We start from the raw sequence: 72089 nt of genomic DNA on the forward strand, positions 1-72089 counted from the left end.
ACCTCTTTAAAAGAAACTGAATTCATTACCAAAGAAAACTAAACTCATAGTTTTACCATTGAATTCTATCAACATTTAGAAAGGGAAAATATTGGAGTTCCTGTTGTGGTTCAGTGGTTAACGAACCTGACTAGTATCACAAGGAGGCAAGTTTGATCCCCGGCCTCATTCAGCGGGTTAAGGAATTGGCATTGCTGTGAGCTGTGGTGTAGGTCGCAGGCACGGTTCAGATCTTGCATTGCAGTGGCTGTGGTGTAGGCTGGTGGCTTCAGCTCTGATTCGACCGCTAGCCTGGAAACTTCCATATGCTGCAGGTGCAGCCCTAAAAAGACAAAAAGAAAACAAACAAACAAACAAACAAAAAAAGGAATAATACCAGTCTTACATAAAAAATTTTTATATGGTAAATTTTTTATTTTTTGGACAGTATAGGAGAGGGGAACACTTCTTGATTAATTTTAGGAGGGCAGCATAAACCTAATGCAAAAACATGAAATAAAACTACAAACAGACCATGAGAATGAAAAATTTAAAATACACTTCAAAATAAGCACGGGGTGATAACAAAAGCACATTAAAAACCAATAAGATTTAACCAAACTGTTACTTATAACTGAGAAGAGTTATCTCAGAAATCCGAGGATGGTACAACATTTGACAATGTGTCATTACAATTCACCACATGAATATGAGAACTGAGTGAAATTATGTGATCACCTCAGTACATAGCAAAGAAAAGTATTTGAAATTCACCATTCATTTAAAACTTAAAAAAAATAAAACTTAAGGCAAAAATTCCTGACAAATCAAAAACAGAACTTTTTAAACTCCATAAACTATAGTAAATATTAAAACTTGAAGGTGAAATCTTAGAAACAGAGAATGAAGTAAATGTATATAAACTAATAAAAGTAATGTATACAAACTAATAAAATATATCAAAAATATTTTAATAAATAAAATAAGCTGCATATACCTTTAGGGTTTTTTTAAAATACTCACACAGAAAATTCTGATTTTTCTATAGGAACATACACATACATAGATATAAAACTAGCAGAAAACATATCAGCCCAAAAACCTCTTGAGGAGAAGGGGTAAGGACCAGGATTGCTGAAAGCACAGGTCATAGGGTATGGTTAAAGACGTTTTAGCCTTATCTACCATGTTTCTATTTGTTATAAGGAAAATATTGTTTTCATGAATTAGATAATTGAAACGTAATTTTAAAACCATAAATTTACATTTGACATATTATTGTAAGTCCTAGTCAGAGCAATTAGGCAGCAAGAAAAAGAAAAGAACATCCAAATTAGAAAGAAAGAAGTAGAAACGTCACTATTTGCAGATGACAAGATATTAGAGAAAATCCTAGAGACTCTACCAAAAAGCTGCTAAACTAATAAACATATTTAGTAAATTTCTGAGGTACAATTTCAACACACAAAAATCTATTGCATTTCCATACACTAACAAAGAACTATCAGAAAGAGAAGTCCAATTGTGGCTTAGTAGGTTAAGCCTTAGCAGCTTAAGACTCAACCTTGTCTCTGTGAGGATGAGGATTCAATGCCTGGCCTGCTCAGTGGGTTATTGCTGCAAGCTGTGGCATAGGTTGCAAATGAGGCTCATACCCAGTATTGCTGTGGCTGTGGCAGAGGCCACGGCTGCAGCTCCAATTCAACGCAGCCTGTGAACTTCCATGTGCCACAGGTGCAGCCATAAAAAGATAAAGACCTGAAAATGAAATTAAGAAAACAATCACATTTACAACTGCATCAAAAATAATAAAATTGACAGAGTAAATTTAACCAAGGAGGAGAAAGACTTAAAACTCTAAGTATGCTGAAAACTATAAGATATATTAATGAAATAAATTAGACACAAATAAACTGAAAGCTATTTCATGCTCATGGATTCAAAGAATTCATATTGTTAAATTGTCCATATCACCTAAAGCAATCTACAGATTCAGTGCAATCCCTATCAGAATCCCAAGGGCATTTTTCACAGAAATAGAACAAGCAATCATAAAATGTGTATGGAACCTCAAAAGATCCCAAATAGCCAAAGCAATATTGAGAAAGAATAGCAAAGCAGGAGACAAATTATCCCTGATATCAAACTATATTACAAAGCTACAGTAATCAAAACAAAATGGCATTGGCTTAAAAACAGACACACAGATCAATGGAACAGAACAGAGAGCCCAGAAATAAACCCATGCACATATGGCCAATAAATTTACAACAAAGGAGAGAAGAATACACAATGGGGAAGGCACAGTCTCTTCAATAAGTGACGTAGGGAAGATTGTACTGCCACATGCAAAAGAATGAAATTGGACCACTATCTTTCAGCATACACAAAAATTATCTCAAAATGGATTAAAGACTTTAATGTATGACCTGAAACCATAAAACTCCTAGAAGAAAACACAGGCAGTTAAGCTCCTTAACATCATTCTTGCCTTTGAATTTTCAGACCTGACACCAAAAGAAAAGCCAACAAAAGCAAAAATAAATTAGCTGACATCAAACTAAAGAGCTTCTGCACTGCAAAGGAAACCATCAACAAAATGAAAAGGCAATTACTGAATGGGAGAAAAGATAAGCAAATTATAAATCTGATAAGGGATTAATGTCCAAAATACATAAAGAACCTACACAAATCAATAGCAAAAAAAAAAAAAAAATTGCATTGTGGCAAAGCAGAAACAAATCTGACTAGTATCTATGAGGATGCGGGTTTGATCCCTGGGCTCATTCAGTGGGTTAAGGATCCAGTGTTCCTGTGACCTGTGGTGCAGGTCGCAGATGTGGCTGGGATCCCACGTGACTGTGGCTGTGGCATGGGTAGCAGCTATAGCTCCCATTGGACCCCTAGCCTGAGAACCTCCATATGCTATGGATGTGGCCCTAAAAAGCAAAAAAAAAAAAAAAAAAAAAAAAATTCAATTTTTAAAAAGAACAGATCTGAATAGACATTTTCCAGTGAAGACATCCAAACAGCCAACAGGTGCATGCAAAGATGTTCAATATTACTAATCATCATGGAAATACAAATTAAAACCGCAATGAGATATCATCTCACACCTGTCATAAAGCCTATTATCAAAAAGTCAATAAATAACAAGTGATAGGGACGATGTGGAGAAAAGGGAACCTTTGTGCACTGTTGGTGGGAATGTAAATTGGTGAAATCATTATGGAAAATAGTATGGAGATTCCTCAAAAATTAAAAATAGAACTACAATGTGGCCCAGCAATTCCAATTCTGGGTATGTATCCAAAGGAAACCAAATCAATCTCAAAAAGACATCTGCACCCTCATGTTCCTTACAGCATTACTTACAATAGTCAAGACATGGAAACAACTCAAGTGACCACCAACAGGTGAATATATAAAGATGTGGTACCCGTGTACACACACACAGCCATTAAAAATGAAATCTTGTTGTTTGCAACAAGGATGGACCCTGAAGGCATTATTAAGTGAAATAAATCAGAGGCAAACAAATAGCGCATTATCTCACTTAGATGTGGAATCAAAGGAAAAAAAACAGAAGTAGAACAAAAAAAGAAAGAAAACTCACAGAAACAAAGAAGAGATTAATGGTTGGGGGAGGATGAAAGGGGTGAAAGTCAAAAGGTACAAATTTCTTTTATAAAATAGTCATGGGAATGTAATGTACAGCATGGTGACTTCAGTTAATAATACTCTATTGCACGTTTGAAAGTCATTGAGAGTACATCTTAAAACTTCTCATGACAAGAAAAAAATACTCTAGGTACGGTGACAGACACTAACTAGACTTGTGATTATTTTGCAATATATACAAATATGACATTATGTTACACACTTGAAGCTAATATGTTATATGTCAATTATACCTCAAAAGGTAAATAAATAAGCAAATAAGTAAGATCTGGGCAGACTGGTCCTTTATATTGGATATACATTATAGATGATTAAACCATATGATAAAAATTAAAGATTAAAAAAAAAAGCACTGGAAATACACACAAAACTGCTTTTTTATTTTTGAAGATAAGCATAATACTACAGGTAAGGAGTCAAATGCTTATTTTTGATTCCTTATAAGTTTGGAGATCTTAATGTTACTCTATGAATGCCATTCGTTCACACCCAGGAGGTGAATTGCTCCCATTTAGCAAATCAGGTAAATCTGGAGGATGCCAATCTAGCAAACACGGCACCTGACTGCAGAGCCTCTAGAGTTTGCAAACTTGCCTCTATCTAGAGTGAAACTCGGAGATATATTTTCTCTTTTTATTACTTTTTGAAATAGATTAGTCCTAAGGCTACTTGAACTTGCCTAAATAGTCACTAGATCTGACTTGTTCAATTTAGACTTTAGGCTAGGATCTACGCTCACTCTTAAAAAACAGGAAAGCAGATTTCCAGCCTGAGGAAAACGCATCAACACATTTATGTCCCAATAAACACCTGCTGATGTGAAGATGGTTGAGTTATTCTGGCAGTTTATCTCCACTGGAAATAAGCGTTGTCTAAACTTCTAAAAGTGCGCGTGACTGTAAATACACACGAACGAATGGAGAAATTAAAAGGGAACAAGGGGCTCTCCCACGGCTCTACGCACCTGTTTCAGCAAGCTGGGTCAGTAACGCGGAGGCACCGAGACACAGGCGACAGGAGCCAGAGGTACCCGGGCCACCGAGCCTGGGACTGAGGGCGGAGACCGGGAAGGGGCGGGACGGGGCGGCCTCCGCTCCTCCTCGGAGCGGGGAGGGCCCGAGACCGCGACTCACTCCCCTGCAGTCCCCATCACGCCGCCACGGGACAACCATGCCGGGCCGCCTGTTGCGGGACCTCCAGCAGCGATGGCGCCGTTATAAGTATCGATTCGTACCCTGGATCGCGCTAAACTTAAGCCACAACCCGAGGTGAGAAGGCTGGGCGGCCGGACCAGAAGCCTTTTTCTTCTGCCCAGGGACGCCATTGTGGCCGCTGAAACTTAAAAGAGAGGGCCCGAGGTGGGCGGAGCCTCAAGCAGGCGGAGCCTAAGACGGTCCAGAGGCCCTGAGGCGGGAGGGACCTGAGTGGGCGGGGTCCGAGGAAGGCAGGGCCAGAGGTGGATGAGGCAGAGGGGCCTGGGGTCCTGAAAAGGGCTTGGGGCTTTGGGTGGGCGGGGCCTGAGGCCTATTTCCCGTCGTCCTCTGCGCTGTGCTGTCAGCTAGGTCTTGTTGCCCGCGGGTGGTGGCTTTTTTCGCTGTCCTCAAGGGCTGGGGTACCAGTGTTTGGGCAAAAAATAGAAACTTTAAAAAAGAAAAGTTGTAGGGCGTGAGGGTGTGTGGCCTTTTCTCTGCCAAGGTATAGTTGGGGGCTTGAAATTACAGGCAAACTGTAATTTTATTTTCACAACTCCGTAGTTTATATGGTGAAAGTAGCCCAGCTGTGTGAGCTAAAAGAATCGCTAAAAGCACGCCGTAGTTTTGGGTTTAGAATACGGATTCAGCGCCTGAAGAAGAGGATCTAGCTGAGTGGGTGGCCGTAGAATCACTATTATTGCCAGCTTTAGCAAGTGGCCTGCTAGTGATCTGAAGAAGTCGACAATGCTCACTAAACTCGCTCTGTTGAAGGCAAATTAATAACCAGAGAGCTTTCCCATGTTTCATCCTACGGAAACGTAAATTCAAATGAATCATTACTATCAAACTGTGAAGCTGAAATTGGTTCCTTTTTTGTTCAGAACTAGAATACTTGAAAATTATTTACGGAAATAAAAAGTGATGTCGTCATTGAAGAAGTAATTACTCCAGGGACTAATGTGACAAAGTATATGTTAAATTTGTCTTTGAAACTACACGCCTGTAAAAAAAGAGTTATTTGCAATATGAGGAGTCTTGTTATGGGATAGCATTCACATAAGGCTGAGGGTGTTGTGAGGAACTAGCCCTCATTCTGTTTCTAGTTCTCCCACTTAGCAGTTTTAGTTAGGACTTTGGGCAGGTTCTCTAGTATCTCTAAGCTTCAGTTTTCTTGTCTGCAAAAATGAGATAATGAATGTAAGTACCCAAGAGAATTTGGCATGGAATAATCCTTTCATATATATTGGCTGTTATTGTCTTGTGTAGCTATTGTTGGGAGTCAGGTAACTAGAACTATACCCAAACAACCCTTCAGAACTTCTTAGTTTTATGCCCTTCATACACATGGGAATAATCTTCATAAAGATCAGTAACACGGAAGACAGCGTGGCTTTTATCAACGGAAGGGTAGTGAATAGAAACTTTTCCCATTTTCAGGACCCTCCGATATGTTCCAGATGAATCCAGAGACAAAATTATCTCAGATGAAGATGTCCTGGGAATGTTACTGAAAGTTTTCCAGGCACTCTTTATAAATGATCTCGATAAACAATCAGATATCTTGACTGTGCTTCCAGAACCTGTCAAATCAAAATATCAAGATCTACTGTCAGTTCAGCATCTAAGGGTGAAACACCTTGAATACAGACATCAACAGCGAACTACCCTTAAACCAGAAGAAATTCTTTATAAGACATTGGGTTTCAGTGTTGCCCGAGCACCTAGCTCATTAATTTCTGCTGGAAAAGGTGTATTCGTTACAAAAGGATTGGTACCAAAAGATGCGGTTGTATCTATGTATCCTGGTAATGACACAATTAGTACTTTACTAAGGGTTTCTTATATACAGATAAATAAAATTCAACAAAATACCTAGCACTGTGATCCTTAGAGTAAGAGGTTGAATTGGAAACTCTCATTTCCATAGATTTTAAAATCCTGATTTGGAAATTAACTGTAAATTATCTTAATGTGTTAGAAAGTGTACTGGAGTATTTGTTGGGATGAATGTATTTTTAAGGAAAATTTTCTAATTAATGTTTAAATTTAGGAGATTATAGTATGGCCTACCTTGATAGATTGATTACTTAGAAAGCACTAGAGAATAAGTCAATTTGGCTTAGGTAGTTAATAATTAAAGCTAAAATATGATATGAATTAAAGCCTGAAAGATAAAATTTAAACCTATAAATCACTGAATGAAGACCTTCCTGCCATTTCTAAACTTGAAAAGTAAAGCCACTTCTTTGCAAAAGATCATTGGCTAGAATGCCCAGTGGACTATGTTATTTGCTAAACATATTATTTGGTATAGTGGAAGGGAGGTGTGAATGTTTGCGTCAGATAAACCTATGTTTTTAAAAAGTCATTCTACTATTTTCTCATCTTATGTCCCTAAGAGGGTCTCAGTTTCCTCCTACACAACTATCCCAACTCTGTAAAGACTAAATAGGACAAGCCAGCAAAAATACTAAAATAATTTAATAAATAGATTCACATTCCTGGAACATAGGAAGCACTCTGTAAGTATTTATTCTTTTTCTCCATTGCTAATGAAAAGAAAAACAACCTGAATGTTAGACTCATCTATTCCCATATATTCGATTATTAATAAAATACATTTCTTAAAAGCCAAATCACACTCTACTTTAAAAAATAAAAACAAAAACACGACTTTGTAAAACTGAGCCTAGGAAGTTCCTATTGTGGCTCAGTGGTAATGAGCCCAACTAGTATCCAAGAGGATGCAGGTTGCATCCCTGGCCTTGCTCAGTGGGTTGAGGTGAGCTGTGGTGTAGGTCACAGACGTGGCTCGGATCCCAAATTGCTGTGGCTGTGGCGTAGGCCGGCAGCTACAGCTCTAGTTTGACCCCTAGCCAGGGAACTTCCACATGCTGTAGGTGTGGGCCTAAAAAACAAACAAACAAAAACTGAGCCTAAAATGTGATATTCACATTTTTGTTAACCAAAATAGTCATATTTTATTTGCCTGTGTGGACAAGTTATTTCTATGCTCCATCTGCTATTGGGCACTCATTAATGAAAGAAAGTAGCCAAAGAGAATGTGATGGTCTAGAAGTGAAATATTAGAAAAAGGTAGATAAATGAAAGCAAATTCTTCCATGTTATGTGTATGTCCCAGAAAAAGGTCCTTATCATGATGTTTATGATTTTTATATGTTGCTATGTCTTATCTTATATGCTAGGTACAGTATATCAGAAATATGAGCCAGTCTTTTTCCAGTCCATTGGAAATCCATTTATTTTTAGATGCCTGGATGGGGTACTCATTGATGGAAATGACAAAGGAATATCAAAAGTTGTGTATAGGTAAGTTAGTGCCATGTTCAAATTTAGTTATAGGAAACAGAATCACCCTACAGTGGCTATGACCACTAGTATTTGTTCTTTTTAAATAAAACTCTATTTAGGCAGCTGCCTTAGTGATTAAACAAAAGTTCTTTCAGAAAAATTGCACTGTTCAATGCTAGAGTTAACTTTGTATTTTAAGATAACAGAGGGAACGATCTTTCAGCCAAAGCTTTTACCTGTTTCAGATCTTGCAATGGGAGGGATCGACTTGGCCCTTTAAAAATGAGTGATAGTACATGGCTAACATCAGAAATTCATAATCCACTGGCTGTAGGACAGTATGTCAACAATTGTTCAAATGGTAAGTTGGCACCTTGGGGCTGTGAGATATAAATACATCAGTGGTAATGCTTCTCCTTTGCCATATGACTGAGTGCCAGAGGCAGTTAAGCTTAACATCTCAGTTATTCCAAGCCCTTGAGTAAACTCCTAACTTTTTAAGGGTAGATATCAGAGAGAAAACTTGGGGAGCTAATAATATACTTTAATTGGAATTATTTAATTTACTTTTTTATTCTGATTTTGCAGTAAATGTAGGCAATTGATATTTCCCTTTTGATGATTATTTTAATATTTTTAATAGTTAATTTAGAGAGTATTTTGTTAGCGCCTTAACATAACCTTATGGATTAATCATTAGACTGCTATCTATCCCCTTTCTGTTGCTAAGTTTGTGAATCACCTCCCTCTCTTGGGCTTATCTTTCCTATAAGTTTGATCCTCTGGCTACATTTAACATAGACTGTGGTGTTAGAGAGACATGAACATGAAGCCTGACTCTTCTACTTCACTTTTACCCTTTCTGAGCCTCTGTTTCCTGCTCTTCAAAAAGTAAATAATAAAACATACAAACATGTGTGTATATATATACTCAGCAGTACCTGGAACATAATAATGATTATTAATTTGAGCATTTTCTGATAATTTAGAAAACCATACATCAGGTGCCATAATTCAGGACTGTTTTCCTTGACTTTGTAAAATGGCTCTATTTCTAAAAATTTTGTGCTTTTTTTCTAGACAAGGCAGCTAATGTCTGTTATCAGGAATTTGATGTGCCTGCAGTTTTCCCTATAGAACTGAAGCAGTATCTTCCAAATATTGCCTACAGCTATGACAAACAAAGGTTAGTCTTCTAAAAGAGCTTTTCCTATCTTCTACCTTATGCTGTACCTAACAAAATACATTTTCTAGGAAAAAAGCTGTATGTTGTTTGGGGTAAGTTTTTTTCTTTGTGAAAAATCATAACATTTTTCTGTTCATCACACCTTAATGTAGGCTTAAAATTTTAATTTTCCATTAACTTAGCTCATTCTGCCTATTATTGCCCACTTTTATTCTATGTAGTACTTTATAAATATCAATCTTAAAGTTTATTTCAGGTGATTCTGTGGTTTTTCCTACTTAACGCAATCTTCAAATGAATTTTTACTTTAATCATTTTAAGGCTCCCATTCTCCACCTTACATGAGAGTACTGGGTTGAAAGGGGCCAAATTATTTCTTTTGCCTATCTCGCTATTAGGTTCAGAAATTTAATAATGAAAAAAATGAAATATTCAGAAGTTATATATTTTGTTTTTACCATAATTTTTTAAAATTTTAATATAATTTTTAAAAGTTGCTTTCCATTTACCATTACTTCAAAATATTGGCTCTATTCCCTGTGTGTACAGTTCATCCTTGAGCCCATCTTGCACGCAGTAGTTTATACCTCCTGCTCGCCCACCCCACATTGGCCCTTCCTCCCCGCCTCCCCCCGCCCCCACCTGCGGTAACTACTAGTTTGTTCTCTATATCTGTGAGTCTGCTTCTTTTTTGTTATATTCACTAGTTTGTTGTATTTTTCAGATTCCACATAAAAGAAAATACCTATTTTTAACATAACATTTATCATCTGATGATTAAATGGAAAGCCCACTGAGAATACAAGAAACAATGTTTAAATATTCTGTATTTTTAAAATAATTAAATTAATATTAAATATTAATTATTCATATTAATGGCACATATTATTACACTGCATAAATTAATATTAAAATTTTAATAATTTAAAGAATTTTTAAATAATTCTGTAGAGCTAAGCATTCTTTACTAACAATACTTTAGAAAGGTATTATCTATATCATTTCATTGAGCTGCCAGTTGCTAGCAGACTTTATTTTGTATGGGTCCTATTGTCCTTTGAAGATGAATGATATTTAAAACTATTTCCTGTCATTAAAACTTGATAACTTTATAACTTTTTTGTCTCACTAATGTGTTTGTGCATTTAACAATGAGGATTTGGGGGCACTATATTATCACTATTCAACAAGTTCATGAAAAGTTGAGTGGGTAGGAACAGTGAATGTTTGGATATGTCTTCTTGTGTCCATAAAAAGTATTTTTTAAAATTCCAGGGAGTTCCCTTTGTGGCTCAGAGCGGGTTAAGAACCCAACTAGTATCCATGAGGACATGGGTTCAATCCCCGGCCCCGCTCAATGGGTTAAGGATCCAGTGTTGTCATGAGCAGTGTTGTAAGTCACAGACACGGCTCAGGTCTAGCATGGCTGTGGTTGTGGATAGGCTGACAGCTGCAACTTTGATTCATCCCCTGGCCTGGGAACTTACATATGCCGCAGGTGCAGCCCTAAAAAGACAAAATAATAATAATAAAAAAAATTCCAATACATTTTAAGTATTTCCAGCTTTGCAGAATAAAAAATACAAAATAATTTCTTAAAAGTGTTAAACCATAATGAATGTCATTTTAAAATGCTTTTTGTGATACCAGTTTTGAGAGCCTGGACATAGAAACATTTTCTGAAGAAGCAGTCATTTGTATAAACTTATTGATCTGTGTCTTTTTGAATGATGTAAACATACTGTGCTCAAAAATACCTCCATCAGGCATAAGAACTGTTTTGTCTTGGAAATCAAATACATAAACTAAGATGATAGTAAGGAAACTGAATAAAATTATAAAATCCATATTGGTTATATTAAAAATATGTATCTGGTAACACTCCTAACTTTTGTCCATGTTTCTTTTTGTTTTCAGTCCACTCCGATGTGTTGTTCTTGTTGCACTCAGGGACATCAAACAAGGAGAAGAACTTTTTTCAAATTATTATACAATTGTCAGCTGACTCTATAAACTAGAAATTAGGTTTTCTACTAAGCTAGTTAATTCCAAATATTTTTTGTTGTTTCTCTGAGTTCTACCAGATAGTTATGTCTCAATTCTATCTATAAAAGCTGTTTTCTTCATTACAATTTCACGTTTGTAATGCAATTCTAGTGTTAGTTTTCACCTAAGTACACAGGAGCTTACTAAATTAAAACCCACTGTCTGAATTTATAATTTAAATTTTTCTTTTGTTTATTTTATCTCTGTGGTGGCTTACCATATTTTAGCCAAGTCATCAGCAAATCCTGTACTGCTGATGTGTATAAAGTTAATTAAAACTTTATTTTTACAAAATAAAGCCAAAAACATTTGTTGTGTTGTCATGAGCTTATTGAGGTGTATGTATGTGATCTGAAGTTTTAGCTGGGTAAGGGGAAATGAGTAGTCATTATCCTATTTCCTCTGTTTGAACATTTACATACACACACTACGTTTAAGAGAGTGTGAGAGAGATTGTTTCAATGTGGAAATATAGTTAAAAGATAGTGGTAGGAGGAACAGCTATTCCCCATTTCCAGTGTTGGAAGGCTTCCATTAGTAATGCTTCTGCCTCTCTCTCTCTCTCTCTTTACCCATTGGAAAAATGGTTTTCTGAGATTATCTTGGAGAAGAACTAAGCACCCACGAACCAAACCCCTCTAGCTCCTTCTCTGTGGACTCTCCCAACAGTGTGTTCTGGGCTGCTTTCAGCCCTGTGCAGGGAATAGCTGATAGCCCAGCCAGTGAGGAGTGAGTCTAGTTCAGAGGTGGCAGTCTAGTTCGTGGCCTCAGCTCTGAAGACATATTCTCCAGTTTTATGAGTAAGAATTACCTTTTTTTTTCTTATAATAAAGTAAGAATTACTTGATTTCTGACTCCTGCATCCAACTCTCACTTCCAAACTTGGATAGGGAGGAGGGTGTTATTTACTGGGACCCTCAAATCCCAAAACGGCAGCACCTGCATAACCAGATTCTGACCACCTTACTGCTCTACCAAAAGCTTCTCTCCTTAGTTTTATTGCAATTGCAGTAGCCTCCTAATTGCCTTCCCTGTTTCTCTTCCTGCCTGCTTTACAGAACAGACCACTAAGAGTGATTCTATTAAATATGGATCAGACCTCAACCAGCCTCTGCTCAGAACTCTTCTACTACTACCTTGGAGTAAATGCTAAAGTCCTTCACACCTATGATCTCTTGTCCCACACACTCTACTCAGCCACAGCTCCCTCCTTGCCACTCCTTCAACATGCCAGGCACACTACTACCACAGGGCTTTTGCACTAGTTCTGCCACCAAAAACCTCCCCACAGTCATGTATCTCATTCCCTGTCACCTTGCCTAACCAACCTATTGAAATTTACAATCTCCAAATACCACCCCTGAAACTCCCTATGCCACTTCTCTATAGCATTTATCATGCATGTGCACATAAATTCACGGGAGCAACTCTTTTTCTCAGCCTCATTTGTCCTTTATTTGTGCCACCAAGATTCTGAGAGACCAGAGGGTACTCATCTTGTAAAAAAAACCCAAGCTACTTGATCAAGAAGATGCTGTTACCCAAAACTTTATGTAAAATATGGAAACTTAACTCCACGTTAACATGTGGAGAAGTTACATGGACCTAAATACTTAGGAGGGAAGTATTGCAGTGCCAAAAACGTTTAAAAATAACTTAGAAAAATGTGTATTATATAGAAAGAGATCAAATACGATAAAATAATAACTGTTCAATCTGAGTTGTTCTTTATGCCATTATTTTAAATTTTTCTTAAAAAAAAACCACCCTTTCATTAAAGTTGGGGTAAGGAGTTCCCGTTGTGGCTCAGTGGTTAACGAACCCGACTAGGAACCATGAGGTTGTGGGTTTGATCCCTGGCCTTGCCCAGTGGGTTAAGGATCCGGCATTGCCGTGAGCTGTGGCATTAGGTTGAAGACGCAGCTCTGATCCCATGTTGCTGTGGCTGTGGTATAGGCCAGTGGCTACAGCTCTGGTTAGACCCTAAGCTGGGAACCTCCATATGCTGCGGGTGCAGCCCTAAAAAAAAAAAAAAGAAAGAAAGTTGGGAGAAAAGTCACCATGAGCTTAAGAGTAATATATGTCATCAAACATTTAGTGACTACCTACCGTGTGATAGGTCCTAGGAAATTCAAAGAATAAAACATAGTTCCTGCTGATAAAATGCTTACAGTGGGAGTATAAAGCTTGAGCAGTTATTAGGCCTTTGTCTGGACTAGAGGGACGAATTTATTTTTTAAAAAATAAAACTGATATTTTTTAAAGCTTGCCTAGTATCAGGACTTTCTCTGGACTGGAGGGGTGAAGACACTTTTTTTAATAAAACTGGTATTTTAAAAAATGGAACCATTTTTCTTATTAGAATCATTTTTTAAGATTTACAAGTGATTCCTTTTGACATGCTTACGAAATCCTTTCATTGTTTCTACACCAAGAAACAACTTTCTGGCAGTTAATTGGCTTTACTTCCATAAAAACAACCTCATGAAAGTCAAGGTACATGACAGAGCATGGGTCTCTCTAAAGTGAATGTCAGCTACAGTATATTAAACCTTGAAAAATTGGAGCATTTCTGGTCTAGGACCATAAACTCAGTGCCCCTGTGCAGTTTTGTCAGAGAAGCCACACAAACATGGAAGAGGATAGGATTAGAGATCACTTAGCTGGGTGGGAAATGGTAAAACAGTGCAATGTCCCAGAAACTAATTTAAATTAAAAATGAAAGTGTGTATAGATACCCAATTTACAGATGCCTTTGAGAAGTCAGAGAAGCAATAGGCTCAAAAAGTACCACTGATAGAAAGTATAGTGAAAATGGGCAAGGTCTAGAAGTGATTACAGAATATTTCGCTCCCACAAGGCTCTCCTCCCTCCCCTAAAAGCCTAAAGTCCTATGCTCTTACATGTACATGGCTGAACTCTTGGCTGCGTTCAAAACACTGGTGTCCACTTTTGAAGGCACTTCTGTGTGTGTCCACCAGAGAACCCTGCATATTAAGGCTCTTTGGTGTCTGAATGAAAAAATGTGGTTTCAGAGAAGCAAGGAAGACGTCAAGGTTTTTATCCTGCTGTCCTTGTACAAATTCTGGACATTATGTGCAATCTGATCACTGCATATTAAGAATGGAAATAGAGAAAGCTCTTGTCAGAGCAAGTGAAACGTGGACAAACTTGTGAAATTAGACTATGATGAGATATTTAGCTTGAAAAGATGAAGACTTAGATATTTCTAGAGTCTACTAAACTATGAATATTATAATAAGGAAGACTAGTTTACTATAAATATACTGTCAAATAATAACGTGATCAAATTTCAGATTTCAAGTCTTCTTAAATGGTAACAGTTACTGAGAATGGTATATGAAACACGAGACATTCAATAAATATTTCCCGAATTAAACTAAAATTACATAAAGTCCTCACTTTGGGATGGCTGGAATTTTATTATAAATGGAAATTTATCTTAGAGGATTTAAAGAAAACTTATTTTTTCTATTTTATTACTTGTCTATCTAGTATTTTACTACATCTAAAACCAACTTAACAGTGGCTAAATATCTACCCATGTGTTAAACCTTAAGAGTCATTAAATAAAAATCTATTTATGGCAAATACTCACACGAACCAAGAAAAAAAAAAAGATTTCCAGATTTTTATTTCTGGAACTGTACACCAGGTATTAAAGTACAACAAATACAAAATAATGCTCAAAAAAATCAGTGTTTATGTACAAATATTAAAATCAATGCAACAATAGCAACTTCCTCTTGAACATCTGATACTAAAACTTGTTCTGATTGTCACTAATTAATCTCATATTCACAGGGTACTTATTTCAAACTGGGACAATTGGAATCACTGGTGATCTAAGAGGAATTTAATATCTACCATATTTAACAATAAAACTAATAGTTTCCTCCTTTTAGTGAAAAAATTAAGAACTTTTTAAAAAACATAGTAATGTCAATATTTTTATAAATTATTTCAATTTCCATTTGTAGACAATGTGCTTTGAAACTCTGGGCAAACAATCTCCTTGGTGGTCAGGTTTATTCATTAGTTTACATTCAAAGTTGAAATACTCACTAGAGACTTTGGTTAAATTAAATAGTATCACTATGCTCTGTTAGATCTGACATTTCCAAATATTATGACCCTCAATTGTAAAAATTAAAAAGGAAATAATTGCACAATTCTTTGACCTAATTGTACACACTTTAGTATTGTTTAAACAGTATTCTATATCCTTCAAGTAAATTCAGCAGTTGACCATGACAAGAGGAAAACTAAACATTGAAAAAGCTAGCATGAAAAAGTGGAGTACAACTAACAAAAGTAAAGTATTGCTATAATCACAGCACCAGTTTCACTTCTAAATGAATCCGCTGTCCTCTTCAAAACTCCCTGTACATAAAAGACACATCCAGCCAACACTGCAATTGCTCACCATGGATTTTTGGTTTGTTCATACAAAAATAATGTGGCAAAGGAAAAACAAACAAACAAAAAAAAAAAACAAAAGAATTTATCACAGTTTGTTATAAGAATTGTGCTTAACACTTGATAGTAAAGGCATTATTGTTTCTTCATATGATTGCAAATCAGTTATTTTCATGCTTTCAAACGCAATTCTTCTAATAAACAGTAACAAATTCTCTGTTAAGATGCTTAAACGGAGAAAAAAAACCCCAGTAAATCCAGATTTAAAAGGAAATTCAATAAATAGCTATTTTACATGAATAAAGTCATAGTGGTACAATTTATGAATGTCACATCAAGCATGCACAAAAATGGTATTATACATGGAGGAAGCAGTCAGAAAATATTGAATTAGATCTAAAAAGATATGAAGAATTTACATATATATACAAAAATCTTGCAAATTATTGCCTCATTTTAACAAGGAATTAAAAGTAAACGTTACCAGCTAGTTAGCGCTCTCTAAGAGGCTAAAATCAGATTAGTTTTTAAAAATCTATTACACTAGCTGGAATTTATTTTTCTCTCATATCATTTCTGGATTTTGGTCAAAAATCTTTATTTAAATAACTAAAGTGTCCATTCAACTTGCTGATAATCAAAACTTTAGATAAGAAACACTGTTTCCATCTTATATCAAGATCCCAGCAATGCATAGATAAACTGAATATATTACTGCATCAGCTACTGAGAATGGGCATGTTCATTTAAGTGCAACTGGTATTAGCATTCAGTCATCTTTGTGTAAATTATTTTATACAAACCAGCCACTGTAAACCCAGAGTAAAAATTAAAGTTATAACAATGGAAGATTATGGCCAGTATCTTACTAAATTATAGATGTACTCATTTTTTAACAAAAGAACTAAGGTTCAAAGTTTAGCACAACACCACAGCAATAAGAAGCTGACAACTTGGATAAAAATATCTGAAAGCAACACAGAGCCCAGGCTACCCATTATTTACTGTGTACATACAGGAATGCTAGACTTAAATGTATAAATTAGAGACTGACTTTAAGTTATTAATTTAACTACTTTTGTCCAATGTGCTAAACTAACTTTTATAGTAAATGTGCTAATGCGTAAACACTTCAAAGCAATCTTCATTAAAATGCTGCAAAAAAAAAAAAAAAAAGAATACACATCATCCAAAACTAAGGATGTCATTGCAGTTCACAGTTTGTATAATAAATACCCTCCCTTTCCAACACTAAGGTCACTACATTCTATCTACTCATCAGCACAACCTTGAAGCGATTTTATACTAACAAATATCAGCAATAAAGCCAAACATTTAAGTTTTTTTGCAAAGCAAGACAACTAGTGGAAATTGAAAATTTTAATTAAGATGGTGCAAAAAAAAGGTAAAATTCTGTTTTAACTGAACTATAAAAGCAAAGCTTATCACATCCTAATACTGAATTACATATTGCGTGAATTCACCTTATAACTTAAAGATGCACATCTACAGAGCAAAAATGGCCAAAGTTCATGACAATGGCTTCTCATTCACAATATTTGGAATAAAAATAAAACTGAGTTTGAGATGCATCTGAATGTCAATCATTTTCTAAAGTGGTAACGTACCATTCTATTTCGGATAGGAACTCACATTTTTTCTTGCCAACTGTTCAAGCTAAACAGAGAAGTTTAAATATACTTCAAGGTTCTACTGCATTATGTGTAAAATCTAGAAATCCCCCCTAAATATTAACACCTTGAACTGCAGTGCTACAAAACAACTTAAGAGGTGTCCCAAAATGTAAACCAATAAGTGGCAACATCCTAGGCTTTGTAGACTGTACCCTGCAAGTCAACTGCCTCAGGATAAACTAAATTATCAATGACTGGTATGATTTTTATGATTACAATCTCGATAATGGTGGACAAAACCCCATCTGAATACCACATCTTCAAATGCCAAATTTTTAGCCAATGAATAGGAAGTTACACAGAAATCTTCTGGCAATAAAACGACCAACTCTGTGTAAGGTAGCCCTGGTCTAGAATTTTGAAACAGGATCCAAGCAAGCGTCTTCATAATCTGCACGCAGCTCCTCGTGCTGGCTCCCATAAAGATGGACTTGCTGTTTTGTAAACTGAAGTGCTCTAGTTGAATAACATGAGAGAAGTTTCCATTTTTAAAAAAATCCTTGCATGTTTGTGCAGTTTAAAGAAACCTACCCCTGCTTTTATTTAATTAAGAAAATAAAACCAAAAAAATGCTACATTGAGCAGGGATCAGGATCGGTACCTGTAAACATTGTTATTCCACTGCATCCATTACGGCAAAAGGAATTTACACAAAAAGAAGCCACTCCATTCAGTTCAGAACATCTGTGCTGGTTTTGAGCTGGTGGCCTCCGTCTACAGGTTTTAAAAGTGGGAGTGAGGGCAGTGGGGAACAGAAAGAATAGAAAAAGAAGGGAATAGGGAAGAGGTACTGGGGATGAGGAAGAGATAAGCAGAGCTTAAAGCTGCACCACAGAGTTCAATCTTAGTTCCCAACTCTGCTAATCATAGTTCATTTCCACATTTATGGATTGAAAATGAAAATACTCTTGATAAATCAAGATATAGTTCTATACATACTGACATCACTGATGTCATAGTTGAAAAGGTTCAAACTTCCAGTGAAAGACTAAGCAAACCTGATACTTCCCTCAAGTTTACTGGTACTGCACACCCACTGTTTCTAGGCCCTCACTCTTGTCACTCAGAATGAAGGGCGGCATGCTGATGCAGAGCGTGGGCACTGATGAAACCATTGGTCTCGTTGGCAGACAGGCTGCCAAAGTCAGCCACAGACACGGCCATTTTGGCACTGGTGATATGATGTGTGTGATTTTCAAAGTCCACGCCCAAATTATTTACAGAAACCTCATTCATAAAGGATTCAGGAACAGCAATGCCCATTTTCAATCTCTTTGCTGGTCTTTCTGACTCTTCACTGCACATGTTCATGGGGTTTAGCTCTGAGTGATAAAATCCAGTCTCAAATAAATTAAAACAATCACTTTCCCCATTGCTGGGCAGCGTGAGTAACTCCTCTGTTACAACAGGCACATGATTGACTTGTCCACGGGGTGTGTTGCCCAGTGGAGGAAAGCTATCATCCAAACAATTCACATCCGTTGAACTGCAGACGGTCGCTACACTGTTGGTCAAAGCTAAAAAGAAATGGAGAATGTGTTAAATAAGTGGTCCTATGTCATGAAACAAACAGGATATAATTTTGCCCCAAGCTATACTAAAAAATGCAAAAGGATGCTCATTTTACCTGACAAGTCACCGGCAGTGAAAGAGTTGAGTATGTTCAGCTGTTGATCAGGAATAGGCTCAGGTCGGTTAGAAGTTAAGGCTGAAGAATTTACTGTCCCACCTAGAGCTTCTGTTTCATCTACCAAACGATCCATATAGTCCCTAAAAAAACACACCCCGATAATTTTATGACTGCATATCACAGTTAAAAACAAAAGTCCCGGAAGTCAAGCCTATAGTACTTACGTAACTCCAGGGTGATGGTTATACCGTTTCTTTCCAAATTTTGTCTGTTGAGCAAAGTAATCATAACGTTCAGATTTCTTCCACATGTAGTAGAATGCTACACACTCAGCAACTGTTCTAGTTCTCACCTGACAAAAAAAATTTGATTTTTAAAAACCGACAAACTCTACACATTTAAAAAAATAACTTTTCTTGGGAGTTGCCTTCGTGGCTCAGCAGTTAATGAACCCGACTAGGATCCATGAGGATGCAGTTTGATCCCTGGCCTCACTCAGTGGGTTAAGGGTCCAGCATTGCTGTGAGCTGTGGTGTAGGTCGCAGACGAGGCTCAGATCCCGAGTTGCTGTGGCTGTGGCGTAGGCCGGCAGCCGTAGCTCCAATTCAACCCCTAGCATGGGAACTTCTACATGCCGTGGGTGCAGCCCTAAAAAGACCAAAAAAAAAAAAGTCTACAAACTTTTCTTTTTACAACAGTATAATTTCAACCCAGGGATCTTATTTTCTATCCTCCCAATTACGAAATTCTGAACATTTTATTAGTGAACTGTCTTTACATTTATACTATTTAATAATAAGGCTACCTCCAAAATCCCAAGAATGTAAATGAGAATAAAAAATAACAATAAATGTATATCCAGAAATTACGTTACACCCTTACTGAAAATCCTAAAACACTGGCATCCTTCTCTTCATTGAACATTCACTGTGATTCTGACTATAGCAGGCCTTCTTCTTAACTCTGAGCAATCCATGAATGGGCTTCATTGGGATCTATTAATTCCCAAAATTTCATACAGGTACACTTTATCACATTATAAAAGGGTTCTATAACCCCAAAGAGAATAAGAACCCTTGGCAAAGGGACCAGTACTTGACTGCATCTGGAATTTAAGATGATTGCTAGCAAAAGGAAGGATTTTTTTCCTCCAACAACATTCATTTGGCTCTCAGCTCCAACAGAGCTTGGTAAGAACAACAACACTAGTAATAAAATTTGAGCCTTATTTAACTTAGCCTCACATCCAGACTAGGGCTTCTCTAACTATACACAGCTATAGGTATGAGTTCAGAAGGACAAGATTCTGTATCTTTACTCAATAAACACTTTCTCCCTTGCTTAATCAGTACTCAAAAAGAAAGTTCCAGCATCTCTATCTTGATTAGTGAGCACGTTGTGATATAAGATCATAATACAGGAATAAGCTTTTTTTTTTTTTTTTTTTTTAGGGCCACACCCACGGCACATGGAGGTTCCTAGGCTAGGGGTTGAATCGGAGCTGTAGCTGCCAGCCTACACCACAGCCACAGCAACACCAGATCCGAGCCATGTCTGCAACCTACACCACAGCTCATGCCAACGTCAGATCCTTAACCCACTGAGCAAGGCCAGGGATCAAACCTGTGTCCTCATGGATGCTAGCTGGGTTGTTAACTGCTGAGACACAACAGGACCTCCAGGAACAAGATTTTTAAACCAAGAAATAAAGTATACTTGTGAATAAACTCATTAAATATGAGTCTTCAAAAAGAATACAGGCTTTTTGGGAACACAGACCTTTCCTGTCTTATTCACTGAAGTACCTCTGTGCTTAAAATAATGTCTGGTAAATGGTAGAGCTTATCTGTGAAATAAATACATGCATTTCTTAAGTCACTGCAAAACTCAGGTTTTATTCTGACTTAAAAGGGCAACCCAGACTTCTTAAGAAACGTTTTTATCTATTCACTAAATTAAACCCTTAATCTCATCTTTAAGAAAACAGTAGGTTTTCATACATACAAAAAAAGCATGAAAGTATTCAACATCATATTGGAAGACCTAGCTAATGCAGTAAGAGAAAAATAAAAGATACATAAGATTGAAAAGAAGGAAATAAAACTGTCTCTGCTCACAGATGACAATTATAAAAAAAAAATCCTAAAGAATCCGAAGGAAAAAACCCTCCTGGAACTAATAAATAATTATAGCAAGGTTGCAGGATATACGGTTAACATGCAAAAGTCAACTTCTTTCCTATATACCCACAATGAACAATTGCTATTTGAAATTAAAAACACAATACCATCTACATTAGCACCCAAAAAATGAAAATACCTAGGTATGAGTCTAATAAAAGAAAAATTTGAGAAATTCTAGTTAAAGAAGCCAAAGGAGATTTAAATAGATGGAGAGCTATTCCATGTTCATAGTTAGGAAGACTGATTATTGTCAAGGTGTCAGTTATTCCCAACTTGATTTTATAGATTCAGTGCAATTCCAATTAATATTCCAGCAACTTACTTTATAAATACTGACAGACTAATTTTAAGTTTATATGGAAAGGCAAAAGACCCAGAATAGCCAACACAATATTGAAGGAGAAGAACAACGTCAGAGAACAGATACTACCCACCTTCAAGTCTTACTATAAAGCTATAGCAATCAAGATGTTGTGCTACTGGTGAAAAATAAACAAGGGCATTAATGGACCAACACAACTGAAAGCCCAGAAACAGACTTAAACAAACATAGTCAACTGATCTTTGACAAAGGAGCAGAGGCAATTCAGTGAAGGAAAGACCATCTTTTCAACAAATGGTGCTAGAACAACTGGACATTTACATCCACCTTTCCCAAAAAAAATCTCAAAAAATGGATTACAGACCTAAACGTAAATGGCAAAACTATAAAAGCTCCTAGAAAATAACAGGAGAAAACCTAGATTGGGGATGGTGATAACTTTTTAGAAACAACAATAAAGGCACAAACTATGAAAGAAAAATGGGTAAGTTGTACTTCATTAAAATTAAAAATGTAAACTCTCCAAAAGACACTATTAAGAGAATGAAAAGAAAAGCCAAAGACTGGTAGAAAATACCTGCAACACATATCTGATATGACTTTTACCCAAAATATATAAAGAACACTGGCAATTCAACAGTAAGAAAACAAACCGCCCAATTAAAAAGTGCAGTAAAGACCCTAACAGGCACCTCACCAAAGAAGATGCAGATGGTGAATGAGTAGATGAAATAATGACCCACATACATCATCAGGGAAATGCAAATTAAAGCAAGATAACACTACACACTTGTAGCATCGCCAGAATCCAAACAGAGGCTGGTGAGGATGTGGAACAACAAGAACTCTCATTCACTGCTAGTTGGAAACTGCTGGTAGGAATGCAAAATGGCACAGTTACTTTGGAAAACAGTTTGGTGGTTTCTTACAAAACTACCCATACTCTTACGATACTATCCAACAATTACACTCACTGGTATTTATCCAAAGGAGTTGAAAACTTACGTCAAAAAACAAAACAAAACAAACAAAACAAAAAAACAAAAACCTGCCCACTGATGTTTACAGTTGCTTTATTCATAACTGCCAAAACTTGAAAGCAACCAAGAAGTCCTCCAAATGGTGATTGTATAAACAAACTGGTACATCCGTACAATGAGGTATTACTCAGTGATTAAAAAAAAAAAAATGAGCCACAAAAAAACCATAGAGAAATCTTAAATGCATATTGCTGAATTATGAAGCCAATCTGCAAAAGCTACATACTATATATAAGACATTACAATGGTAGATAGGTATCATTATACATTTTTCAAAACCCACAGAATACATAACACAAAGAGTGAACCCAAATGTAAACTATGAACTTTGAGGGATAAAACCATGGCAATGTAGACTCATGACTGTAACAAGTGTGCCACTCTGGTATGGGATGTTGATGGGGGAGGGAGCTGTGTGTGTAGGAGAAGGAGGTACAGGAACTCTCTATACTTTTTTTTTCAGTTCTGCTGTGAACCTAAAACTGCTCTAAAAAAATAGTCTATTTTTCAAAAAGTGTGTGTCAATGTGTGTACATTTTAATAGTATGGGATAAATAAATCTCATTAAAATTCTTTATTCTCTTTGTTCTAAGGAACATAGGATTTTATTTACTTTTTTTAGGCCCCCACCTGAGCATATAGAAGTTCCCAGGCTAGGGGTCAAATAGGAGCTGTAGCTGCCAACCTAAGCCACAGCCACAGCAATGTGGGATCCAAGCTGCCACTGTGACCTACACCACAGCTTATGGAAACACCAGGTCCTTAACCCACTGAGCGAGGCCAGGGATGGAACCTGTGTCCTCATGGTTACTAGTCAGATTTCTTTCCACTGCTGAGCCACGACAGTCAGATTTAACTCCAGAATTAAAATATTTAAATGGGTAGGTCACTATTTTATGCCTATTGCCTTTGTTTTTTTGTTTGTTTGTTTGTTTTTTTGGTTGAGCCTGTAGCACATGGAAATTCCTGGGCCAGGGATCAAACCCAAGCCACAGTAGTGAAAATACCAGATCCTCAACTGCCACGAGGGAACTCCTACTGCTTTTCTTTTTAAGGCTGCACCTGAAACACATGGGAATTCCTGGGCCACGGGTCAAATTGGAACTGTAGCTGTGCCCAAACCACAGCCACAGAAATACCAAATCCAAGCCGCATTTGCAACCTACCCTGCAGCTTGCAGCAATGCCAGATCCTTAACCCACTGAGTGAGGTCAGGGGTCAACAGAGACACCACCAGGTCCTTAACCTGCTGAGCCACAATGGGAACTCCAGGAACTCCTATTGCTTTTTAAACTAGATTTTATATTTTAGAGCAGTTTTGGGCTCACAGAAAAATGAATCAGAAAGTAACAGAAATGTTAATGGAGGAGGAGAATTAACAAGTTACAGTTGTTTTCCTACCGAAGTGACTTAGAAATTAGTTGCTTATACTCATTGCAACGTTAAGCAATTTCTCTGTACTAATTTGCCTAACTTACCTTATTCTTCTGTATAAGATGAAAATCTTTTCCAAAAAGCATGAGTGCATGTTCAAAGCTCCGGCATTCTTCTTCTGTCCATGCAGTCATTCCCTCTAAAGAAATTTTAAAACAAAATACACTGGCCTCAAAACTCTTTTATATGAATCACTGATTCACTCAGTATGCTTTCCCTATAAAAAGCTATAAACACACACACACACACACACACCACACACACACACACACACATGTTCTGTATTTAGAGATTTTAGTTAGGATTACCACAAAATATACTTTTAGTAATTTTAACTTAAAAAAAAATCTATAATAACAAAATTTAAACACTATTTTTTTCCTCTGCATGGCAGGACAAGAATCTATTTTTTTTTTAATTATGCTCACTGTTTTTCTGACTTTTTTAAACACTGAGCTTTTTTTTTTTTTTAATTAGAAAAAAAGGTTATTTCCTTGAGGCAAAAAAAAAAAAAAAAAAAAAAGCCTAACTTTGGTCTTATATAAAAACTGTAAGTTCTTTAATTAGTGACCACAAATAATCAACACTTATTTATTTAAAGTTGGTCTGTAGAGTGCTATATGTAGAAATACAAAGGGAATAAGAAACAGCTTATGCTCTCAGAAGACTAAATCCCACTGAGCTTCCCAGCAGATGTTAATGTCGATGAATCAAATCTATCCAGGGCAGAGGGGACTTGAAGTGCCTCACTCACATTGAGGACCAAGTCTCCAAAGCCATTAATAGTAGTCTGCCACAAAGGAGGAAAATAATTTGACTAAGGAAGAAATTTTAGAAAACTTGAACTAAGGAAACACTAAATATATTTAGTTTTTGAGAGTTCTGAGAGCTTAAACTAATTTTTTCAAAGAAGCAGCTTTTACAAGGAAACATTCCAATAGACTATCTCAAGCTACAAATTTAAATGTATTACTTTCAGCTTTTCTATTTTTCCAAGCCATTTATACAATATTACTAAGTACTATTTCACTCTACATATACTTAATGAAAGCTATGGTGCATGCAATGCATTTACGTAATAACTAAAATACTGAAATTAAAGTTAACTTTCTTCCTTGACACACACAAACCAAAACCTAAGCATTGCAAAAATGTTATTACATGATTACTAAAAATACACTCCTTGTAATACATTGACTGGAACATATTATACATGTTTCTTGTTTTAATCTTTAATCTCCTTTCCATTTCCTGTCTGGTTAAAAAAAAAAGAAAAAACCATTTTTGTTTCCAATGAAATCATAAAATCATTCTTATTAATTACTTTGGATATATTGTCATCTCTGGGGTCTGCTTTGTTCTGTAACTATTTCTTCAAGAAAGTGGAGGTGACAGGGGGGTAACTAATTTGTATTTGAACAATCTCTGGTACGTCTAAAAACAGAGGGCAAGAAAAGGAAAAAATTATTTGCTCTGAAGATGAACATGGATCTTATACAAAAGTATTACAGGATTGCTCTGTCCTTATCGATACTTTGCTTTATTCTGATCCCCAAATGACCATCCCTATTATTTCCCTCTCTTGAACCCAAGTGTTTCTTACCTTGAGATGCCTTTCCATTGCAGCAGTACCTTTCGATTGCTTCCTTTATGTTATGGTTACACTTGAGAAGTTCATATAATGCCTAGGGCAGAGGGGAAAAAACTATTCATTAAAAATTACCAAAAGTTCATATTGAACAGCACTTGAAAACAAAACAAAACAGGTATATTGTAAGAGTCCTGACAAATATTAGGTGAAATGTTCTCTAATTTCAGGACATTTGGGGGTAATTTTGCCCAGACAGTCAATCTACATACTATCCTGTAGACTGACTCTGGATGAGTTTGTTCCTCTCATTCTACTTCTCAGAAGTCATCTACCAGTATCATTCTTAATTTTTTTTTTTTTTTTTATTGCTAGGCCTTCTGAGTTGGGGGAATCCCCCTATTTAACTAATTCTCGTTGGGAAAAATGAGAATTACGGTCTTGGCTCTTAATATCATCCACCCCTTGCTTTTTAGAGTTTTAATAAAAGAGAACAGCAGCAGGCCTGTAACAGAAGGATTAATACTTAAGTGGCTGGAGTTTATAATGGTCTTAGTTACTTCCATCTACTATGGAAGATACCTTTAAATTAGAATTTCTTCTCATTAAATCTGTCTGAAATCATGAATATACTAAATAGCAGCAGACAGAAGTCAAATGAAAGTTAAATAAAAATCCACTTTTCCGGAGTTCCCGTCGTGGTGCAGTGGTTGACGAATCCGACTAGGAACCATGAGGTGGCGGGTTCGGTCCCTGCCCTTGCTCAGTGGGTTAAAGATCTGGCGTTGCCGTGAGCTGTGGTGTAGGTTGCAGACGCGGCTCGGATCCTGCGTTGCTGTGGCTCTGGCATAGGCCGGTGGCTACCGCTCTGATTTGACCCCTAGCCTGGGAACCTCCATGTGCCGCAGGAGCGGCCCAAGAAATAGCAAAAAGACAAAAAAAAAAAAAAAAAAAAATCCACTTTTCCAAGTAAGTTTCAGGAAAGGCGGAGATGGCTCAATATTAGTAAACGTATTCAATAGATTAATAATTAATACATTTATAATCAATCATTAAAAAACAATCTCAACAGCTGCTAAAAAAGCTTCAGATAAATCAGTATCCACTTCTATTTTTAAAAAGACAAAAACTTAGTCCAAACACTCTCCAACATAAACCACAGCAACATCTTCTCAGATCCACCTCTTAGAGTAATGACGGTAAAAACAAAAATAAACAAACGGGACTTAATTAAACTTAAAAGTTTCTGCACAGCAAAGGAAACCCTGAACAAAACAAAAAGACAACCCACAGAATGGGGAAAATCTTTTCAAGTGAATCAACTGACGAGATTAATCTCCAAAATTTATAAACGCCTTCTGCCACTCAATACCAAAAAAACAAACAACCCCATCAAAAAATGGGCAGAAGATCTAAACAGACAATTCTCCAAAGAAGACATACAGATGACCAAAAAACACATGAAAAGATGTTCAACATCGTTCATTATTAGAGAAATGCAAATCAAAACCACTATGAGGTACCACCTTACAGCAGCCAGAATGGCCATCATCCAAAAGTCTACAAACAATAAGTGCTGGAGAGGTGTGGAGAAAAGGGAACCCTGTTACACTGTTGGGGATTGTAAATTGGTGCAACCACTGTGCAAAACAGTATGGAGATTCCTCAGAAAACTAAACATAGAGCTACCATTTGATCCAGCAATCCCACTCCTGGGCATCTATCCAGAGAGAACCACGACTCGAAAAGACACATGTACTGCAATGTTCATTGTAGCACTATATGCAATAGCCAAGACATGGAAACAACCTAAATGTCCATCGACAGAGGAGTGGATCCAGAAGATGTGGTACATATATACACAATGGAATATTACTCAGCCATTAAAAGGAAATAAATAATGGCATTTTTAGCAACATGGATGGACCTAGAAATTATCATGCGAAGTGAAGTCAGTCAGACAATGAGACACCAACATCAAATGCTATTACTGACATGTGGAATCTATAAAAAGGACGCAATGATCTTTGCAGAACAGATACTAACTCACAGATTTGACAAACTTACATTTCCAAATGAGACAGGTTGGAGGGTGGGGGAATGCGCTGGGGGACGGAAATGCTATAAAATTGGGTTGTGATGATTGTTGTACAACTATAAATGTAATAAAATTCATTGCGTAATTTTAGAAAAAAAGACAAAAACCGTAACAGTTAGCAGCAGATGGATACTACCTTAGTATAATAAAGACAGTCTATATCAAACCAAGGCTAGTATTATTCTTAATGTAAAGACCTTAGATGTATTATCGTCCAGCAAAAGCAGGCCTCAAATCACTATTACTACCAAAAGTCTCTGAGTTCCTATTGTGGCGCAGTGGAAACGAATCCAACTAGGACCATGGGGTTGCAGGTTCGATCCCTGGCCTCACTCAGTGAGTTAAGGATCCAGCACTGTTACTGCAGTGGCATGGGACACTGCTGGGGCATGGGTTTGATCCCCGTCCTAGGAACTTTCACATGCTGCTGGTGTGGCCAAAAAATAAATAAATAAATAAAACAAATTTTTTAGAAGACTAAAGTATTAAACATCAATGGCAAAAAAATAAGATTAAGTGATTAAAAGGATATAAAATGGTATCTAAAGTAAAATATATGTGTATATATATAGAAAAAAAAAAAGGCCAGAATAAGACATGAAACAATATAGAATGGTTATCACTAGATCTTGGGGTTTTGTTTTTTTTTTTTTTAAAACCAGTATTTTTCAAGTTTTAAAAATCAGAAAGAGATGGCTGGTTCATATGGAAGAAATATGTGAACCAAACATAAGAAAATTCTGACATATTAGTTAGCTGCTGTTTCAACTCAAGTTACTGTTTACCTGTTCATTGTCCCTTGTGTGTGTTCCTGCAGAAATCCTATCCACTATTTTCTCATTTCCAGTTCTTAATGAGGTCTCAACAAGGTATTCCTTAACTTTACTCTCCAGAACCACACCAGGACGCCAGAGTAACTGATCTTCATTTTCATACACTGATAAAGAAAAATCCCATTAACACATCAAAAATAGTGAACACCATCAAAGTTGTATGCAAACTGTTTTTCCTCTTCCAATGCAAGTGACTAACTTTCAGGACACCAGTAATCTGATTATTTGATAAACCAAGCCTTCCACTAGTAAAGGTTTAAAACAATTTTTTTTTTTTTTTTTTAACTTTACTAAGGGCCAAGTATTCCAGAGACAGGAGCAAGTAGCTTTTTTGGTGGCAGGATTTACTAACAAGTGAGAAGGCTTTTTATGCCTAGAAGTCTAATGTAAAACCCAATAGTGGTATCTTACATTCTTCTAATAAGGAGGTAAAATAACCTGTGTAAATTCTTTAATGACCTCATTGGAATTTTCTCTTAACTCCCTAAATGGCTCTGTGAAATGGCTAGAGGTTAAAAACTACAAACAAATAAAACAAACAAAAATAAATAAAAATCAAAATATCTTCCAAAAATGAAATACCTAAGAAAGGTACATTTTCTTTTTACTGATTGCTTTCCAAAAGGTAATTTTTATTTAAAAAAAGGAAGCAGATTAATCAAAAATGAAAAGATGATAAACAGCAAGAGAAGTAAACTGTCCACCTCTTAAAGAGGCTCACATATTTATAAGTGAAATGTCACTGAAACAAACTTTCTATTTCATTAATGCGAACACTGCCGCCTTACTCAAAGCTTCAACTTCACACAATAAAGTCATACAGATGGCCCAAGGATTTATCCCATTGCTTCAACCGCAATCCATTCTTCAAGTGTATAATAACTACTAAAAATAGCTAATAAAGGTAATTTACTGAAAACTCACTACGTAGCAGCCGTGCTAAGGGCTTTATATTCACAAGTGTAAAAGGCAGGCATTACTATTCCCAGTGAACAGGAAAGTTAAAAATAAAGTGTGTTTGTGAAGCAGTAAGACTGACTTTTGAGGTTAGTTTCTGGAGCCAGTTTCTTTACTCTTTGGTCAAAACTGAAATAGGTAAAATAGTTTGGGTTTATTCCCTCAAAAGATAAAGAAGGTACACCTTCCTTCCTAAAGATGTAGAGCTGAGAGAATATTACCTCCCTTGTGTTTAATCTAAGGTCCGGCAACTGCTGAGCAGGTAAATTGGCTCCAAGGGTTGTGTGTGGCATTTAGGTGGGAAGGTGGAGAGGCTGGACCTACCCGGGACAACTGTTTTTTATCACTTTGAAAGCAGTTTAAGAAAACGGTGTGGCTAGGGGCTGCCAAGGCTAAAAATCCCAAGGTAACCAGTCCTGTCTTTCAATGGCAGATGACCTGACACGGAGGAAAGGAAGAAAGAACTTAGGAAATATTTGTTGCCATGCTGCTTTTGCCCTCATGACATCAACTCATTAGGGAAAAGTCAAATGTCTACGGCCAAATCTATTTGATTCCCAAGTTCAGCTAGGAAGGCATAGCTAGATTTTTACTTCCCACCACCTCATCCATCTGTATTTTCAGCTATAGTTGGAATCTATCAAAAATATGAGGTTAACTGATGACACTTAGGTAGGGATATATAATAAAAGCAGCAGAATCTTTATAATCCTCAAACTTCTTTTAGAGCTGGGGCAGGAGAATTTCTTCTAGCTTCTTTTTTCCTCAAGACTTTCTTTCTAAGAGGATTATAACCCTAACATTCCCATTATCTCAGGGTGATAAGATTCTACCAAGTTCACTGAAGCAGGATATAAGAGCAGCTCCCTTATTTTAACAAGTGCTGAGCATACTGGCTAAGAAGCACCGTATGGGGAGGGAGAGGTTCTCTGAAACTCATGGTTAATTTTGATACATTACTCCTAAATCAGGCCTAGCTCTTCCCTGACTCCAAATTATCTTGATACTGACAAGAAGAATGCACAACCAGATATTCAAACAAACATATTGAAGAGTAACTTGGCTTCCCAAATATTATCAAAATTAAAAGCCTTCCTTACCTTTCTCATTACCAGCATACTCTCCAAGATAAGGTGGGATCTCTGCCTGATATTGTAAACCAATCATTATTTCCTACAGGAAAATTTAGAAGTAAAAACGACTTACTATAAAAATAAATACTGAAAAAAAGTTCCAATTCATCAGTTCCTACAAGTCAAAGTTATCGTGCAAAAACAAAATTACCTTAAATTATTTCAGAAATGTTTTTAGGAGTTCCCGTCGTGGCGCAGTGGTTAACGAATCCGACTAGGAACCATGAGGTTGCAGGTTCGGTCCCTGCCCTTGCTCAGTGGGTTAACGAACCAGCGTTGCTGTGAACTATGGTGTAGGTTGCAGACGCGGCTCGGATCCCGCGGTGCTGTGGCTCTGGCGTAGGCCGGCAGCTACAGCTCCGATTAGACCCCTAGCCTGGGAACCTCCATATGCCGCAGAAGCGGCCCAAAGACATAGCAAAAAGCCAAAAAAAACCCAAAAAACAAAAAAAAAAGAAATGTTTTTAAAAGCTACTTTAATCCAAATGGTCTACTAAGTTATGATGGTTAACATACCTTTCTCAAATCTTCAGGTGAGTTACCGCTGTCTGTTTCAACATCTTCAACTTCTGATTCTTTATCTCCATCACATGTAGTATTTGCTTAAAAGAAAAATTACATTTAAAAAATGGTTTTTGTTGCCTATTTTTGCAGTATGTGGAAGAGCACCTAATATATTTTACTTAGGATAATTTACAAAAATTTGTTGAATAAATGAGATTAGCACAAATATATTAAAAGCTCTTACACTATTCTCACATTTTGACACTAGTCAAAACAAGACACCTGAAAACATTAAGAAAGTACATAGTATCCTTAAAATTATTTTATATTCAGTCAAATACTTCAGAAAGGCAAGAGGAAAACCATTACGGTCACCTTAAAAAAGAAGGTAAAGCAATGGATTACACTGATTACACTAATCCCAAGTGAGACACACACTGCATTTTGAGTGCATCAAAATTATCTTTTTTTGCACACATACATGTATGTGATTTGAAACTTAACAGTTCTTCAAACATAAAAATACCTGAGAAATAAGCAAGATGGCATTTAAAAATTATTTCAATTTAAAGACCTTTTAAATATTGCTGATATACATTAAGGGATAACATCAAGAATTAAAAGGAAAGGATCAAGTAAATCACTAAAAATAAAAAATACTTTTTGAGCAAATGAGCGTTTCAGCAACTGAGAGTTTCAAGCAACTGAGAGTTTTCAAAACCAATAGAGTTAAGAGCCTTTTATCAGAAGTACAAAAAAAGTCTATAAAATTTCATGGCTGAACTAAGATTGGTTGCCATAGCAACAGATGAGTCTTGGGAAAGAAACCATCCCTGCAAAACTAAGCAAATGTTTTCATTTTAAAACAGCTTATTAGTTTACATCTCTTCCCATTGCAAAATGTTATAATCTTGTTCAGATTATAATAGTACTTTATTTCAATTAATTAAAACACTTAGAACACTTAGTCTGACATAAACTACTGAATGCAATAAAATGTACTCGGGCTAGAGCATCAATGCTATTATTAATCAGTAATAATAGAGTTTCTTACATCGTAAAGGTCTAGGGAAGAAATCAGAAGTTTCATGGGAAGTCACAGATGGTGTCAGATCATCTGCAGAAGACTGAGTTTCCTCATCATCACCTGACAATAGATCTTTTGCTATTTCCTCCTGTAAGAAGAAGAATGTAATTCTAGAATTAGAAATGATTACATCTCATCAATTTTGATTTAAAAAAAAAAGCTTTGTAACACTATTCCTAAACATTATGATAAAATATAATTAAGAACTAGTTAAAGCCTCAGTTTTGAGAAAAGTAAACTTGAAATTCTCCTATGATTGGAGTTCCTGTCATGGCACAGTGGAAACAAATCCGACTAGGAATCATGAGGTTGTGGATTCAATCCCTGGCCTTGCTCAGTGGGTTAAGTATCCAGCGTTGCCATGAGCTGTGGTATAGGTTGCAGACAAGATTCGGATCTGGCGTTGCCGTGGCTCTGGTGTGGGCTGGCGGCTACAGCTCTGATCAGACCCCTTGCCTGGAAACCTCCATATGCCACCTATGCGGCCCTAAAAGTACAAAAGACCCAAAAAAAAAAAAAAAAAAAAAAAAAGAAATTCTCTTATAATGTATTCATGTACAGAATTATTTAATAACTTCACTATTTAATTATAAATAGTGTTGAATAACAATACTTTTATACATTTATGATATAAAAAACATTTTGCCTAATTTGTGGGTATGAAGAAGCTTATCTGAAGCTGCAGGCTAATTTGTAGTTACTTTACAATAAAAATCATCTTACTTCTCAGTGGTTAAAAACTAAACTCACTTTCTGCCAATTTAAATAACTAAAAGAAAACAAAAAAGCCTCCAAACTCCACTCTTCTCATAATTTTTTAAAATCCAACTAATGACCAGACTGGCTAGTGACATAATTTTAAAAGAATCAGTTCTGAATTAATTTTTATTTAAGTGTAGAGTTATACTTGTGCCTGACATATAGCAGGTAATCAATACCTGCTGAATGACTATGGTCATCAAGGTCTGTACATTAATATCCCATCTGACTGAAAAGTGCGAACAACATAACTCAACGTGACAAGTTCCAAAATGTGGATTCTGAGACCTGAAGAGCAAGGAAAGCTTCCCAGGGATCTGTTAGCAGAGACCATGACTGTGAGTTTTCCTCAGCAGGGACTAGGCCTCCCCTACAACAAGCCTATGTTAAATACTTATCACTGAGGCCTCGGCTGCTATGACCGCTATCTCTCCTAGAGGCCAAGGAAACAGAACTTCATTTCCAACCACTCCACACCTAGGCCAGCTTGGTTTAAAACTTCTGCGAGATTTATTTATCAATGCATTCAAGTGTCCACAGGATCAAAAGAAGTTAGGGCAAAATCGAAATTCAGATACAATCCATCAACAGGAAGAATGAAAAGTTATGGAAGAAAACTTAAATCTCAAAATAATGAAGCTATTACTACTTTTAAAGTACTGTGATCAAACCCAAATAACATTCAAATCAGTCACTGAAATGATAACAGCAATGGATCCAGAAAAAGTTTATAATTCAGAATTATGAAATGTTTTAAAGAAACTAATAAAAACATTTAATGGTAACAGGGAATTTTTCTTTGAAATGATTGTACTTACTTTGTCTAGTGTCATATCTGGTAGTTCATCTGCAAGTTCACTTGGGGAGCTATTTGCACTGGAATTTGCAACTGCTGGAATTGTGGATTCATAGCCATAGAATGCCAGTAAATCTTCTAGAGGCATGTTTCCTTCCTATTCAAGCCAAAGCACAAACATGAACTCAGTGGCCACCACCATGCTGAACCACAGATAAACTGTGATGCCATTAATGTTCATAAATCACATTATCAAAACAGCAGCACCAAATCAAAACCAAGTTTTAGTTCTACCTTTTGTACCATAGCCAGAAAACAGGATCGAACATCTAGAGCTGTAACTAATATATGAACAAAAATCTAATAATTCATATCTTAGTTTTCATTTTCCAGCACCATTTCACTTTTTAAAAACTTCCTCAAATATCTGCTTTAGTGCAGACTTTTTTTTTTTGCCTTGAAACATTTCCAATTAAGCAATCAATAACTTGACGTAATTTTTAGCTTGTTTCTTTGCAATTAACAGTTGAACATTTGGTTTACTCTTTACTAGAAGATACCTAATAGGAAATCTTTCCTGAACATTTGCTAACATTAGTAATGTTTACAAAGAAATGTTCAAAATACGTTTATCCTTTGATACTCCTACTACTGTATCTATATCCTATACCAGTTGTTTTTTTCCCCACAACTGTCTGATGAAGTTTGCATTACCAGTACCTTATAGATGAGAAAACTGAGGCTCAGTTCTGGGTTTGAATGCCAGGACTCCCGGTTTTCTTACTGGCTGTGCTACTTTGATAAAATTATATACTCTGGCTGCAGTGATGCCTATGTTGTGAATACCTAGGCCATGTCACACACTGGCACCCAATCACTGCTTTTTCCCTTTGCTAATCTGAAAATAAGTACTGTACTTCCTTTTTAAAAGTATTTTAATTCAACCACTAAAGTGTACAGAACTATTTACTATCACTTAACTTCAAAACCATATATCCACAAACTTGTTAATTTCTTATATTTTAAAGATATTTATGGTCCATTTATTAAGAGATTAAAACTTGCTTATGATTTAGCTTTCCCTTAAAGAAAAAATATCTAAGTCATGAAGCAAACAGCATGAAAACACAAAGAATATGCAACACATGCCTACAGGGGATCACAAAGTGAGCTGAGGAGAACTGGTGATAACTCCCAGGGTCAACAGGGGACACAGAATCTGGGGGTCCCCAAGAATTGGCCTCCACCTTTGTGGTATAGAACTTATATTTTTCACTATGCCTGAATGAAACAGATCGATGTTATGAGCTCAGAATAAGGCATATGACAGAATGCTAATCTGTAAATTTGCAGTAGAAGACATGCCCCTTTTCAGTGACCATACCAGTCAGGCCACTCAAGAAACCTCTTCAGGTTGGGATTGAAATCAGTAAGAGCTGCTCTGGGACCATGGATAAATGCAGCATAAATTAAGCCGAATGGTCAGGATAGACAGAAGTTCATCTGTGCCATGGGAAAACCTCATGAATTATTCTTCTCACAAATCGAAGAATTCCTCAAAAGTGCTAGAACCACAGTGAGTTTCTCCAATCCTGCTCCTTGCAGAGTTCACGCAGCCCATTCCCTTTGGCTCAAACTAGTTATAAGAGGAGACTGGCAAAGGTTGCAGCCTTTGCCAACCACCTGTTAGCAATACTTCTCCAAAACTTTACAGTTTCAGATTCCCTCCATGAACTGGGGAGATGGCAATTTTCCCTCCTCATACACTGAGAGTCCACATTCCCATCAATACAGCATTTATTGGGCTCCAGGTACTGCTTGGAGGACTACTGGCTGTGGCTATAGAAAGAAACACCTCCCCCCATCCCCCCAAAAAATCCCTGCTCTCAAGGAATTCAGTCTTAGTGGAAGGAACTGATAAGTTAACAATTATAATACACTGTGATAGCTGTAATAATTCTGGAATTGGTGCTATGAAGTGGTGGGTACAGAGAAGGGAAGACCTAGACTCCAGGAATTATAGTATGTGGTAGGGAAGTATCACACAGAAGGCAAAGACTAAAAGACAATGAGATTTTTAACAAATGAGAGTTGAGTACTAAGGACTTATGGTTTGTCATCAGAAATACTGACTGAGCAATGACTGTGTCAGGAAGCCACTGTGCCAGGCGCTAGTAAGAAACACAGGTCTTGCACTTCTATAACTTATATACTTGGGGGATACTGACAGTACACAAATATAGAACTGCCAATTATGAAGAGTCCAAAAGAAATAAACAGGATCATGAGATACAGAATAATGTGGAGGGCCTACTGTCATAGGTCACAGTAGAAGACAATGAGTGACCTTAACTTGAGTCCAAAGTCTAAGAAGTGACCAATCATTCCAGTGAAAAGCATTCAAGGTAAAGGAAACAACACACTTGAGGCCTAAAGGTGGTTTTCCACTAAGCCAATGACCAAAGCACAGAAAGGAGACTTAGGAATTGTTCAAAAGCAGAGGAGACAAACTTCTAGGCTTTTGCACAGCAAAAGAAACCATAAACAAAACAAAAAGACAAACTATGGACTGGGAAAAAAATAACTGCAAATGTTATGACTGACAAGGGCTTATTTTCCAAAATATATAAACAGCTCACACAATTCAAAAACAAGAATAACAAAAACAAAAAATTGAAAAATGGGCAGATCTAAACATTTCTCCAAAAAAAGACAAAGAGCTGGCCAATAAGCATGTGCAAAGATGCTCATCATTGCTAATTATTAGAGAAATGCAAATCAAAACTACAATGAAGTACCACCTCACACTGGTTACAATGGCCATCATTAAGAAGTCTAAAAATAATGAATGCCAGAAAGGGAGTGGAGAAAAGAGAACCTTCTTGCCCTGTTGGTAGAAATGTACATTGCTGCAGCCACTACGGGAAACAATATGGAGGTTATTCAAAAAACTAAAAACAGAGTGCCATAGAATCCAGCAATCCCACTATTTCAACAGGCATATACCCAGACATAACTATAATTTGGAAAGATACATGCACCCCTATGTTCACAGCAGCACTATTTACAATAGTCAAAACAGAGAAGGTACTTAAGTACCTATCAAGAGATGAATAGATAAAGGTGTGGTATGTATACCCAATGGAATACTACTCAGCCATTATGAATGAAATAGTGCCATTTGCAGAAACATAGAGAGACCTAGAAATTATCATACTAAGTGAAGTTAGAAAAGACAAATACCATATGATATCAGTTATATGTGGAATCTAAAATACAACACAAACTTATCTATGAAAACAAAACAGACTCACAGACATAGAGAATAAATTTGTGTTTGCTAAAGGGGAAGTGGTGTGGGAGAGGGAAGGATTATGAGTTTGGGATTAGCAGAGGCAAACTATTATACATAGGATGGATAAACAACAAGGTCCTACTGTATAGCACACTGTATTCAATACCCTGTGATAAACCATTATGGAAAAGGATATGAAAAAGAATATATACATATGTATAACTGAGTCACTTTGCTGTGCAGCAGAAATTAACAGAACATTGTAAATCAACTATACTTCAATAAAATTTTTTTAAAAGGAGGAGATTAGCAAGACAAGCAGAGACATATGACAAAAGGCCTCATGGTAAAGAAACCTGGACTTCATTCCCAGGGCAATGGGAAGCCAATGAAAATTGTAAAAATGGAATGATATGACTTTATTTCTTCTTTAGTGCTGGGCAGCTGCATGAAGAAAATTTGGGGAGCTAGAGAGATAAAAGTTGAGACACCTCTTGGGAGTCTCAGGCTGGGTTTGGGTAGTGATACAGACATGGAGAGAAGTGAACACATGAGATACACTCTGAGGTGGGATCAAATGGGCTACTGGATGTGGGAGTAAAAGGAAGAAAGGACAACTCCCCAGATTTCTAGTTGAGCAACTGCCAAGGTAGTGGTAACGTTTACTGAGATAGAAAAGACTAAAGGAAGGTAAGGTTTATGAGGGGAAAAAAAATTAAAAGTTCTGTGGAAGACACAAGTTAAGTTTGAGAGGACTATGAAACATCCAAGAGGAAAAGTCAATTTGGCTGAAAGCCTGGAGTTCAGAGGATCAGACTGGGCTAAACATATAAATCTGGCATTCATTAGTATCTAGATGATATTTAAAGCCACAGTAGTTGATGAGCTCACCCAGGGAGAGAGTGAAGAGAAGGGGATCTATATTTTATTAGAAGAATTTTAAGATATATTACCCTATAGGCTATGCGATATGTATGGAAAATTTTAGACATGATTTACATTTTGGAAATGACTTTTTAGAGGGAATAGAAGAATGAGAGCCTGAAGTGAAGAAGGGAATTATATAAGCAAAATTAAGAAAAAGGAATCTGTTTCTTGACTGACGTAATAGAGGGAATGCAAGCGACAAAGGAGTCTTAGTGGATTGCCCATTTCTGGCCTGAGAAGGTTATGTAACTACAGCACCATTAAGAGACTAACAAAACAAATAAACTTAAGGGTGGAGGGTGGGACGGCAGAATGATGACTTAAGGTGAAAGCTGAAGCAATGGGCTTGAATGTATCATCCAGAAAAGGCATACAGAAGGAGCATACAAAGCAAGAACCTTGGTGAATACAATCAATTAAAACTGGGGGGGTAAAGAAAGAAAACCCATAAATATGACAGAGGGAGACATCAGAGAGTAGAAGCAGAACTAGGAGAAAATGCAGGTTGTATAACTTAAGGAAGAAGCAAGGGTGGAGAAACCACGGATGGTCACTTGGGTCAAATATCAAAGAGAGATCAAGCAAGATAAAGATAGACATGCATTCTTTGTACCTGTGAATCAGGAATTATTGGTGATCTGACAACCTGCTGGGAGAAGCAAAGATGAGGACTGAATTTGGAGGAGAGAAAGTACGTACACTGTAAAAGGAGAATGACTAAGGGCAACAGAAGGTCAAAAGAGAATCTGCAAAGATGGGAAATGTATACTGAAATTCAAAAACAAGTTGGAGTTCCCGTCGTGGCTCAGTGGTTAACAAATCTGACTAGGAACCATGAGGGTGTGGGTTCGATCCCTGGCCTTGCTCAGTGGGTTAAGGATCCAGCGTTGCCCTGAGCTATGGTGTAGGTCACAGATGTGGCTCGGATCCCAAATTGGTGTGGCTGTGGCGAAGGCCGGTGGCTACAGCTCCGATTAGACCCCTAGCCTGGGAACCTCCATATGCCACAGGTGCGGCCCTAGAAAAGACCAAAAAATAAAAATAAAAATAAATAAAATAAAAACAAGTAAAAGAATAAACTGAGGGCTGAAGCAATTAGTCTGGGATGTGGCAGATACTTTAGGGACTGGAGGGAAGTTAAAGAAGAATGAGCATAAGAGTTGAGTTTGCATGTGTGGGGTGAATAGGAGGTTCCGGGTACTCATTCATGAAAATCCTACTTTCACTATGAAGACACAGGCATGATCACCTGGTGAGGGACAAAGTGACCACCTTGGTGGAAACTTCATTAATACAGTCAAGGGATGACACTATAGAGTCCCCAAGAAGGTGCTGGTGCTAAAACACAGAAATTACCTGCACTAAAACTTTAAAGCAAACCTGGAAAAGGTTAATCCAGTCTCTAAAGCACTTTACAGATGAGCTTTCTTTTAGAGCTATTAATAAACCACTTAGTCCTCGAAGCACAGAAATATTTTCAAAATTGAATTAGCAAATCTCAAAGTTTTGAAGGATCTGTGGTGGCTAGATGAGCTTAGTTTGATGCAGCACCTTATTCCAGTGACGAGGATTTTTCTCTTCTGCTTCTCAGCTATTATGTTGAACCTATTTAAATTTCAAGGACACATGTGAACCTAGTCACACTTACAAATGAACTACTTTATAAGTCAAAGGATTTAAAATAGTAAGAGCACAATATTTAGATGCAGAAGACTCACTAACTGCTAACTACTACTGTGGGCAAATGACCTAGCCTCTCGCACCTCTATTTCCTCATTTGAAAATAGAAAAATACATTACTTCCTTAATCCTATGATCCACAGCTTCCCATATCAGAAATCAGGATGCATCCCATTACCATGTACAGATTTCTCATGGTAATAGCCCTGCCTGCTCCCATCTATGCTATTTCTAAGTATACAGTTCATCTTATAGTCAACAAGGCCTCTCAGCCAAGGAAATGATGCTAATACTTGTCTGACACACTTGATGGTGTTGCTGGATGGGTCAACTGACACTGTCTAAGTGAGGTACAGATAATTTTAATATATCACCAATCTGATATCTTAAAATACAGGCTGCAGAACAGTATACATATAACTTTTTCAAATGCTCTTTAAAAATTAAAAAGGGGAGTTCCCGTCGTGGCGCAGTGGTTAACGAATCCGACCAGGAACCATGAGGTTGCGGGTTCGGTCCCTGCCCTTGCTCAGTGGGTTAACGATCCGGCGTTGCCGTGAGCTGTGGTATAGGCTGCAGACGCGGCTTGGATCCCGCGTTGCTGTGGCTCTGGCGTAGGCCAGTGGCTACAGCTCCGATTAGACCCCTAGCCTGGGAACCTCCACATGCCGCGGGAGCGGCCCAAGAAATAGCAAAAAGACAAAACAAAACAAAACAAAAAAATTAAAAAGGACTTATACCAACGTCTAAACTGTAGAAAAGGTAATTTCTACTTTTCTCATTTCATAATAAATATCAGAAGAGAAATCTATATATTAACAAAAGCAAAAATATAAAAATTACTTTTTAAAAAGCTATAGCTCTAAATCTAGGATTTTTAAATTATTGTTAAAAATCTCTCAGTGGAGTTCCCATTATGGCTCAGCAGTAACAAATCTGACTAGTATCCATGAGGATGCAAGTTCAATTCTTGGCCTCATTTAGTGGGTTAAAGATCCTGCGTGGCTGTGGCTGTGGTGTAGGCCAGCAGTTGTAGCTCTGATTTAACCCCTAGCCTGGGAATTTCCATATGCCGCAGGTATGGCTCTAAAAATAAAACAAACAAAATCTCTCAGGAAACAATAAGTGAATAAATTACAATACAGGATAATATAACGTAAATATTATTTTAGTAGGTTTAATAACTAAAATCTTGTCACTAATTTATTCCCTATACTTACCAAAGTGCTACTCTAAGAAACTTACTTTCCATAACATATAATGTATTAAAAATTTGTAAGCACCAAAATAAAAACCGTGTGTATAGATTACAAACTATCAAATATGAGTATAAAAACTTATAATTTTTAAAAATAAACATTAACATCAAGCCCCCAAGACTGTTACCATGTACCAATACCTAAATCACTGCTATAACAATGTAAGATTAATACATTACTTTAAACTGTATAGAAATAATTTTAAATTTCTTCTAAAAAATTAAATGATTCTTACTCTTTATATCTGTCTGTTTCTTTTATTCATTTTCATCTTTCAATAAACATCAATAAAGAACACGTCTACACAATTATCTTTACTACAGATAAGAATCACAGTTCCGAGGAGGTGAACAGTCAGTTACTCTTAGAAACAGCTCTGCTTGTCCCTTGCTCAATGAGAGAAGGATCAGCCTTCTGAACAGGGACATAGCTCTTAGGGCTTCAAAAGACTTTGTTTAAAATCACCTGTATTTTTCTGTTCCAATTTTCAAGAATGTGACATAATGCCAAAAAGCAAAACTGCCTAAGTACACAGAAAATGAAATATTTAAAGACCTATAATTTTTCTGAATCTACAAATTCAGTGATAGGTATCATTACAAAACAAGGATTGAGTTATTTTGACTAAAGCAAGTGAAAATTATAGAAACAGAAACTAGGAATTTCTGTGACTAGCTAAGTAAGTAACTCATTGTGTTGATTATTTCTCTGTATTTTCCCGAATTATCTTCTAAAACTCACCAACCACAGATCAAAGAAGCTATTCCTACAGCTGGAATAATATAGGACTAGCTGGAAGAATAAAACCTACAAATCTGAAAAACGAAAGTTTTTCAGCTCATAAAAATTTCCACCAGATTAGCCACATTCAAGAAGTAACCACCATAACACATTAAAAAACATTTTAAGTTCTTACTAGTTTATTGACAAAATATCTAATTTGAGTGGCTGAAGTGCAGTCTAACACATTGATACCATTTTCTTATGTTGTGCTGTAACTAGACCACTGTCTCCCTGTCTTTAACAGCAAACACATCATCAAGGAAGGTGCATTATGAGACCACCTGGGTCTTTCACCCATGCCCACAGCACTGTCCTAATGTAAATAACTACAGGACAGAAGTATCTATTCTAAGAAGCCTTCTATGAACTTCCCTGCGATGAGGCCAAACATCTTTTACCATAAACCCTTTCCCCCATAGCTCTCACTGCTTAGTGCTTTCATAGTTCTTTGCTGAGTACATCAAAAAACTTTTGCTCTCATTTGTCACCCTACACTAGACCGAAAGCTCTTGGAGCTCAGAGACATAGTCAAATTTCTCATTTTTGCAATCCCAGGACCTACCACTGTCCTTGACTTGTGATAATGCTAACTGGATTATAATTTTCAGTTATTCTACGCTACCTACGCATAAGAAGTAGAAAGAAATTGTCTGAATAAGTCAAGGCAGAGCTTGGGACTGGAGCATCTTTTTTTTTTTTTTGTGGGTGAAGGCAAAGTTTTGCTGTTCTATTGAAGCAATACAAATCTTTTCTCTTCAAAAAAAAAAAAAAAACTTTTCTTTTCAACAGGCAATGTCTAATGAGCACCCCTGAAAGAAGTAACAGGCAAGACTTTTCTTCTTGAGTATTTCCTAACCGTTTGATTTCTATATTCCCTAATCTGTTTGGCTTTTATAGGAGATACATCTATTTTTAATGACTAAATCTAACTGCAACCATGTTGGATTAATTTGCCAAAGGAATGAACATGTTTAGAAAATTTCAGGGCATTACCATGTGGCTCAGCAAAATGAACCTGACTAGTACCCATGAGCATGCTAGTTTGATGCATGGTCCCAATCAGTGGGTTAAGGATCTGGCATTGCTGTGAGCTGTGGTGTAGGTCAAAGATGCAGCTCAGATCTGGCACTGCTGTGCCTGTGGCTGTGGCTGGCATCTGCAGCTCTGATTCAACCCCTAGCCTGGGAACTTCCATATGCCGAACGTGTGGCCCTAAAAATCGGGGAAAAAAAAAAAAAGAAAGAAAGAAAATTTCAGGTCTACAGAAGCAAGCCTGGGGTCTAGGCCCTGAGGACTCTCCTTCTGTTTCCCTGTGTATTAACATGAAGGAAAAAATGCAATAATAGCCCAGCTCTGCCTTACAAAGATAGCAAGAGAGATTACATAAGAATGTGCATTGTCTTCTTCAAGAAAAAGAGGTACGAAAATTCAGTACTATTCCTGAAAACTTTTGATATTCTGGGCTGATTAGAAATTTGCAAATAAAGTTAGCTTATAGATAAGTAAAATCTTTTCAAGGGACCCCCTAAAAGTGCTTCTCTCTGAAACACTGGTATAAATATCTATTTAAAATCCAGTTCATTTCAATTTATATTCATTTGGGGTTTTAAAAGTTATAAACTACATTCACCCTGTCAACTTTCAAAAATATGACTGGGGAGTTCCTATTGTGGCACAACAGAAACGAATCTGACTAGGAACCTTAAGGTTATGGGTTCAATCCCTGGCCTCATCAGTGGGTTAAAGACCCAGTGTTGCCATGAGCTGTGGTATAGGCCAGCAGCTGTAGCTCCGATTGGACCCCTAACCTGGGAACCTCCATATGCTGCAGGTGTGGCCCTGAAAAGCAAAAAAAAAGACTGGGAGGTAGAAAGGAAATAGAATATTACTAACTCACAATTAAAAGTAGAGTACTGGTTTCCACCATGGCTCAGTGGTAACAAACCCAACTGGTATCTATGAGGATGCGGGTTTGATCCCTGGCCTCAATCAGTGGGTAAGGATCCAGTGTTGCCGTGAGCTGAAGTGTAGGTCGCAGACACGGCTCAGAACTGGCGTTGCTGTGGCTGTGGTGTAGGCCAACAGCTGTAGCTCCAAATGGATTCCTAGCCTGGGAACTTCCAAATGCCATGGGTGCGGCCATAAAAAAAAAAATAATAATAATAAATAAAGTAAAGTAAAACATTTTCTCTTTCAATTTCTTACAGCAGTCTACCAGATTTTAAGTTTCTTGAAGGAAAAGACTTCTCCCTGTATCTGCTGCAGTATTTACTTAAACTCAAGTTTATCCCTTAGTAGAATAGTGTGGTATAATGCAAAGACGCTGGGCTAGGTTTCAGAACTAAGTTTAGGGCCTATAGTTCTCTGTATCTCAATGTTCTCATCTACAAATGCACTTACTTCATTGTGCTGGTATAAACTTAAAACTTAGGTTAACAGATACAAAATAATTTTTAAAAATTAAATGAAAATGTACTTAGGCTGTCTTTCAAAAATAATAAGAAAATCAGTTACATTCTGTATAAGTTAGGTCAAAAACAAATATGCTGATACTATTTTGTTTAGTTGATTTATAATGTGTTAGTTTCAGATGTACAGCAAAGTGTGTGTGTGTGTGTTCTTTTTCAGGTTCTTTTCCATTATAGGTAATTACAAGACTTTGAATATAGTTCCCTATGCTATATAGTAAGTCCTTTTGGTAATACTTTTATTTCAGGTGGTTTGTAAAATAATTTACAATAGAATTTTAAAATCTTTACGTTTGTATTGAATCTTTACTATAAGTCATATTAAAACCCTAAAGTAAAATCCTTTACCTTTTCTAAGTCTTCAATTTCAGAACTGAAGTTTTTACCCTCATCCATCATTTCCTCTTCTTCAAGAGTTCTTTCATCATCATAGTCATGGACCAGTATCTCAGCAGTGGGGTCAAAATCATGATCCTCAGAAGACAAAGACCCAACTGGAAGGAAACAAACAATCACTTTACAGATTCACAAAGCTATTTACAAAAGAAAATAATTTGTGTTCTACTGCCAGTTCCTTTCAAGGATTATATGCGAGCTCTATTAAATGAATTACTATGTACTTTACAGGTTATAAAGTAAGACCATATAGTTCTGAAAAAATATCTCAATCAGCAAAAGAATAAGGCTGATTTATAACCACTTTTATTGTAAGTCATGAGAACATGACTTATAATAGCAGCAAAGTGATTTAAACAGAGTAGTCCAAAAAAATGCTCCAATAGAAAAGTCAAATTTGCTAGTAAGTTAATTTAATACATTTGTCTAAAAGCAGTAGAAAAATGTCAGGATTATGAATTGATGATTTCACAAGAATCTGTTATATACTAAGGTGAAAAGGAGAAGTGAATATAAATTCCACTTGTAAAAAAATTATAAATTTTGGAGTTCCCATTGTGGCACAGCAGAAACGAATCTGACTAGGAACCATGGGGTTGTGGATTTGATCTCTGGCCTCTCTCAGTGAGTTAAGGATCCAGGGTTGCTGTGAGCTGTGGTGTAGGTCACAGACGTGGCTCGGATCTGGCATTACTATGGTTGTGATGTAGGCTGGCATCTGTAGCTCCACTTAGACACCTGACTTATAATAGCAGCAAAGTGATTTAAACAGAGTAATCCAAAAAAAGTAGCCTGGGAATCTCCATTTGCCACAGGTGTAGACCTAAAAAGCAAAATAAATAAATAAATAAAAATGAAAAATATAAATTTTACTCAAATTTTAACCCTCAAATAAAGGTTTAAAACACAACAGAAATCTGGTTTTTAGAACAAATACAAGTTTCAGTAAAGCAGCTATACAGCTATTTGACCGACAAAAGGGGTACAAGCAGTACCTCACCTTTCATGTTTATAACAGAATTTTTTTTTTTTTTTTGGTCTTTCTAGGGCCACACTCACAGGCATATGGACGTTCACAGGCTAGGGGTCTAATCAGACCTACAGCTGCTGGCCTAGCCACAACCACAGCAACACAGGATCCCAGCCATGTCTCAGACCTAGGCGGCAGCTCATGGCAATGCCAGATCCTTATCCCGCTGAGTGACGCCAAGAACCGAACCTGCGTCCTCGTGGATACCAGTTGTGTTTGTTACTGCCTCAATGGGAACTCCCTTTAACAGTATTTTAAGTTCCCTAACAATAAACCGTAAGAGGATGCTTTTTTGGGGATGACTAATAAAGTTCTTATTTTGTTAGTAGGAATGAAGTGAAGTGAAAAGAATGCAAAAAATCATATCTAAAGGTTTTTGGAAGATGTATCCCATTGCAAGTTGTTTTGGTCAATTTAAACCTGTTTATAAAATGGTAATGCTTTTTTTATGGCAAATCTGAAGTCCACAGGATACCCTGAAAACCAGGTGCAAAAAAATGAATACTATTTATAATCCCAAAAGAATGAAATCAAATTTATGAAAAACAGGATTTTCAACCATTTGTTTTACTCTAGTATAGACCAAAGATTCCCAGAGCAGGGAGTGGAAAGAAGTATCAGAATCTTGGAGTGGAAAAAGGGAGAAGTGAAATGAAGGATATATTTTACACAAAAATTTTGACCTATTAAATATTTTAACATTTCAAACATTTAAGGACAGGATGAGAGATCATTATCAAAACACTGAATTAGACCAAAGATTTTTCACTAGGGGAAAAAAACCACAGATACAATTCAATGTTTTCAATTCTGAGTTCAGAGAACTCTAATCATCAGTCCTAAAAATAATAAAATTTCTATGGGACTTTATTCTTTAGGAAGTTTACATTATGATATTATTTTTTGAATGCTAGAGATACTAACCTGCTCATTCTAAAAGTGGTTTAATTTTAGAGAAAGATGAATATTTATTAAATATCTGAAAAGCAGAACATCCACAATTACTAATTTCCTTTTTTTGAGAAATTTCTGGAAATCTCTTAGGTACACCAAAGTGTAAAGTAGGAAATAGATGGTAACTTTTCTACATCTTTGAGAGCAGAGAGCTCTACCCTTTTTCACAATCCCCATATCACTTGGCACACTTTAAGGCTTCCCCTTAAAGTAGAAGGTATTCATTCAACAAGAACCAGAAATTGAAGGGCCTGAGGGTCTACTCTTGGCTTTGTCGCTGGCTTTCTGGGACCCAAGGCAACTCATTTAAACTTTCTGGGCCTGGATCCAAAGTTTCATTTGCAGATGACCTCAAGTCTCTTCTGGTCCTAAATTTCTCTCAAAAATTGGCTAATTGATTAAAAACAAGTTATACATTTGTTTAAACACCAAAACCACACCATCTTTTTGCTTTTTATTTAGATTACAACTTGTTAAAAGCAGAGCGATGCAAAATGGAAAAATTCCACTATCATCCAGATGTTTGGCATTATGGACATAAATATTCCTTCCCTGAAATCAGTTATAACAAAGAAATGTTTGTCTCAAAACTAAAGAAAAATTTTAAAACAATTTTTAAATGTAAGGACACAGCTATTTTCAAACAGCCACATATTTCTTCTACTTGGTGTTGACTATTTTATATTACCATAAATGATAGTCAAGTGAGACCCTTAAGGTTGACTAAATACACAAAATAATATGCAAAGAAATGGACTGTTCACTCCAAGGCAACATGTGGTAACAGAAGACTTGGCAGCCCATCCAGGCTCTGCTATTAACTAGGTGACTCTCAGTAGAGTTATTTTAAAAGTCTTAAGTATAAAATAAGGGAGTTGAACTAGTTCAGAGGCACTTTTCCTGGAGACCATGAGAGGGAAAAGAGGCAGCCAAGAGGGGGCTGGAAAGGGGATGAGAAACTGAAACAAAGCTGTCCTTACATTTTAGCACATGAGGAAAGGTCTTTGCCATGGATGGGTTTCAGGGGTTCCACAAATCCCAAATTGTATGCAATTATCCATTATGGGCAGAGTTCTGGAGACAGAGGCCCTTGCTTTCATTGGATCCTGACAGAGGTTTCTGACACCAAACTATTAAGAAACACTGTCCTGGATGATCTAATGTTGTCTCACTTGAAAAATTCTATTACCACTTTTCTGTGCCAAACTCAGAAAGTGTTTCTTTTGATTAGGGCAGCTTCACTTAACTCTCAATTTTCAGTTTAACACATAGCTACAGACATTTCTCAAATGTGAAAAATGTATGAGACAAAATAAAGACGGTGAGTGATGATTAATAGTCAATATAAGCATCACCAAAGTTCTGACAAATAGAGAGTCCATGCCTCAAAGAAGTTAAAATCTAAACTAAACTGATAAAGTTAGTGGAAAGTTTGGGAAAGATTTAGGATTAACCGTTTCAGACTTGGAGAGAAAAACAACATATGTGAAAATCAAAGCTATGTTACTTAAAAATTTGTCAGCAGCTTTATAACAAAGTATTTTTTTCAACAGGTAAGAAAAAAAAAGTGGTGCAATTGTTCCTTCCTTGAACAACTTAATTACCAAAATGAACACTGAAACTCTTAAAAATCATGAAAAACTCGCAAGACAAATTTTTTGTTGTTAAAACTGAGAAATAGGTCTCTGACCCCCATTACTCCTTGGGACCCATTGAAGAAGTAAGAAAACAGGACAAACCTGGGCTCGAACTTCCAAAAGAAGCCTAGGAGAGAGAAGAAAACGTGCGGTTAGATCGCGCAGCCAAGGCAAGAGGCAGCGCCGGCAACAGGGCGCAGAGGAGGCGGAGTCCAGCGCTCCTCCGCAGCTGCCAAAAGTGCGAGACGTAGCTTCGCTCGGATCGCTCCCGGCCCCTTTCGGGCCCCTCTTGGCTGCCTCGCCTTCCTCCCCAAGTCCCTAGTGTACAAACTTGCAGACCCGGGACGAAGCCCGGAATATAACAGGCAACTCCAAGCCGCCCCTTGGAGCTCAGCAAGTTACAAAGCAGAGAAGCAGAACCCAGAGCAGTCGGCTCGCAGCATCAGTGCCCCATACCCTGGCATCTCAGGATTCCCCCAAATCCCACCCGGCTCTCCAGGGCCCGAAACAACACCTCGAAACCCAATACCCTTTCCAGGAAGGGGACTCGCCCTCCGAACACCTAGTCCACCCCCTGGGGCCCGGAAGCCCCAACTCCGGGGCTGTCCTCTGCTCTGAAGCGTAGGCCAGCTCGCAACCGGACACTTGCCCCCAAACCAAAGCGCAAGCCCCCCATCCTCTCTCCCGCGTCCAGAGATGAGGACTCGCAGTCCTAGAGATGCTGGTTTCTTCCAGCGTGTTCAGTCGCTCCCCTGGCCCTCCAGCGAGCACCTCGCCCCAGCAGCTCCAGTCGAGGGGCTTCTGTAGCGCCACCCCGTCCCCCTAGCTCACTAGTCCCTGGGGACACAGCCAGGGTATCTTCGCTCGCCTTGCCTCCCTTCTTCAGCCCAGTGGAGAGAGCCCGTGAGAGAGAGCGTCGAGGGTCTCGGTCCTCCCCGTTTAGCCCCAGGAGCTCCCGCACCTCCCGGGCTGCGGGGCGGAGAGTCCCGCTCGCCTCCCGCGAAGCCCAGCGGCCGCGCATCCCGCTCGCCTCCGAGCCCGGAGCAAAGTGGAGCGTGAGGCTTCGCCGCGCCGCAGCCTGGACCCGGTGGGCTGGGGACAGAGAACACTCCTCCCGCAGGGCAGTGGCGCAGCCCGCTCCCCGTTTTGCAATCCGGCCGCGGAGGTGGGGGGGCTCGGCCGGTTTCCACCCACCCCGGCCCCGGGAGGCGGCGCGGAGGCTTCGGCGGCCCGCGTCAGCTGCCCGAGGGCAAGGCACGGCGCCGTCCCTGGGCAAAGGCTCGCTGCCGCGGGCCGCCGCCCCCCGGCCGGCCCCGTCGCCCGGCCGGGTAGGGGCCGAAGCCGCCGCGGCCTAGTCCCGGAGGGAGACCGCTCCCGCGCCCGCTCCCGCCCCCCGGCCGGCCCCGCCGCCGCCCGTCGCCGCCCTGCAGCCCCGCGCCGCCGCGCCGCCCCCCGTGGGGCCGTGAGAAGGGCCCCGGATCCCCCAAAGCCGGCTCGGGGACCACGAGAGGCCGCCGGGCGCCCGCTCCAGCCCGGCCGCTCCTGCCCGGTTTTCCTGCTCACCTCCGCCATATTGGTACCTTTAGGGCGAACGAGCAGCGCCGAGCCCAGTCCCCGGATGGGGCGCCTGAGCCAATCGCAGCCGCCGCCGCCGCCGCGGTCCGCCCGGCACCCGCCCGGCGGCGGAGGCGGCTCGGCCCCTTATAGGGCAGGGCGGCCCGCGACACCCCCGGCCCGCTCGTCAGCACACCCCTCCCGGCGCCCCTCGCCGCTCCCCGCGCCCACTGCGGACCGGTCGACCCGCACCCGCTTTCACCCGCCTTTCCCTTCTTGGCTGTAGTAAAGTTCCTGCCAAATTGTAGGCGGACGGGGACGGATGGAAACACGAGCGCGGGACAGACCAGGTCCAGCAAATCCAGGCCCAAGAGCCGTCCGTGGCGGCTACGGAACAACCGACCGATACTCCGGTCCGGGAGGACGTGGGGGAAGTGAGCGACAGACTTGGAGGGACAACTCTACAGACTTTCGTAAGTTAGAAGAGAGGAGGTGGTCGACGGAGTATATTGATGGCTGAGAGGAAGCCCCGAGAAATGGGAGAGGAGACTGATGGACGGCAGGGTCAATCCAGGATGGGAGGACAGCTACCAGGCATTTTTCAGTTTCGCCTAAGAGACCTGCAGGAGTGGGTGATGCTGATCAGCCCATGGAGTACGTGGTGGAAGTAGTCATTTACCAAACAGGCTCTGGAAGATCGTGACAGTACCGAAGATAAGACAAAAGATAACAGGGCAAGGAAGTGATGATGAGTAGACTTGGCACAATTCAAAGAGATGCTTACAAAATATAAACTGTGCACGTGCGAAAAGAAAATTTGAACAGTGCTAGAGGTTGTTAATCACCAAATAGTCCAGGGGATGACCCAGAGGTACACACTTGATAGACCTATGGAAGGGCAGGAATATAGTAGTATATCAGAGGCTCTGAACTGAGTCCCAAAACTCGACCTCCCACCTCCTTCCCAAAAAGGTCAAACATTTGCTTAGGGTCAAATGGGAAAGGAGACCTGTGGGCACTGGATGGGTTGAGGAGGGAGGACAAGGCTTAAGAGGTGTACCTGATCCTAAGCATGCGGTATGGCCATTTGATCTTCACTGGGAGACCTAAGTGTAACTCCTGGCAGGTCCATGTTCACAATTAATAACTTTGAGCAAATTACACAAAAATATTCACCAACAACTAGTTGGTAGCTCACAGAGGCAAATCCTGCAAGAAATCAAGTCTGCATGCCTTGGGACATGGCTTGTCTTGAGGCAGGAGACCAGAAATAATATGTATGGAAAACAAAGAAAAAATGTGGAAAAGAGAATTTTACTCTAAGGTCCTGGATAAGTGAGATGCCAACACAATCAGAGAAGTATGGCAGGCCCTACAGAAACTTGGAGAAGAACATAATCTCAGACATCAAAGCTCTTCTCCTAACTATTGCTGCAGTACCTAATATTAAATAAAAGCATGTGGTTATTTGCTGTAATCTCACAAATTGAGATTTTTGGGATTTTTTTAGAAGCTAAAACTTTCCATACTTTGAGTCCAAGCATGAAAGGTCTGGATTTTAATCTGGGGTCGCCTTCAATTCTCCCCTCCAAGGGCACGTACAGAGGATGAGGCTGGAGACTGGATTATGGATAGGAGGGGAGAGGGTTACTTTCAACCTTTATAAGCAAGGCATCTGAAAATTAAAGTTACCCCACTGGTAAAAGTTATTTATTTATGGAAATTTTAGGAGAACAGTCACCTCCACCATTTCAAAACATCATAAAGACATGGAAAATTACACTTTCCCTGCTGCGAAAGCTATCTTTCGACCTTTTGTCCAGTCAAATAACAAAAACAGCTGAACTTTGAAACCAGAGGGCTTGGCACACATTGTATGTACTGTCCTCAATGAGGCGTTTAGAGTTTTCAAAGTAAGGAAAAAAAAAAAAAAAAAAAAAAGGCTTGAAATTAAGTGCAAGTGATTCACTTCAGAAATGTGGCAGTGAGCACGCCCTGTGGACAGAGTCATTAAACAATGCCCTGAGCTTCACCAGACTGGAGCTGGGATCCGAGTCCGAAAGAAAAGATCTCTAGCAGCCTGCCTTGTCATACCTAACACTAAGAAGAAATGTCTTCATAGCAAAATGTGGCTACTCCAAACTATAAAAGTAGCCTTAGGTTCTATCTGCCATATTTGAGAAATATATGGACTCAAGTACTTGCATAAACTTAGTAGAGTTTCTGTAGATTCTCTTTTTATTAATCTGTAAAGATTTCGTAAAGGCACTTGTAATTTTGATTGCTTATAGACTCTCCATCCTAGTATGTCATTTGCATAGTCTGTGTCCAAGGTATTACATAAGGATTCATAGAAGAATGAAGCGAAAATAATTTGCATCTTAAGAAAACAGAGCTACTTTCCCTTTCCTAATCCCTAAGGAAAAAGTTTTCCACCCAGTCTTACATAACACATTCCTTTTACGATAAAGTGTGTAAAGTCTACTGTTTGTACATGGATCTTTCTTTTTGATGACAAGACTTCCAGGAGTTGGTACAGATAAAAAGTCCCCTTGTTCTAGGAGTTGAAATTTAAAAAAAATACTTTTTACTGTTGTTATTATTATACCGTCACTCTACAACAGGTGGCATTATATAGAAAGTCTTATGCTGGACATTGGACACTACAGAATCACCATAAAGTCCTTGTTAAAAGCTGACAATGTAACTGAGTAATTTTTATATGTGGTGGATGGGAACCAGAGCAAGGAAAACTCAAAACCAAAACCATGGTAACCCTAAGGAGAACCAAAATGTAATAGATCCTCTAGCCATCTTTAGAAAAGAAAGAAATCAAGAAAAGATCATAGAATGGATAAGCGATGAGATCCCGCTATATAGCACTGGGAACTATATCTAGTCACTTATGATGGAGCATGACAATGTGAGAAAAAGAATGTATATACGTATGTGTGACTGGGTCACCTTGCTGTACAGTAGAAAATTGACAGAACACTGTAAACCAACTATAATGGAAAAAATAAAAATCATTTAAAAAAAGAAAAGATCATAAATGAGTGGTTTGAGATGTGTTACAGTAAACATGTACAATAAAATAAGAAAGTATAAATTTAAAAAATGAGGACCAGTGAAATGAATTAATCTAGGAGCTTAACACCAGGGAAAAAGTTAAAAGAAAAAAATGTGCAGATAATGAGGTGTAATGTACAACATGAGAGTTAAACCATAAATTTGACTGAGACCTTTCTGGAGCCAAAGCAAAAAATAAAAAATTAATATAATCAGTTGCTCCATTCTCATTGTCCCTGAGAAGAAATGTACAAATTCTTTCATGGAAATAAAGCTTTTAAGAACCTTTAAAGAAATGTCTTGCTTGAGCTATATAGTAACGTAGTAATGTAGAGGGAAGTCTACATTACTTCCATATCTTCAAAGGGCACTCACGGGGTTTATAACACTTTCTTTTAGTGACCATCCATGAAAGTGGAGGGCAGCCTATGGATGTATGACGTACTGAAAGCAGTTTTAATAGGGCCATGGTAATGCAATACAAATATTTAGCTTTCTACAAATTCCATCTAACCCAAGGGAAAATAATGGACTATCCAAAGTTAATGTCTCAATCTCAAGTGCCTGTGGTAGTCAGCCAGGCGCACTAAATGAATGAAATTGGCCACTGTGAAGACTAAAATGGTAAAGTGGGGCAATAGCAAACCAGGAGACGGTAACCCTGCCAGAGGAACAGCCCCTAACTCAGTCTCAGCAGGCTGGCCTTTGCCTTGTGAAAAGGTGAGCTGACTGCTTCCAGGCATTCTCAATTTCCAAGAACAGCTGGAAAGCTACATTTTTATGTGAAATCTCCTGGTTTTTAAAATTTATCAACTAATTAAAAAAATGTTCAACACAGGGTAGGTCAAATAAATCACGTTAAGTAAATCATGTTAACTGTGAACTTCGAGGTTAACTTCTTAACCTTACTTTTCAACATGCCTTTGGGTCAGACTAGAATATCAACATCTCAGCCCTCCATCACATCAAATTTCTTGTGTTTTTCTACATATACCCACTTTTCCTGTGTGAAAACGCAAGTATTTTCTGACAAAATGGATATCTACTCTCTAAGAAAGCTAATTCATTGTAGTAAGATTTGCCCAAAGATTAACAGAAAGAAGATGGTTTATGTGATAACTAATGGAAGAAAGGAAGGAAGGAGAGAAGATACAAAGAAGAGAAAGAAAGAGAGGGAGAGAGGAAGAAAAGAGTTTTCACAGAGATAAAAAGAGACAGTGAATCTTCAGATCATGACAAAGGAAAAGGGAACCTGGTCCACAACATCAGAATCCACCAGACCTTGTACCAAGATGGATGTATCAGGATCACACGTCTTTGGAAGGCAACCCAACTGTAAGATCTAACAACTTAGTAATGTCCCTTAATTTAAGGGCCATTCTCAAAAGATTTTGAGGAGTTCCCGTCGTGGCGCAGTGGTTAGCAAATCCGACTAGGAACTATGAGGTTGCGGGTTCGGTCCCTGCCCTTGCTCAGTGGGTTAACGATCCGGCGTTGCCGTGAGCTGAGGTGTAGGTTGCAGACGCGGCTCGGATCCCGCGTTGCTGTGGCTCTGGCGTAGGCTGGTGGCTACAGCTCCGATTCAACCCCTAGCCTGGGAACCTCCATATGCCGCGGGAGCGGCCCAAGAAATAGCAATGACAACAACAACAAAAAGACAAAAAAAAAAAAAAAAAAAAAGATTTTGACTAACTGTATCCCTTTCCACATATCCAAATAGACATCTAATTTTTTTCATTATAAATTTAAATAGTTGCAAAGGATATACTTTCCAACATATTGTAATGGTAGTCATATAAAAATAAAGCTATTATATAACACTAAAAATGTATGCAGTGGAATCTAAATAGCATAGCAATTTGATATGTCCATCATTCTGTTAAAAAAGAATATATTTCTTCAACAATAGGAAATTTTACATGATTTCTTTTTCTTCTTGAATTCATATTCTCATTCTATTTCCTCTGAAGAATTTTATCCCAGTGTTATATCCTTGATGCCTAGAAGTCTTTGTTGATACCCTACTATCTTTCTCTGCCACAAAAATATCTCTCTAAACTGACACTCAAAATTAAGTAATTTTCCTCCAGATTATCAACATAATCATACTAATTCACAATTGATCAAAATAATATAAATGTATTACAAATTTTGATTAAATCTAATTGAACAAAAATACAGCTTATATTGGAAATCAGTCTCGTAATAAGATGATTGGCACCTTTAAAAAATTAGTTCATGTACGTATGGATGAATATTACTTAATGCTAGAATAAGTTTAACATCAATCATATTCTTATTCTTTATTTGTAAGCGCTGAGAAACTATACTCATAAAATAAGAAGTTGGGAATTGAAGGGTTTTATTAAGCCATCACTCAATTGTTTGAACTCTTTAGTAATGTATCATATTATGACCTTCTATCAAACATTTTTAATGATCTTACACTGATATTTTGATTGTCTTCAGTCTTAATGAAAGCAAAAAATTAGCAGGTACCTGACTTGCAAAAGGATTTGTTACCCGGCCCTTATAGTCCTGCACTATAATCACTCCAATTTTGATGAAGAATACCAGAAAAAACTTTGCCAAGACTTATCAAATGACTATTCATTGCAATTTTTTCACTTAGAAACACCTGTTTAACCCAACACATTCAGAAAAGAGGGAAAATTTAAATATTCTTAATTTCAATAATTTCTTCTGAATATCATTTTAAATAAATTTTTGTTAAATATATTTTTGTTAAAACATTCTAATCAGAACCTTCAGATCATTACAAAGGAGAAGGGAACCTGGTCCACAACATCAGAATCCACCAGACCTTGTACCAAGATGGATGTATCAGGATCACATATCTTTGGAAGGCAACCCAACTATAAGATCGAGGGATGAACTATGAATAACTGTATTAATTCTAACTGTGAATTTAGCCCTTTCAGTTTGTGGAAACTCTCTACCATAATAACCCAACTATCAAAGACTATCTTCTTTGTCAAACCGAAGTGCCAGGTCAGACCTGCTTTCTCTTAGAAAAGCCTGACTTCATTTTTTCATCCTAATGACCATATTAAATCTTATTTTGAAGCATGTTAAAAACCACTGAGAAATAAATTGTAAACCATATACTCTAAGATTCATTATTGAAAGGAGGCAATTCAAGATTAAAATGATGTAAGATCTAATAGAGTTAGTTTATTCATTTTCTAAGTTAAAAAAAAAAGACTAATCAATATACAGTTCCTCATTACTTAGTTTGCTATCATTCAATGTAATATGTAGCTAAAGTTTAGTGATTTATATTAAAAGGAATATGATAAAAGGCACAGTATTCCTTTGGTAACCATGTGTACATTTATTACTGAACTTGTTATTTGCTGTGGGAAAAAAAAGAAGTATCAACAAAAAATCAGAAATACTCCATTAATTCCATTTGTGTTCAAACTGTTCTTACGTATTTGGTATCAGAGAAAGATATATGCTGCTAAAAATAATCAGCCCAGGAGTTAGCCTTTCATTTTATTTTTAATAGGAAGTGGAAAAACATTATAAGATGAAATCATACAAGGACTTTTACCTCTGGCTTTTATCTCTTGTTCATAGAAATGCAGAAGTCTGAAAACATTTCAGTTTTCTCTCAAAGAAATGGTATTGAGTATTGAGACTAGTTGAAACTACTTGCTAAAATTTAAATAGTTTTTTAGTATTTCCTAGCAATATTTGACTTTGCTCTCTCCAGAATCCTCCTTCGAGAGCAATGCAGTCTTTGACAACGATCAAGAGAGAGAAGAAAGTCATTAAATAAAAAGTGTTCTCCCTCTCACTACCTACATTCCGCAATATGTCTCTGATATCAGAAAATTCCAACAAGGACCAAAATACTCCATTCTTCACACTATGCTTAATCTTCAACAAAAATTATATGACAGGGAGATTCAACATGTATTAAAAATGGCCTAAAGGGAGTTCCCGTCGTGGCGCAGTGGTTAACGAATCCGACTAGGAACCATGAGGTTGCGGGTTCGGTCCCTGCCCTTGCTCAGTGGGTTAACGATCCGGCGTTGCCGTGAGCTGTGGTGTAGGTTGCAGACGCGGCTCGGATCCCGCGTTGCTGTGGCTCTGGCGTAGGCCAGTGGCTACAGCCCCGATTCAACCCCTAGCCTGGGAACCTCCATATGCCGCGGGAGTGGCCCAAGAAATAGCAACAACAACAACAACAAAAGACAAAAAAAAAAAAAAAAAAAAAAAAAAAAAAAAGGCCTAAAGGCTAATTATATTCCTTTTTAAAAAAATTTTTTTATTATTCAGTGAATTTATCACATCTGTAGTTGTATAAAGATCATCACAATCCAATTTCACAGGATATATTCCTTTTATTTCAATGTGTATTTCTAAAAATATATTGTGAAGATTTTTTCTTATATCTTATTAAGTTGGATTAATTTTTTTAAATTTCTCTAAGATTGACCAAAACAGGTTGAACAGAACAAGTACTGACAATTGCTTTGTATGTTGTACTGTAACAGAATATAAGCTAGAAAAAATTCTGGAAAAACTTAATTTGACAATGTTAGAATTTTAGCTAAAAATAACTGGGTGCAACTAGCTTGGAGAACTGGATTTGAGATAGAACACAAAAGGCAAGGAAAAACAGGGACTTCTCTTGATAGAGAAATACTAGTTTTTCCCAAGGCAAGTATTAGCAGAACTACACTTGTTTAATGGCTGTGTAAGTTATCGCAAAGAAAGAATGCCAGTGAATTTGCTCTCCATTCCCCTGAATAATTATACTCTGGGTTTACCTTGAGATGGGAAACTGGAATCTTTTGTACTCTTGGTTGACTTCTCACAGTGTGAGACTCTTGCAGTCTTGAGTATAATTCCAGATACGGATACTTTTTTTTTTTTTTTTTTTTTGGTCTACAAATACAAGCCTTAGTATTTTACTCCTTTATCTGGTGTTCAGCTGAAGAAAAATTGGCTCCTTTGGACTTTTGAGAGGCTCTATGTCCACTTTCAATGTGGCACTTTCCCAAGACATTTTTTTCAGTTTAATTTCTTTTTATTATTATGAAATGTTTCAGGAATATCAAAATTATGCTATTTAAATAGTTTTTCCTCTTTTCATTTCATTTACACAACTAAATGTAAACACAGTGTCACATTATGAGCATTTATTGAGTACCTATTAAGTACATATTTTTTCATATAATCTTCTCCATCATTACTTTGGAGGCAGTTGTTAGTGTCTTCATTTTATAGATAAAGAAACTGAGGCTCAGACAAATTCAAATAGTTTATAAATGATAGAGCTGAGTCTGGGCCCAAGTCTGCTTGAATTTAAAGCCTGACCTCTTTTCTTCATATTGAACATTAACAGCTAAATGAAGAACAATTAAAAAACAAAAAGATAGCATTTAAGTGAAATCTTGAATTATAAAGGAAATTAAGCAATCTCTTGGGGAAATAAAAAGTGCTAAATGAAAGGACTTTTACAATAACTTGTGAAACTGGATAAAAGAAAAATGTGTACCAGATCTGTTCATCCTAACCATAGCACAGGAAGGTAAATCATCCGAGTTATACAATACTTAAAAGGTGGTAATGTGAGGGAGCACAGACCATGTCCCTCTCAGTCCCTTTTTGCATAATCTGGCCTAGCACACTTCTTGGCACATAATGCATGCACACTCAGTAAGTATATTTGAATGAATGAATCAGGATCTAGTTCAATGGTAGCTGCTCCCTTAGAGGAAAATGACCTAAGGTATATAGTCATGATGATAATAGGCAACATGTCCTAATGCATCATTTGGAAAGGCAGTATAGAGGCAAAACTCATTCACTTATTAATCCATTTACGAACCATTTCTACCTTTGGCCTTTGGTTGGATTGGGCCTGCCCATGTGATACATGGACCAGGAAGCGCAGCCACAGACACCAGCTCTCTGACTGCACTGTGCATTCAGGCAGCCCTCCTGCTTACCTGTTCTGAGCTGTTGTGTCTTTTATCCTTCCTATGTCTCAGATGCCTAACTCTCCTTGATGTCACATCACAGAGCCATGTCCCTTACTTGTATGAATCACTGGGACATGCTTCTTTGGCTTTTACTCAGTGTTCTCCCTAAGACCTCCATTCACCCATAACTGTAAGTTTTCCTGGTCCATATAAGCCCCATACTGGCCACATCAACTCTACCTGGCCTTCTATTGTGGAGAAAAAGAAACATGTGATCTCAGAGTGCTGGGATCTATAAGGAGATTCACTATAAATCTATATTGCAAAACAGCTCTCCTCACTAAGTTTTATTTCAACCTTTGAAATACTTACACTCAACATTTATATTTACACACAAATGAATCCACCCCACCACTGGGTGGATTTCTCTCCAAAATTACTATGTCGAAATTGTATAAGAGGAGCTCCCTGGTGGCCTATCGGTTAAGGGTTTGGCATTGTTACTGCTGTGGCGCAGGTTTGATGTTTTGATCACTGGCCGGAGAACTTCCACATACTGTGGCAAAAAAAAAAAAAAAAAAAAAAAAAAAGAGGCTGTATGAGAAAAGCCTGGAGTTCCCGTTATGACTCAGTGGTTAACGAACCTGACTAGTACCCATGAGGACGTGGGTTCAATCCCTGGCCTTGCTCGGTGGGTTAAGGATCTGGCATTGCCATGAGCTGTGGTGTAGGTTGCAGATGTGGCTTGGATCCCGCATTGCTGTAGCTGTGGCATAGGCCAGCGGCTACAGCCCCAATTCAACCCCTAGCCTGAGAACCTCCATATGCTCTGGGTACAGCCCTAAATAGGCAAAAGACAAAAACAAACAATAAAAACAAGCCTAAACTTTGGGAGAACTTCTCTCAATAGAAAGAAGGAATTTTAAGAACTGATCATATCAGAAACATCTCATGTACTGTGTTGCTTTGCTAGGTCTGCCAGAACATAGTACCACAAGCTGGATGGCCTAAACACAGAAATTAATCTCACAGTTCTGGAGCTAGAAGTCCAATACCAAGGTGGCCACGGGTTTGGTTTCTCCTGAGGCCTCTCTCTTTGGTTGGGAGACAGTTGCCATCTCATTGTACAGTCGCATGGCATTTCCTCTGTTTGCACATATCCCTGGTGTCTCTGTGTGTGTCTGCGTTTCCTCTAAGGACATCCATCAGATTAGAAGCCACCCTAACAATCTCATTTAACTTAATCATGTCTTTAGAGGCCCTATGTCCAAGTATAGTCAGGGCCTGTGGTACTGAGGAATTAGAACAAATGATTTTGGGGGGAAATGACTCAATCTATGAAATGTGCCCCCTCAAATTCTTCCCACCCCATCTGCCTCTCAGACTTGCAATCTCCACCGTTGTTGACCAACCAACATGCTGGCAGCTTGTGCTGGTGTCTGGCTTCTGCCACATCGGCACTCGGATGATAAACCAGCTGCAGAACTTGGAATCTGGCTTCCCTAGTGACTGTTGGGGAGTGGAGGTGGTTAGATGGTGTAAGCCAGAAACTTGAGAGTTTTAATTACATAGGCATAGGAGGCAAACTTGGATGAATGGGGACAGAGGAGACTGAAGGGTGCCAGGCAATTAAATTCCCCTTCCTCCTTCCCTTGGATGACTCCGGGGCAGCATTTCTGCCTCCCCTGAGATATCCAGTATATACACTTGCTGAGCAATGTGCTGGAGCTCCTGTGCCTTTGTCAAGAAGCAATGAGCAGCATGGTCATGCATCACCTTGCATTGCTTCCCACTCTGCCCTTAACTTCCTTTTTTCCTCACTCTTGGCTTCCATGGGTTTGTACTTGCCCAAACCATCATCTCTGATCCTTGCCTTAAGCTCTATTTCTGGGGAATCTAGGATAGAACCCTGGCATACCTGACAGCTGGAAAATGAGATCGGGGGAAAAAAAAGACCCAAAACCTCTGTTAATTAGAGACAAACATTGACAAGACATCTTAGAGCAGATTCTGAGCTGAATATTATTTAATCAATAACATGCTCCTACATTATATATGTTGTGTTTAGAGGGCTTGTCATCACTCTTCATAAAATACGAGAATAGAAAGTATAACAGTTGGTTCCAACTGGGGAAACAGAAAACATTCTAAGATTTAAAACAAAAGAATTAATCCATCAATTGGTTACACAGGTCATGCAAACGCTGAGATGTCAAAGAGAGGACTGTGAAGCAAACACAGATTTACAAAAGTAGAAAGTGCTATCATTTCTAAGCTGGAGTCACAAAAGGAAAATTAGTGTTACCACAGCCCAGAGGCCTATCACTGGGGTAAACTGGAGTTATTGTATGCTTGACTAGCTATAGCTGAAGATATAGCTGAGCTGGAGATGCATTCAGGGACAGAGTAGAGGAGGACAAATACCCTGGCTTTTCTCTCCCCCTTCCAATTTCCTACCAGTTCCTCCCATTTCCTGAACTTGGGGAGAAGCCAGCTGACCCAGGAGCCTGGGAAATGCAGCCTGTAGGAGGTAGCACCTGCTGTATGGAGAAGTTCAAGGGAAGGATATAGAGTGAAATCAACAGCACAGGGCAAAGAAGGGCTCAGAAAACAAGCTGGGTTAACCTGGAGAAATGGTTAGAAGGTCAATAACTTTACAGGTCAGGGAACTGTACCTTTGGGGAAATATGTGTGTGTGTGTGTGTGTGTGTGTGTGTGTGTGTGTGTGTGTGTGTACGCTACTGCACAGTGGACATTGGAATAAAAATGTTATTAGCACATGCTACCTTGGAGAAGTAATTTATCTGAAACTCTGAAACTCAGTTTCCTCTTTCCAATCTGTATTCCAACCCTCTTAGAAACAATGTATAATACTTTAGCATTGTCCCACTGAGGGGTCAGGAAGCTGAAATTTTATCCACCAATCCCCACGCTCACTGAAGATCCTCCTGACATCCACTCCTAGGCACTTGGCCTGCCCTTCTACCTCACAGTCGCAGTCAGAGAACCACCTTAGGCAGAGAGATGCGGAACTAGGTATGTAACAGGTACCATCTAAAGGCAACTCCAGGATAGACTGAAGAATACGGATCAGACATTGGCAGTATCTATTGCTGATGTATAGCTGAAAAAGATCTGGGAATCATAATGTGCCACAATCTAGCCTTAAATCTGCACAGTTGTGCTTTCATATTTCCCCAGACCAGTGCTTTTCAAATTTTTCTAACCAATATCCACAGTTACAAATATATTTTTACATTGTGAACACATGTTCACACACGTGTGTATGTGTGTGTATGCTTACACATATAACTGAAACAAAAGTTTCATTAAACAATACCTATTCTAAGTAGCATGTACTCTGATATCTTTATATTTCATTAGATTTTTTTTTAAACAAAAGGTTTCAAGTCCCAAAATTGATTTCATGACCCTCTAAAGACCCTGAGTTCATTTTCCCAGCTGCTCTAAGTGTGGGCTGCCACCATGACAAGTTAGGGAACTGGAGCCAGAATGTAAATAAACTTTGTCACTATGCACTAAAGTCATTAAGCACTGAATTCAACTGACATTTTTTCATAGCAAGATATTCTCAATGAAGGAAGTAGTGTGTTGATTCATATTTTGGCTCAAGCTTCTTCTCTAGTCCAAACAGTTCATGGATCCACACTTTGAGCAGTCCTGCCCTAAGCCACACTTGAATGGAGTTTGAAAAATGGCTTATTTTAAGAGTAGGAAAGAATTTTTCTAACATTTGCTTCTCTGTTATTGAATGATCCCCAGCCCTCCAAAATCTTTTTCAGTTATTTCTTGGGGTCTCTAAGGGACATCTCTGATGATGTCATCAAACCACATTTATAGACGGTCCCCACCCTTCCTTAGTGGCGAAGGCCAGAAGCAAGGGTAAAGACCACTCCCCACCATCTCTGCAAGATGGACCACTTGGTCCACGTGCCCAGCTGCCTGCTCCCACTGCCATGCAGCCTATTGGAAAATGAGATCAAGTTCCACTTCTGGGAGTTCCCGTCGTGGCGCAGTGGTTAACGAATCCGACTAGGAACCATGAGGTTGCGGGTTCGGTCCCTGCCCTTGCTCAGTGGGTTAATGATCCGGCGTTGCCGTGAGCTGTGGTGTAGGTTGCAGACGTGGCTCGGATCCCGCATTGCTGTGGCTCTGGCGTAGGCTGGCAGCTACAGCTAGCCTGGGAACCTCCATATGCTGCGGGAGCGGCCCAAGAAATAGCAACAACAACAAAAGACAAAAGACCAAAAAAAAAAAAAAAAGTTCCACTTCTGTGGATCAAAAGAGAAGGAAAACAGTCCCACGCTGCAACAGCAGGCCCCTCTTCCAGGTTGCAGGTCAGTTCTGTGAAGCTACTATCTCCCAGGACAGTAGTCCTCAAACTGAAGTACACCAGGAGCCATTTGTCCCCCCGTCCCCCAAGGAACACTTAGCAACGTCTGGAGACATTTTTGGTTGTTAAAACTGGGTTGAGGGGGTTGCTACTGTCATTTAGTAAGCAGAGGTCAAGAATGCTGGTAAATATTCTATGATGCATAGGAAAGAACTCCCCATCCTCCCACCCCCCACCCAACAAAGAATTAAATGACCCAAAACGTCAGTAATTCTGAGATTGAGAAATCCCTCCCTAAAGGTACACATAGTGTTCTCAGGGTGAGCAGGCACAGGTTGTTCCAAGCTGATTGGTTGCTTATCTTCCATTCCATTTGTAATCTTTCCTAAAAGCGGGTCTTCCGCAGTCTGCCAATTCTCCTTTCCCACCTTCCTTTTACAATAACCCTTCCCCAAATCCCAAAGACATATTCCTGGGTACAGAAACTTCCAAAGCACCCAATAAGGAACAATTTGAGTGTGTGGCTCTCTCCTGTGAGGAAGAACCATGAGGCAGCTCCCTGGGTGCAGAGCAAAAGAGCTTCATAAAAACATTAAACCCTTGTTTCATGCAGGTGACAAACTCCTGGCAAATCTCTGAACCTTATGCAGCCATCTATAGGTCTTGGAATCTAAAATAAGATGAGTTGATCACAGGGAAACTGATGAACATGTTTATATGAATTGATAAATGAAGTCAGACTTTTTCTGACTGAAAATGCAATCTGGGTAATAAGTTTGACAATGAGGACTGGCTTCGCCATTTCAGTTATAGAGCAGACATTTCCATAAACTTAATTGGCAAAATCTGTAGGCCAGAAATGACATCCTTTGCAATTATCTAGATTTGTAATAAAAAAATGTACATGTTAACCTAAAAGTGTGAGGTGGGGGGTAGAAGCCAGAACAGAAGTCACCTATGGGTAAGAGAGGGCAGGAATGAACAAGGAGGGAGTATGACAGAGCCTGGTAGGGTGCTGGAAACATCGTACAGCTTGATCTCGGGGGGTGGTAACATGAATGTGTAAATACGAAAAAATTCACAGAGCCATACACTTAAAATCTGGGACCTTTATAAGTTATATTTTAATAAAAGCCAAAAAAGTAAAGGTTTTCTTCAAAATCTTTTTGTGAAAGTATTTAAGCAAAAACGTTTGAGGACTACTGCTTTAGGAGAACATGAGGACTAAATTTTCCTGGCCTTTTGCCCTTGTTTTCCTACAGCCATGGTCTAAAACATGATTCTCTGTCCTCTATCCTCAAGACTTCTTCCTAATCCATCTCACTTTCTTCTCAAACCCTTCCACCAAGGCCCCGAAAGTTATGTTCTACGAGGCCTGGAATTGAACCCGCATCCTCATGGATACTAGCTGGGTCTGTTACTGCTGAGCCTCAACAGGCACTCCTTAACTTTAACATTTAGACCTATGCTCTATTTTGGGGTATTTTTGTGTATGTAATATATATATATTACACACACCCATATGTATTATATACAGTCACTCTGGGTATCTGAAGGATTGTTTCCAGGACCACCTATGGATACCAAAATCCACAGATTGGGGAAAAAAAAAAAAAAAACACCCACAAATGCTCATGTCCATTATGTAAAACTGTGTAATACAGTCTGCCCTCCATACTGGTGGGTCCACATCCACGGATTTAACCAACCTCAGATAGAAAATATTAAAAAAAATAAAAAAAACAATAGTTCCGGAAAGTTCCAAAAAGCAACACTTAAATTTGCCACACTTTGGTGATAATTTACATAGCATTTACATTGTATTCACAGCTACTTATTCATATAGCATTTACATTGTCTTAGGTATTATAAGTCATCTAGAGATGATTTAAAGTCTATTGGAAGATTTAGGTTATATGCAAATACTATACCAATTTATACAAAGCACTTGAGTATCTGAAGAAGGGATCCTGGGACCAATCCCCAGTGGATACTGAGGGACCACTGTTCTCAGCTGACTTTTGACAAAGCTTCCAGGTTATTTCAATGGAGAAAGCTTTTTAACAAGTGATGCTATGACAACTGCATACGTATATGGAAAAAATTAACCTTAATCTTTAACTTAATCTTTATATATATTATATTTTATATATAAAATGCCTTTATCTGGGCTTCATATTTTGGTTCATTGTTCTCTATGTCCATCTTTAAGACAATTCCATACCATCTTGATGGCTTATAGTAAGAGGTAAATAAATCTTGAAATCAGATAGTATAAACCTTCAACTCTGTTCTTTTTCAAAATTATTTTAGTGATTCGCATCCTTTGTTATTTTCATATGAATTTTGGAATCCATTCATCAATCTCTACTAAATGCCTACCAATATTTCACTGAGATTGCATTGAATCTATAGATCAGTTTGGAAAGAAATGACATCTGAACAAGAGGAAGTCTTCCAATCCATGAATATGATGTATCTCTCCATTTATTTAGATCTTATTTTCTTTGGCAGTGCTTTATAGTTTTCAGTGTACAGGTCTTTCATATCTTTTACTAAGCTTATCCCTTAAATATTTTATATATTTTCAATATTATTTAAATGGCTTTTTAAAATTTTCATTCCACCATTGATTGTTGCCAGTATATAATATTTAAGAAATTTTATTTATTGACCTTGTATCCTACAACTTTGCTAAACTTATTATTTTAATAGCTCTTTTGTAGAATCCATAGGATTTTCTGTTCATAAAATGTCAGTTATAATTAAGATACCTTTAATTAATTGTAAATCAGGTAAACTTCAGTTATCTTTAATTGTAAATCAAGTATACTTCAATTATCTTTAATTGTAAATCAAGTATACTTCAATTTTTAATAAAATAAAAAATTTTAAAAGACAGTTTTACTTCTGCCTTCCTAATCCAAATATCATTTTTCTTTTCCTTGATGTAGTGCAAAGGCTAGGGTCAACAATGTTGAAAAAAAATGTGTTGGGAGTACTTATCTTTCCTTATTCTGATATTCCTGGTGAAAGGCATCTTGTTTTTTTTGTTGTTGTTGTTGTTTGTTTTTACCAATGTGGTGGTTATGAAATACATGCAAAATTTCTGTAACATTTCTTCCTTCAAAAAGCAGAGCCTAATACCCCTCCCCTTGAATGTGGACCATAGTTACTGACTTGTTTCTGAATAGACTCTGATGGAAATGATGGTGTGTGACTTCCAAAACACCAGCTCATAAGGTATTCTGGCTTCCTGCCTATTTCCTTCCTCTTAGTTCACACACTCTGGGGGAAGCCGTTTGCCAAGCCACAAGAATGCTCAAGAAGCCTTGTGAAGAGATCCATATGGTAAGAACCTGAGGCTTTCTACAAAGAGTGAATAAGAACCTGAAGCCTTACCCCAAGTGCTTCATGAATGAACCATCTTGGAAGAAAATCCTCTAGCCAGAGTCAAGTCTTCAGATGACTATAGCCCTAAATGATGTCTTGAACATAAAACTTCAGAGAATCTCAGGTAGAACCACCCTATTAAGCTACTCTCAAATCCCTAAGCCTCAAAAATTATGAGATGATAAGTATTTACTAAGCTGCTCAACTTAGGGGTAATCGTTTACACAATAGATAAATAATACAGCCATTAAGTATCATGTTTCCTGTATATGCCCATGATATAGGTAACGTGATAAAGATATAGGGACATTCCCTTCTATTATTAGTTTGCTGAGAGTATCATGAATAAGTGTTGAATTTGGGCCCACCCACAGCATATAAAAGTTCCCAGGCTAGGGGTAGAATCAGAGCTGCAGCTGCCAGCCTATACCACAGCCACAGAAATTCAGGATCTGAGCTGTGTCTGAGATCTGCACCAGAGCTCATGGCAATGCCAGATCCTTAATCCACTAAGTGAAGCCAGGGATCAACCCTCATCCTCATGGATATTAGTTGGGTTCATAACCCTCTGAGCCATGGCAGGAACTCTCTGTTTTTTCACTTTTATCCTGGCAATATGGTGATTTCCAATGTTTAACCAATCTTTCATTCCTGGGATATGTTTTTATCATTCCCATTGTAAGATACACTCATCTTATTGAGCAGTAAAAAAGGAATGAACAACATGCAACAATATGGATGACTCTCAAAAGCATTCTGGTTCCATTTATATTAAATTCACAAAATGACAAAACTATCTAGTGACTGAAAGTAAACTGGTGCTTGCCTGGCAGCAGAAAGAGGGTGGGACTGACAGCACAGGCAGGAGGAAAGCATGATGGAAATACTCCATATCTTGATTACAGTAGTGGCTATACAAATGTATAACTCATCAATCAATGCCCTTAAAACAAGTGCACTTAAATGTAAGTGAATTCGACCTCAAGAGTTTTGTTTAAAAGTTTAGAGTAGAATTTTATGAAACTAAATAGGTTGAGAATGTATTTTCTAGTCATGCCTATTAAAATAAAAATGCTAAATCAGTAGGTCTAGGTTATCTTTAAACATGGGTATCTGTGTTACAACAAAAGCGAGCAATTTGGTTAATGACCACAGTAGGGAGAAAACACAGCCTCGTTAATGAATTTAATCTATTTCCAAGTCTAAATGGTTGTTAAGTAAAGGCTTCTGCTGTGTATAGAATCATTACTGTAGGAAAGTGTACTCACTGGACCCATTTTCCTACAGTGAAATTCACATATGTTTGAGAAAGCCAAACCCAACTCAGATTTCCAAGAGAGAAACTCTACTCAAATGATCCCAGCCTCAGAATAAAGGGTTAAGCAGAAACACAACCCCTGAATTTTCAGACAGTTTTTCTCTTTGTGCTGATAGCAATTCTTCCTTAGCTGTGATAATCTTGAAATCTGTCTCACCCTGAACTAGGACTCTCCAGCCTGGAACACATAGAAATGGTACAAATGCCAACACTTGTTTCTAAATAAACCAGCCATGAAAGAGAAGTCGTTGATAAGAGGAAAAATTAACATTATCAATTATAAGTTACTATCAGTAAAAACTGTGATTTATTATTTCCATGACTACTGCTGACCCTCCTCTCTTATCCCTGCATTTGCAGAAAATGAAAAGACTCAAGGAAATGAGAGTGTACCTCTAAACTGGTAACTGCACTGGCCATGCTGTCATCCTTGTCACTCTCAGGCTGGAGTTCCAAAAGAGCTGCTGTCCCCAAGTCAGCCCCTCCTGGACCCCTCAGCCTGTCATTCCAGCAACTGGAGCAAAAAAGAATGAAAAGGGCTAAGATAACTGTCGATCACATTCAACTTTCCTCTTTCTCCACTTTGATTTTGGGAGTGGAATATGAACTTCACTACCTACAATCCCTCTTCCTTAGTTGGATGCCTAAGTGATGGAAGATGCCTTTGCCTCTGTGATGGAAGATTTCTCTTGTAGGGAAATTTGAAGAGCCCTGAAAAAAGGAAGCATAGGACAAATAAGGTCAGGGAGCCTAGGGGATACTGGGAGCCAAGAGCAAGAATTAGGGAACTGTAATCAAAAAGACAGATAATTGTGGATGAGGATGTGGAAAAACTGGAAACGTCATACACCGCTGCTGGGAATGTAAAATGGTGCAGCTCTTTTGAAAGGCATTCTGAATGTTCTCAGTAGGTTACACATGGAGTTACCACATCACCCAGCAATTTCACTCCTAGGTGTACATCCAAGACAAAGGAAAACGTGCCCACAGATAACTAACACACAAATGTCAGAGCAGCCTTATCCATAATCTCCAGAAGGTGGAAACAACTCAAACGTTCATCAACTGAAAAAAAAGGATAAACAAAATGTGGTATATCCATACAATGGGATATTATTTGGCAATGGAAAGGAATGAATCACTGATATAAATGGATGGATCTTGAAAACATTATGGTACATGCAAGAAGCCAGTCACAGAGGACCACATATTGTACAATTCCATTTACATGAAATCCCAGAATAGGTAAATCTACTGAGACAGAGGTAGATTAATGATTACCTGTGGGGGGGGGGGAGTGGAACATGGAAGGTTTGGGGTTGTTGGATAACGAGGGCAATGTTTCTTTGTGGGGTGATGAAAATATTCTAAAATTGATTGTGGTGATGGTTACACAACTCTGAATTTACTAAAAGTCATTGACCTATACACTTTAATGAACTATATGTTATGTGAATTATATTTCAATAATGTTATTATAAGAAAAACCAAACAGGGTATCAGGACAGGAATGGAAAGCCTAGAAATTAGCCAGAGAGGAAGAGGAAGCAAGCAGGTGGCCTGAGATAGTTCCTAGGCCAGGTATTGTGTGCTGTTGCTGGTCTGTACTTGCCACACGGATAGGTCGAGCTCAATTTAAAGGGCCAGGGATGAGCTAGACACTACTGTACAGCAAGCTGCTGTTTTCATGGCAGAACACTGCTTCTATAGTTGCTATCAGAAAGTTCCAAGAGGCTGTTTCTGTGTTCAGGTCTTTTCAGAGGGCAAATGGTGAGCACCCTGTTGATTTGTTTTTTTAGGTCCTCAGGAATAGGAAAATGAATTACTCATAGTCAGTTCAAGACACTTTATCCTCAGTGATCCCATATAAGGCCTTTTGAGTGGGGGATATATTCCTTTATATTCCTTCTTTTTACTCTTATATTCCATCCGAGCATAAAGCGGGCATAAAGAATATCTTTTGGTTTGTATGTGTAAACGCGCATACCAAGTGTTATTGTTTTGTAGGCATGTATTCTTAAATTTAGTAAATACTGTTTCATCGGTCATCTCATTCTGGTTCTTTTTTTTTTTTCCACTCTGCACACAGACATATCCACACTGTCAGGTGTACATCTTTGTTTCCCACTGCCCACTGGTATATGTCCACTACTTATTACCTGCCCCTCTCCCCATGACTGACACACAGGCTGCCTTCCTCTCTCTGCCACCCCAGTAATGCACAGCATCTGTGAGAGTGATCCTCACAGACCTCCAGGCACAGGAAGGGTGACAGCAACGGCCCCAGCTGCTCCACTCTGAAATCCATCTCTGCGTCTCACCTGAGGTCACACTTCCCACCGTCTGTTCCAGCCAGTGACTTCGTGCAGCAGGGACACTAGACAGGCCCCTTCCTGAGAGACATGGGATTCCTCTTATAGCTGATTTTGGCATGAGGACTTCCTGGTGAACTTGAAGGACCTTCCTTAGATTGTGCCTCAGTCTAGGACACTTCCACCCATGGTCTTGCCCTCTCTCCTTCACTTGGGATGAGGCTTGCCTCGTGGTATGACAGTCCTCCCAATGCTCCCCTTTTCTCTCACAGGCATAGCCCCCAATAAAGTCTCTGTACATGTCATTGACTTAATCTACATCTTGGCATCTGTTTTCTGGAAGATGAAGGCTAATCCATAATGCTATACCAAACATCCCCATGTGTGTTCCCTAATAAAGTTGTATGAAGACTTCTTGGGGATGTACTGTCTAGGAGGGAAACTGTTGGGTCCTAAGGTGGGCCAGATTGCTCCCTGCAGGGGCTGCTCCCACTGCATTCTCAACAGCTACACATGGGATTCCTCTATCTTCTAATCTCTACCTCTCTGTGACAGTATCAACACATTTCTGTCCATCTAACAAGCACTGAGTGCTATCTTGCTGTTGTTTTAAATTTCCTTTCTCTAAAGGGAACGCTCCTGCACTGCTGGTGGGAATGTAAACTGGTACAGCCACTATGGAGAACAGTTTGGAGATACCTTAGAAATCTATACATAGAACTTCCATATGACCCTGCAATCCCACTCTTGGGCATCTATCCGGACAAAGCTCTACTCAAAAGAGACACATGCACCCGCATGTTCATTGCAGCACAATTCACAATAGCCAGGACATGGAAACAATCCAAATGTCCATCGACAGATGATTGGATTCGGAAGATGTGGTAGATATACACAATGGAATACTACTCAGCCATAAAAAGGATGACATCATGCCATTTGCAGCAACATGGATGGAACTAGAGAATCTCATCCTGAGTGAAATGAGCCAGAAAGACAAAGACAAATACCATATGATATCACTTATAACTGGAATCTAATATCCAGCACAAATGAACATCTCCTCAGAAAAGAAAATCATGGACTTGGAGATGAGATTTGTGGTTGCCTGATGGGAGGGGGAGGGAGTGGGAGGGATCGGGAGCTTGGGCTTATCAGACACAACCTAGAATAGATTTACAAGGAGATCCTGCTGAATAGCATTGAGAACTATGTCTAGATACTCATGTCGCAACAGAAGAAAGGGTGGGGGAAAAAACTGTAACTGCAATGTATACATGTAAGGATAACCTGACCCCCTTGCTGTACAGTGGGAAAAAAAAAATTTTCTTTCTCTGATTACTAAAGTTATTATCATTTCTTTACATGCTTTTTAGTCTTTAGAGATTCCTGTTCTATAAATTGACTGTTATATTCTTTGCCCATTTTTGTGTTGGGATTGTTTTCTTCTTCTTCTTGATTTTAAGGAATTCCTTGTATAGTCTAGATTCTGAGCCCTTGTTAATTTTAGACTTTGCAAACATCTCCCAATTTACCATGATATCCTGGATTGAACAGAAATCATTCATTTTCATATCAATAATCTTAGGGGAAGGAGAGGGTTTTTAATGTAACACATCATGGTCAAAAGCTTGAGCCATGGCCAGAAACACCCAGACTTCATTCAAGGCCTACCATCTCCTAGATGTGCACATCTAGGCAAGTTATGTCTCTTTCAACTTCTCATCTCTTAAATGGGTGTAATATAAGAGAATCCTGTCCATTTGTAGCAACTGGGATAAGCAGTTGATCAACTAAAAATGGAG

General features: G+C 38.3%; 2 protein-coding genes across 3 annotated transcripts; one reads left to right on the forward strand and one right to left on the reverse strand.

Annotated features, from left to right (window-relative positions):
• Window positions 3522-11723, forward strand: SETD9 (SET domain containing 9). Its single transcript, XM_003133974.4, has 6 exons — window positions 3522-4928; window positions 6291-6658; window positions 8060-8183; window positions 8411-8526; window positions 9246-9351; window positions 11269-11723. The coding sequence occupies exons 1-6, from the start codon at window positions 4831-4833 to the stop codon at window positions 11354-11356; spliced, it is 900 nt and encodes a 299-aa protein (XP_003134022.1). The 5' UTR covers window positions 3522-4830; the 3' UTR covers window positions 11357-11723.
• MIER3 (MIER family member 3) lies at window positions 15030-49986 on the reverse strand. Of its 2 annotated transcripts, none has more exons than XM_003359776.4 (13): window positions 49888-49986; window positions 48427-48451; window positions 44656-44801; window positions 33918-34052; window positions 32308-32428; window positions 31266-31351; window positions 30717-30789; window positions 28612-28763; window positions 25744-25825; window positions 24185-24279; window positions 19386-19513; window positions 19159-19301; window positions 15030-19048 (listed from the first exon to the last, which is right to left on the reverse strand). In XM_003359776.4, exons 1-13 carry the CDS (start codon window positions 49894-49896, stop codon window positions 18591-18593), a joined length of 1653 nt encoding a protein of 550 aa, XP_003359824.1. In that variant the 5' UTR covers window positions 49897-49986; the 3' UTR covers window positions 15030-18590. The 2 variants fall into 2 exon arrangements, with proteins under 2 accessions (XP_003359824.1, XP_013840248.1); XM_013984794.2 differs by lacking the exon at window positions 49888-49986 and adding an exon at window positions 49286-49432.

This window comes from Sus scrofa, chromosome 16 (genome assembly GCF_000003025.6).
Source record: "Sus scrofa isolate TJ Tabasco breed Duroc chromosome 16, Sscrofa11.1, whole genome shotgun sequence".
NCBI classification, from domain to species: Eukaryota; Metazoa; Chordata; class Mammalia; order Artiodactyla; family Suidae; genus Sus; species Sus scrofa.

Coding starts and splice junctions, on each gene's coding strand:
- SETD9 (XM_003133974.4), top strand. CDS start 4,831: ATGCCGGGCCGCCTGTTGCGGGACCTCCAGCAGCGATGGCGCCGTTAT. Junction 8,184..8,410: donor ATATCAAAAGTTGTGTATAG/GTAAGTTAGTGC, acceptor TACCTGTTTCAG/ATCTTGCAATGGGAGGGATC. Junction 8,527..9,245: donor TGTCAACAATTGTTCAAATG/GTAAGTTGGCAC, acceptor CTTTTTTTCTAG/ACAAGGCAGCTAATGTCTGT.
- MIER3 (XM_013984794.2), bottom strand. CDS start 49,345: ATGCGCGGCCGCTGGGCTTCGCGGGAGGCGAGCGGGACTCTCCGCCCC. Junction 31,352..32,307: donor CTTCCCTAGACCTTTACGAT/GTAAGAAACTCT, acceptor TTTTCTTTTAAG/CAAATACTACATGTGATGGA. Junction 24,280..25,743: donor CAATGGAAAGGCATCTCAAG/GTAAGAAACACT, acceptor AAATTTCTTTAG/AGGGAATGACTGCATGGACA.